General features: G+C 36.3%; 3 protein-coding genes and 1 long non-coding RNA gene across 4 annotated transcripts in view; 3 read left to right on the top strand and 1 right to left on the bottom strand.

Moving 5' to 3' along the window:
- The window catches only part of LOC110463055, a 5,289-nt gene extending 4,914 nt beyond the window's left edge, over positions 1–375 (top strand). The window contains exons 2-3 of the long non-coding RNA XR_002464343.1: positions 12–134; positions 176–375. This is a non-coding gene — a long non-coding RNA (uncharacterized LOC110463055). The remainder of the gene's footprint in view (positions 1–11; positions 135–175) is intronic.
- A 2,447-nt stretch (positions 376–2,822) lies between these two features.
- Positions 2,823–5,584, bottom strand: LOC110463056 (torsin-2A-like). The gene is made up of 2 exons (XM_021517393.1): positions 5,545–5,584; positions 2,823–4,739 (listed from the first exon to the last, which is right to left on the bottom strand). The coding sequence occupies exon 2, from the start codon at positions 4,726–4,728 to the stop codon at positions 3,355–3,357; it is 1,374 nt and encodes a 457-aa protein (XP_021373068.1). The 5' UTR covers positions 4,729–4,739; positions 5,545–5,584; the 3' UTR covers positions 2,823–3,354.
- A 5,939-nt stretch (positions 5,585–11,523) lies between these two features.
- Positions 11,524–44,520, top strand: LOC110463057 (tetratricopeptide repeat protein 28-like). The gene is made up of 20 exons (XM_021517395.1): positions 11,524–11,610; positions 11,981–12,137; positions 12,710–12,919; positions 13,537–13,714; positions 13,984–15,485; positions 16,353–16,696; positions 18,856–19,485; positions 20,228–20,397; positions 20,611–20,835; positions 21,391–21,538; positions 21,861–22,033; positions 27,297–27,400; positions 27,765–27,990; positions 29,699–29,784; positions 36,021–36,178; positions 36,471–36,591; positions 36,807–36,872; positions 37,899–37,975; positions 38,452–38,530; positions 43,745–44,520. The coding sequence occupies exons 2-20, from the start codon at positions 12,033–12,035 to the stop codon at positions 43,988–43,990; spliced, it is 4,848 nt and encodes a 1,615-aa protein (XP_021373070.1). The 5' UTR covers positions 11,524–11,610; positions 11,981–12,032; the 3' UTR covers positions 43,991–44,520.
- Positions 44,521–55,147: 10,627 nt separating this feature from the next.
- Positions 55,148–70,760, top strand: part of LOC110463060 (integumentary mucin C.1-like) — a 37,883-nt gene continuing 22,270 nt past the window's right edge. Inside the window, exons 1-6 of the mRNA XM_021517397.1 lie at positions 55,148–55,376; positions 56,964–57,005; positions 57,959–58,044; positions 58,496–58,570; positions 59,035–59,164; positions 68,883–68,992. Of these exons, the coding sequence (XP_021373072.1) occupies positions 55,217–55,376; positions 56,964–57,005; positions 57,959–58,044; positions 58,496–58,570; positions 59,035–59,164; positions 68,883–68,992 (603 nt within the window). The 5' untranslated portion in view covers positions 55,148–55,216. The remainder of the gene's footprint in view (positions 55,377–56,963; positions 57,006–57,958; positions 58,045–58,495; positions 58,571–59,034; positions 59,165–68,882; positions 68,993–70,760) is intronic.

Below are 70,760 nucleotides of genomic sequence, written 5' to 3'. Positions count from 1 at the left end.
CAGTAATGTAGGTATAGAGATGTAACGTACCCATCAGTAGACAGTAATGTAGGTATAGAGATGTAACGTACCCATCAGTAGACAGTAATGTAGGTATAGAGATGTAACATACCCATCAGTAGACAGTAATGTAGGTATAGAGATGTAGCCTACATATCAGTAGACAGTAATGTAGGTATAGAGATGTAATATACCCATCAGTAGTCAATAATGTAGGTATAGAGATGTAACATACACATCAGTAGTCAGTAATGTAGGTATAGAGATGTAACGTACCCATCAGTAGTCAATAATGTAGGTATAGTGATGTAACACTTAGTCAAACAGACCATTGGACTTATAGTAGGATGTTGAAGTAGTAACTGTCAGTAGAGCGTTGTCAAATTAACAGGTTACTTGTGTCTAGCTTTGTACTTTCCATGGTAAGAAAAAGATTCATAGGAAGCTATGTACCCAGGACAAACCACAACTTGAATTTGATGTAAAAGAAGCCGAAGGTGGCACATTTATGAGGTTATATCAATATACTCCCAAGGAGAAGCAAGATACAGCTGTTTGACTGTTGACCTTGACCTATAATTGTTTACATATTTAAAGGTAACCCAAGGGAGACCAATGTGAGAAGTTGAAACCTGTAGCCTCAAGAAGTACCAAGATAGAAACCGTTTGACTGTTGACCTTGACCTGTAATTGTTTACATATTTAAAGGTAACCCAAGGGAAACCAATGTGAGAAGTTGAAACCTGTAGCCTCAAGAAGTACCAAGATAGAAACCGTTTGACCTTGACCTATATGACAGTTTTTATTTAAAGGCAACACAAGGGAGACCAATATAAGTAGTTAAAACCGGTAGCCAGAAAGAGTACTGAGATAGGAGCTGTTTTACTTTTGACCTTCACCTATATATAATTATATTGGTTTATATTTAAGGCAACCCAAAGGACCAGTGTGAGCAGTTAAAACTAGTTATCCCCACGGATTACAGCAGTCAGGGAAGTTATAGTGGGGACATCAATCCACTAGTCTGAAGGATAGTATGCTAAATATGCATAGTTTGAAAGCCTTACTTTGAATTACAGTAATAATTTAATATTCAATTACAGCCTTTGGCTGAGGTAGATACCTGGATTTATCGACCCAAGAAAAGATATATTGACTGAGGTCAATGTATCTTTTCTTGGGTCGATAAATCCAGGTATGGACGGAAGTTAAAGGCTACAATTGTTTTATTATTTTACAAAACAGTAGTGTAAGCAATCTGCAAAAAAAAACAAAAAAACTTCGGAAGTGGGATGGTGCATTGTTTGGAGACACGTCATAATTCTATTTTTAGAAACACCCAGTTCTTAAACAAAAATCATGTGCTCCAAGTCAATATCGGTTTTTATCATTGGACACGATGTTTAGGAAAGTTATTTTGCAGTAAGACAGAGTGAAACCTATACTATAATAAGACCTGTTGATGTCAGGTGTTACACAAAAGGCACATATGGCCTGTACTACTCATCACTCCATTTGGATTTTCCATTAGTCCATGCAATGACAGGGACACTTGTATAACAGATCAGCAGTGAAACTGATCAGAATTATGTCAAAAAGACCTCAACTCATCAAACTACAACTGGGTTGCTATTTTAGATTCTTTCATCAACTAAGGACCATGACAGCATTATTCAGGTGAAGTTCGGTTTTCGATGTCTGCCAAGTCAGGCCTCAAATCCCTTAATCGTTACAGTAGAAGCCTTTTGAAGATTTTTCTTTATTTCATCTATAGAGTCCTATTCCTCTACCCCAGCATTTTAATGGGGTTGATCATGTATCCAGATACAAATTTAGCTTTTACAAGAACTTTTTTAACACATTTATATTACATATGACATCATCAAGGACATACATGACTGAAAGATCCATATATATCCTATCCTCGATATCCAGGGGTTACGTTCACTTTCGCTCTCTGTACCCCTGGAATATGTCATAGCAAAATTGAAGGCTCAGTGTGCACCGCCTTGTGGGCAGGTCGAGGAGACTAGTTTGCTCCTTTGATGAATCTCACGGTTGCGTAACGGTAAAGCTTATTGGCTTTAAAGTCGGGCGTCGCTCCTCTGTAATCTTCAAAGGATAAGTATCAGCCTTATGATTGGTCAAGTTCTTTTACCCGACAACAATAAAAAAAAACCAGCCGTGTGTCTTCAATTTTGCTATGACATATTCCAGGTGTGCAGAAAGCAAAAGTGAGCGTAATCCCTGGAATATTGAGGATGTACGTATCCGAAACAACTATTTATGAGGGTATAATAACACTGTCATCAATACAAATTATATAGTTTGGAATGTAATTATTCAATATAGAAAATGCAATGCTTGTCAGGTTTGGTTTGGTTTCATTTTGTTTAACGTCCTATTAACAGTAAAGTTCATTGAAGGATGTGCCTCCATGTGTGAAGTGTATGCATGCTTGCGTGTGTGTATTCAGGAGACAGGGTATGTTGGTGTTCTTGCCTCCTTGTGATAGTGCGGATCTGATGGCAACTTTATAGTGCTATCTCACTGAAATGCCATGCGGAAGGCACACAGCACAGCATTTCACCCGGTCACATTATACTGACAACGGGTGAACCAGTTGTTGCCATTCCCTTAAATGCTGAACGTTAAGAAGGGAATAACTACCATTTTTAAAGACTTCTGTATGTTCGGGCTTTGGGACAGAACTTGTTGCCTTCCTCGAATGCTCAATATTAAGACCAAAAGTGAGGTGTTGCCAAGCAAGGCGCTGGGGAATAAAAGGTAGTTAAAAGCAGAAAGAAAGATAAAGACAATAGTTATCATTTATTAAGACTTCCACAAAACACTGCACTTCAACCCTTCAAACGAAAACCTTTTATAAATATAATAGTAATAATTCAGCAGAAAGTTTACTGATTCATAGTCCACTCAGTCTTGTCAAGTTTATCAATGAATGTCCCTGGTAACTTGAGATATTTATGATTTTATCATAAAATGCAGATCTAAGAACAGAAAGACATTTTCTTAGATGGGAAAAGTCAAAACATGATTGCAGAAGCTTAATATATTACTGTTTCCCTAAATATTTCCAACATCAAACTGATTGTTATACACTTACAAAATGAGATCACTATACAACAGACACACAGAATGGTTTTCTGAAGAACTAGTACTGTACAGATGTCAGGTGTTCGTGTGAGTGTCTGCTTTACGGCCTGTCTTTAGGCTAAAGTCACTCTCTTCCCCGGGTTGGTAAATGTCAGTCGTTCATGTGAATGTCTGCTTTACAGGCATCTTTTTACAGCCTGTCTTTATCTTAAGACACTCTCCTCCCTGGGTTGATAGATGTCAGTCGTCCATGTGTAGGTCCACTTTGGAGGACACCCTTTTACAGCCTGTTGTAGAGTAAAGTTCACTTTCCTCTCTGGGTTGGTTAAATGGGAGCTCACCTAAAATCTTCTGTATTGTTTCCTTGTTAGGAACCATCTTCTTCAGGTATAAGTCACGGATGATGCAGCTTTTTACATGTGCCTGAGTGAGGGGCAGAAATGGCACTGTGTGTGTGATAAGTCCCTCCTCAAGGAAAGGCATGTACCAACTCCCCTCTCCATTATTAATGAGGGTGGGCATGAACTCCTCTTGTGTCAAACTTTCTCGTTCACGACCTTTTTGTAGCTGTGAGAATAAATAGTTGTTGATGTCTGTTCCTCTACTATTGCTGAGTAGAATAAACATGGTCCACACTCTGGTAGTTACATTGGAATTCTTTATTTGTGTTAAAGCAGTGCGAAGTCCTTCGATCACACCATCAGATGCCTTGTCCATCTCGTCGAAGATAAACACACCCATGCTACACGACGAAATGTTACCCTTTATCCACTGTGGGATCATTGTCTGGTATTGGTGGTCCTGAGATCTATGGGGGAAATGTAACGGTACAAGGAATGTATTAACTTTGGCTGGTTTAAATGTTTGCTTGAGTATATTAGCTAGGTGGTTTTTACCTATACCTGACCAGCCATGGAAAGAAACAACCGTCTGAGAGTTCTTCAGTGATTTACGGAAATGTAGGGATAGGTTTTTTGCTAATGACATTACTAAACCTGCGGCTATGTGCTGACCAAACATATTTTTCTTTAGCTGATCCTTCAGTTTTGCAATATCAACAGTCATTTTACACTGCGGCGGTTTGGCTCTATACACAATATTTATAATGATAAACAGCAGCAATAGAAATACCAAAAATGAAAGCTTCTGTTTGATGCTTATATATGGTTCAGATTTGTTCCTTTCAAAGGGTTTACGTTGGTCTTTACGACTGGTGCTTGGATCATCCTCCTCTCCATTTGTTGGATGGTGATTGTAACGTCGACGTCTAGTTTTTGATTGTCCTTCAAACCGATCACTCAGACTTCGGATCGGTGTTGAATTGGTCCGGATTTGCTCACTGAGTGGAGATGGCAGTTCAGTGGAACTCGGTAGTAAGTGTTGAGGTGTACTGGAGGAATATCCTCTGGAGTAATTTGACTGTAGGGCAGACATGGACATACGTTTAGGAGTCCTGTTTGTCGATAAGTGACGGTCCACTGACCTTGACTGCTGTTTCAGGGGAAAGGATTGTCGACGGGGAACAATCCTACTTGCAGAATGCCTATGTAACCTTGTTGGACTTCCCAAAGAGAAGGACTCTCCAGAAATATCCATGGGTTCCTCTTCATCCATACCTTTATACTCTGCAATTAAGAAAACGAATTATTTAAAATTATCCACAGAAAAAAGGCTTGATAGTCTAACTTATCTCGTCCCCCAGAATAGTGGCCAGATTGTTAGATATGTGAGACAGCTGAATGACAGAAAACTTTTGCACAGAACAAGAGGCTCTTGGAGGTTAACACTCGACTGAGGTGAGATGCAATTGATGTTTGTTATGTGATACAGCTAATTGATACATAAAGAGCAAATTTGCAACCAGAATGATGGATGTGACCAACATAAACCTTACATATCGCTAGTAGCTATCAGAATACAGAGACAATGCCTCTAATTGTTTACTGTTGGAAATCAGTTTAAATTTTATGACCAATAAATAAATTCCATTCAAATTTGAAAATTGAAAAATGTATAAAAAAAAAAAAAAGGAATCCTAAGGTGTTTTCTTCCTTTATAAACAGAGGGAAATGGATGACCTGGTTATAACGAAATTCAAAATTCTGATCTATAAAACATCCTAGGACCGTTAACGTTACATCCATGATATATGTCCGTGTGTGTGTGTGTGTNAATAATTATTTGATGTAGTATATACCCATCATATTACATATGTGGGTGCTTTAGTACAATCAGCATAACCGGCAGTCCCGAGTTTCCTCTGGTCCTGACACTGGCACTAACACAGTTACAACTTTGTAAAAAAAGTCGATTATATCTAATCATGAATGGTGCAGTTGAAAACTGTAAACACTTGCTTAAATGAAGTATGATCAACCAAGTAATTTTATGTTAACATGACACGTATAAATATATATAGACTCTACTCACATGTGTCCCGCTTCTACTTTCAATTTCATTAAACGCAGAGTATGGACCTACATTTTACTTGGCACGCGCGCGTTAATTTGCAAAAAAAACGTCAGGTGAACCGATGCATTCATCAGCGGGAAACCGGGGGCCTGTTCGTTTATATGTGATATTTTATCGCACCTCACTAGATATCGCACCCCTTATACTAATAAATCATATGATTTATTGGTATAAGGGGATGCGATATCAACGGGTGCGATAATATATCACATATATTCCAGAACCCGAGCACCTGTGCGTTAACATTTTCGGGTATAAATCCTGGCGGACCTGTTCAAGTTTATGCAGTCCTTGCAAGACCTTGTCAAGGCTCGACTGAAAGCACCATCAGATTACTAAAACGAACATCCCTGGTCCAACCGGTTCAATCGTTGGATCGCGATAAACGAAAGCGACCCAGGGGCCTGATTGTTTAAATGTGAAACAACCGATACGTCCGTTTTTAAATGTAATATTTTCGAGTATAAATCCTGGCGGACCTGCTAAAGTTTATGCAGTCCTTGCAAGGCTTTGTCAAGGTTCCCCTGAAAGCAGCACCTGATCACAGCTAACAGGTTAGAAACCTGAACATTTGTTACAGCTTTATAGTTGGACCTAAACTGATATACGTCAATCAGGGGTCCTACCGATTGGCATCAGTGATCACTTCCCTGTGTTCTAGACTCGCAAAAGACCTCGTAGTGTATGAATTCAACATACATACTAAGGCCTGGAAATTGTTCAGAGACTTTTTACCGATGCTTTAGACCATGTGGCTCCCATAAAAGAAATTCGCCTAAAACAACGCACTGAACCCTGGATGACCTCTGAAATACTTGACCTCATATCTGAAAGGGATAATAAACTTAACATTTTCAAGAGGAGTCACAATCCTGATATATATAAAGAATTTTGCCAGCTCATAAATAAACTTCAAAAACTTGTTAAAAAAGCTAAAAGCAATTATTTTGAAAATAAAATTGAATAAAATAAAGGCAATTCTAAAAACCCGTGGAAACAATTTAAGGGCCTGGGATATGAAAGGAATAAGAAATCAAACCCCAAAACAGTTCTCAATATTAATGGTGTAAACTGTCATGATGACATTACAGTAGCCAACCATTTTAACAAATATTTTACTACTGTTGCTTCTAAATTGATTGAAAAACTTCCATTGTGTAAAGGCTTGTACCATTATACATCAAAGTTGTTTAGGGATTTTTGTACTAAAAGAAACCCGAAAGGGATTACATTTCATCATCGTCATGTCTCGGAGGGGTTTGTGTACAGGTAGTTATGCAATTTGAATATATATAAAAGTACAGGTTTAGATCAAATTCTTGCCAGATTATTGCAGGATGCGGCACCAATAATCAAAATTCCTATCACCTTTCTTATAAATGTATCCATATCTGAGGGTAAAGTATACCTAACGATCTTAAAACTACAAAAGTTATCCATTTATTCAAAAAGAAGGATAGACTTCAAGCAGAAAACTATAGACCTCAATATTGTATCAATTTAAAAAAAAAAGCAGTCTACAACCAATTAGAACATTTTCTCGTTAAAAATAACCTATTGGAATTTCAATCCGGCTTCAGGAAATCATACTCTACTGACTCCTGTTTGATCTATCTCATGGACTATGTAAAATCTCAAACGTCGAAAGGTTTATTCACTGGTATGGTCTTGTTAGACCTACATAGGTGGTAACAACTCAGCATATAACGGTCACTTATACAGAATTAGGTCATCTCGTGGAGAAAGGTAAATGATGATGCATAGGTTTATTATTTACCAATAAATAAGTCAAAAGTTGATTGAATTTTGGAAAGAACTTTAATACATAGAAATGAAACTGTTTCTGGTTGCAATATTGAAGTAATAAGAGACAAAATGCTTAACTGTTTGCATATTTCACTCTAAGATGTAACTGATCTGTAATTCTTAAATGTTTAAATGATTTTTTTTTATACCATACATTTGTGCTTATATTAATCATTTGTCATTGAAATTAAGAATCCCTTTTTATTTCTTTCAGAACTTACTGGAGATGCACCATCACCAACTGTCTTGCTACGATCAATACCTGCAACAACATCATAGTAGAAGTCGGACGACATCCACACGATCACCCGGGAGATCACGCCAGCGTCGTTGCCAAGGAGATCACGAACTTCATTACTGATCGCTGCCAGCAAGAAATTAGACAAATTCCTACCATCTACAATGAGGAACTCTATAGACTGCGTGAGGACGAATGGGATGATGAGACAAGAGCCGTTGTGGAGAAGATACCCACCTTCAACACTTTGAAATCTCAACTGTACAGAGCTAGACGCAAGCTAACACCAAAGCTATCAACCACACCCCAGGACATTGAACTCGAGGGAAGATGGACAGAAAGATGGACAGAAACCACTACTGGAGAGCTTCTTGCACATTGACGATGGTTGCCAATGCAGAATCCTTGCCTTAGCCACCTCAGAGAACTTAGCTACACAAACGAGATCACTAGACTTCAACGACGCTCAGGAGGAACCAAACGACGCCGACCCAGGAAGTACAGATACCTCGACACTCGCCTTACCCTACAAACTGAAACAGAGACTGGAGAACAACACCATCGACATCATGACCTACGCCGACGCAGCATCCCAGCTTATTCACTTAGGTTGAATTGACTTTATACATATAACTCTGTTGAATAGAACCAAATGGACAGTGCTGTGATTGTATAGCTTTAATCTCGGATGATAATCATTAGTGCTGTTTATTTAATATATATCTCAGGGGCGTTTCTAGGATATTTGAAAGAGGGTGCGTAGAATGAATTTTTTTTTTTGACCTTTTGTTTTGCTAAAAAACATAAAATAATTGTGAAATGCACTAATGTAACGGTTCCTGACTTGGAGCATGTATATTTTATAGTTAAAGTGTCAGGTTGTTTATGTGTTTAATTAATGAATATAATAAATTGCCATATTCAATACAATATTAGCAGATTACGATAGTTTTTTGGGTTTTTTTGAAAAGGGGAGGGGGGGGGGGGGGGGGGGGGGGGGGTCGTACGCCCATTACGCCCCTCACCTGGACCCGCCCCTGTATCTATTGTTACAAGTTTCACACCGAGATGTATGAGAAATGATTTGTCATTATTCTTTTATTTAATATGCATCAGCATAAGGCAGATGGCCGTATTGTAATATCTATGTCAATAACTGCTCTATATTAGTGAGTTGAAGTCTAGTTATTTTCCTATTAATATTTGAGCTCATGTATGCAACTAACAACTCTGTAATGTACTGACTAAGTTTCATTATTTAATATTCTTTAAAAGATATTATGTCTTTCACTGTTCTATTTGTATTTTATGTATGTAAATAATATATTGATATTAAGTATGGATTTATCAAATAAAAATATTGCACTTGATATCAATGTCTTACTTTTCTCTCACATTGATGATGAAGATCAGCCGTTGGAGCTGTCACAGGTAGATCTACAGGTAAATATAGTACATATATGATACAAACTTTTTACCTGTAATAATCACATGTAGATCTACAGATAAAATATATCAGGTAAACATAGTACATATATGATTACCCTCTCTTTGATGTTTCTACCTATTGCTCAATATGTTGCGTTCAGGGAACGCACCAGTGTGGTACACTCGTCAGTCGGTAATGTCAACTGCGGGGTTCCTCAAGGAAGTTTGTTGGGACCACTTTTATTTTTGGTTCATGATTGAATATCAATGACATGGAAATAAGTATTGAAAATTCATGTAAATTACTTCTCTATGCGGATGACAGTGCTATCATATTCTCACATAAATGCCCTGAAACAATTTCATCTAAAATCTCCTTGGTTTTGGAATCCTGTCATGGATGGCTTGTTGACAATAAATTATCATTACATCTGGGAAAAACAGAATGTATCCTTTTTGGTCCAAAAAGAAAATTAATTCAAACACCCAAGGATAAATTTCAGGTTTCTTGCAAAGGTCAAATCATTAATTATCATTCGGCTATAAAATACCTTGGGGTGATGATTGACAGATTTTTATCTGTAGAAGAAATTGTCTCCAATGTCATTCAAAAAACAATCAAAGACTAAAATTCCTTTACAGAAATATTTTACTACTGTTGCTTGTAAATTGGTTGAAAAACTTCCATTGTGTAAAGGCTTATACCATTATATATCAAAGTTGTTTAGGTTTTTTTGTACTTAAAGAAACCCGAAAGGGATTACATTTCATCTTCATCATGTCTCAGAAGAGTTTGTGTACAGGGAGTTATGCAATTTGAATATATGTAAAAGTAACGCTCCATCTTTACTGGTGCGGAGGTTAAACCATTAAAAATTATAGAACTGTGTATATCCGTGTACATATAATTTAAAATATTCCACACTTTACCAGTAAGGCCAATATCATACAATTTTAATAGTAGACCGTCGTGCCAAACGGTATCAAACGCATTAGCGCTATCTAAAAACGACACATATATATATACATCTGAACCATTTTCCATATTATAATATACACATTCCTGCAAATTAAACGCAGTACAAAGACTACATAGATTCTTCTGATATGCTGACTGTTGCTTGTTTGGGAATATATCAGACTCTATTATATTGTTAATTCTCTTTGCAATAGCCATTTCAAACATTTAAAAAAATACTGACAAGAGGGTTATTCCCCTATAACTGTTAGGATCATCTTTCGGATTTCCGTGACCTTTATATAGAGTTACTATAATTCCCTGTTTCCAGTTTCTTGGAATATATTCTTGTTTAACAACAAGATTGAATAAATTCTGTATATGGTAAATTATAGAGTTTCCTGCATTTCTAGATCCCGGTTCCGGTTTTTATACAACGGGGGAGAGAGAGAAATAGAGGTTCCCCAACGAGTGATGGTTGGTTATCATGTCTATCTAACTCCAGGTTTACCGAGGGTCTTTTACAATTTGAAAATTAACTAACGAGAGTTAGATAAACGTGATAACTAATCATCACGTGTTTGGGAACTGTTATTTCTCCTTAACGTTCGTATTTAACATGAAAAACCAAATTTTTCAATTGGAAAATACATCACGTGTGTTTCCGATGGGGGAAACAGGTGCTATGGAGCATGACGTCACAATGGAAAATGACGTCGAAAGCATTGTACGTGACGTCATAAAACAAAGATTGACAAATGAAATCACGTCCAGAGTGTTTAATGAGTTGGGAGTGAGGAAATCTACAGTGGTTGTGGGAGAAAGAGCAGTTCACGTTAGTTTTTGGTGCGTTATAGCACTCTTAATGCCTCCAAAGTAGGGGCACACACCAAATCCTCCTCCATGTGATTCCAGTCTATGCCGGGTTGTACACAAAAATGAGTTCCTGCAATAACAGTATTATTCAGTTGCACGTTGGTACTGTGTGTTAGGATTTACATTTCTTTAAAATGCACTAAACAGAACGTTTGATTGATGTTGACGTTAATTTCATTCGATCCATATACTCATACTATTCTGATTTGCGTTTTGACTTTGGCTAAAAATGAAAAATACAATGACAACCCTGGTAAAACGAGATTTCAAATCAATTAACTAAATGAGTTGTTTTTTTCCGCCAGATACGCACAATGTATCAAACCAATCAATGTTCCAATATAGAATTGTGTTTAGGTTGATTTTTAGTTCAGTGTTCAGTGGTGTTGCACTGAACTTGACCAGATGAGATGGTCCAATTATACCTAAATATAATATTCAATACAAACGTTCGATATTTTTGAAGATATTTATTCTGTTCTGATGCCTTTGTCCTGTGATTTAACTTAATTCCAAATGATAGCGTACATTTAGGCCTATACGGCGATGCAATAACTTCGGCAGCTTTAGGTTCGGTTGGTGCTTCATTACTGGTTCGAGCGCAGTACGATTGTAATGTTGTGTATAGTAACGAAGACTTCCGGTAGTTTTGAAGGAACTAGACCATGTCTTGTTATGGGGGTTTGACACGAGCTGACAGAAATGCCTTAATATAGAGGTAGTATAATATCATAAGGAATATTCTTGATAATTTATTCCACCTGTTTGCAATTCAATTTACACCTTTATGCCCATGTTATGACCCAATTATGTGCCACGACGGAACAAGCACTTGCTCAAACTATCACTGACAAGCACTTATAAATTGACTTTCTATAATAGCTACTGTAGAAATAATTAAAGGCGTGCACAATCTAAAATACTTTAGTATTGTCGATACCACAGAGTTAGTAGCAAATCGAGGCCATGGGTAAACAAAATATTAAATTGTTGTTAAACTGTAACAGTGTAACACGAACACAAATTGACAAAACAGAAACACAGATCTATAAGCTGATCATGTTTAATTGCAATTGTACGATTTCCAGAATGGACTTCAGTTATCACCATACGTAGTAGCTGAGAATAAAGCAGCACACTATGGAGCGGGGGAGTCACTTTGGAACCAGCCTGTCACACAGCTTCAGCATGCCAAGTCTGGCCGAGGGCAGTGAGCCTATCAGTGAAGCAGAGGAACTCCTGGAGGTAAAAGCCGGTTTTAAACATAGTTTTGGTTTCTAACTTTTAGGATAACAGTCACGAAAATGATTAAACTTCGTTGATGCATGTATCCACCTTTACGAAAAACATATACAATCAATGGAATAAAATGTTGCTGTGGATTGAACTATCATACACAACAATACTATGTGACACCAAAAACATAGTCGAAAACCATTTGTTATCAACTCTAAATGCTTCAAATCAACAGTGTGCAATACTGAACTTTTCAAAAACTCCTTTTCCCCATCCACCACTCTGGAGTGGAACAAACTTCCAGACAAAGTTATGTGTGCAAGCTCTATGGCTACCTTTTAAGACAGCCCTCAGGCCGAAGGACTAGTACCCACGACAGCCCTCAGGCCGAAGGACTAGTACCTACGACAGCCCTCAGGCCGAAGGACTAGTACCTAGGACAGCACTCTCTCCCCCGTCGCGTTTATACCTTAACAGGTTCTGCGACGTACCTATCCAGATCCAGACTATAAGAACATTAACATTATTAATACTAATTCATGAATCACTATGTTCAGTAATGATTAATGTTGTATTTATAGGTGAAAACACTAAAGGAAAGAGGAGATGAAGCCATGCATATCCATGACTATGGGGAGGCCATAAAACTTTACAATGAGGCTTTGGAAATAGATGACAGAAACGTGGAGGTATTGATGGCTCGAACAGCTGCCTATCTCGAGGAGGGAGACTTCATCAGGGCTCTACGGGACACGGAACAGATGATCTTGATTGAGGCAGACAACCCAGAGGTAGGCTTAACCCTTTCACTACTGTAGACCATAATGGACTCATCCAGATCAATGCATGGTAGATTCCACTAAAGTTACATTGGGGTGAAAGGGTTAAATGGCATCCAGACTTGATCTGTAATATCTGTGTCACCTCTATCATAATATAAGCAACACACATGTAACTGATAATTTTGCTTGTAAATCAAATTATTATACATTATGAAAATAACATGGTGAGAAGTTTAAGTTGGGTTAGAAGCATTAAAACACTGGCTGGAAAGTGATGTGTAAACATACACACAATTCGCCTGTGACTTGTGTTCAAATTCCATTGACTAAAACACTTGGTATTAATACCATATCAAACTGATAAGATAAATTATTTCCACTCTTCTCCAAAATGTGGGATTTGTATTTCTAAATCAAATGCCAAGTTCTTCAGTTCTGGTTGATAGCTTTGTAGATTTGTTAGAATTTGAGGCTTAAAAAGTAAAGTCTGTTTATTATATTTGTAATTTGATAAATTGTATCTGCAGAGCAAAAGTTCAAATTGAACACATAATTCTACAATCAAGACTACTCATGTGTTGAAGAAACTATATGTAGTTTGTTTCTACATTTTGTGTTACACACAGATATACAAATTGCAAGGGATAACTCTCTTCCACATGCAACACAATCGAGAGTCCATTAATGCCTTGCTGACAGCCCTTGATCTTGACCCTGACAATGCTGAGGACATCACAGATCACATTGCTGCTGTGGTTGGCAACATCTGTAATCTGTCTATAGACTTGGCAGAATCATTACTTGGTAATATTTGTACAAGTTTACTATCTCACATCTGGTCCTCAACTAAATTGCATTTCTCTCAAAAAATATTTATAATTAAACAAGACTCTTAGTTATTCAAATTTTATTTTGAAAGTATGTTTTAGATAATTATAAAGAAACTTTTAATGAAAAGGAGCTACATTGTATTTCATATTAAATCAGTTTCCTAAAGTTTGTTTGTTTGGGGTTGTACTGTAGGTAGAAAGCCAGATGTTATAGATCTTTATATGTTTCTATTTATTTCACAGATATGGATGCCTACAAGAAGCTGAGTGAGGTTGGTGTATGTCTGTTCCAGGCTAAGAAGTTTGATGTTTGTGTTAAAGTGCTTGAATCTGCCCAGAAGTTCCAAACAAATCAGAAGGGCATTACCATGCGTGTGTTACTGACCATGGCGAATGCTCACTCTGCTATGAAGCATAGTGAACAGGCAATAAGTTTGTACCAGGAGTGCTTGTCCACGGCCATCGCCACCCACGAACAGATCTATCAGACCAAAGCACTAGTAAACATTGCCACCTTATACTTGGAAAGTGGAGATCTACATCAGGCTATAGTGTACTATGAAAAGTTATTGCATCTCGAGTCAGAACTTATTGAGGAGTTTGGGACGGAGGACCACATCCCTGACTTTTGGACTCGGGAACTTCAGTGTGGTCTCCATCTGAATCTTAGCATAGCCTACAAGTCTATTGGTAACATGCACTGTGCTGTAGTACATGCTAGGCAATACACAAGCCTACTTGACAAGTACAACATGACTGGCAAGATAATTGGCGAGTCTTTTCACAATGCAGGCATGCTCAATGAAATTCTAGGAAATTACAGGGAAGCTTTGAAAAATTATGAAATGTATCTAAAAAACTCTAAACAAGCTGGGGATAAAAAAGGGATGGCTCAGGCCTATGGGTGCCTGGGCACTGTGTATGCAGCACTGCGCAACTGGAAGCTGTCAATTACTTATCATGAGCAATACATCTCAATAGCCGACAAATCAAAAGACACCAAAATGATGACAATCTCCAGAGAAATGTTGGCTGACACATACATGTTGAAGGGGGATTGTGAGGCAGCTGTCCAGCACTATGAGGCTATGTCTAACACATGCTTACGAACCGATTATCGTGGAAAAGCTACTGCTTTGTGTAAAATGGGAAATGCCTTCCGTGAACTCAAGAGGAACCAGTACAGCATGCATTACTATGAACAGGCATACAACCTGGCTCAGGACTACTTATACTCTGACATTCAGACACTCTGTGAGTTCAGTTTAGCCTGTATCAAACAACATTCCACACAAATGATGGACATTGAGCTAGCTAGGAAGTATTTTTCAAAACTGATTCCATTTTTGGAAATGAAAATACGTGAGCATCAAGATGAGGACACTCACTGTCCTGTGGAGTACCACCAGCAGCTGGTCCAGTGCTATGACGGAATGCAATGTGTTCTCGCCAAGCTTGGCAGCAAACAGGAATGTCTACAATTTGCAGAGATGTACAGACGACGTCACCTGACCCAGCAGGCTGGCTATCTGGCCTCACTCTCTTTGGGGCTGACCAGTCATGGGTCAGTGCTTGAGGTATGGAATCTTGACCGTATGAATCGAGTGGTGAGCCAACAGAGTGCTTATGTGCTGTATTACTCCCTCATCAACAGTCACCTGTTACTGTGGGTGCTGGCTCCAGGTCAGGGCATCGTCAGATTCTATTCTCGCAAGGCAGAGGACAACACAGACATGGTGCAGCAGGTCAGTAGCATTTCTATAACTTCAAAGTGTATTCACTTAATGTGAAGATGTTGTCATAAGGTCTGAACAAGTAAACAGCAGGAAGTGTTTCTGGTTTCATCTATAGTCGGTAGATAAAGGAACCTTTTTTTCGTTTCACGGTATCATTTTACCTACAGTTTAAAACAAGGATAGTGATTTTAGCATTGCTTGGCTAAAATTTGCATCAAAACTATCAGGGATAGGCCATTAGGGTAAGTGGGTCAACCTGAAGCAAGCAACTATTTAGTTTAAGAATTAAAGGCCATGTCCCAAGGTGGTTTAGAATGGTATAAAGTAACTGTTATGTCTTTATCAAAGCTGACATGACTATATGGGAACCCTTGTTAAATTTAAGTTTTTCTTCTAGTGCCTTCATGTCTGATACATCTGAAAGAGATCAATATCATCAATAACCTTAGCTGTTGTAAGATGTAAAGTCCTCCATCAATCATTCATGAAAGTTTAAATATAGAAGTCCTTATTATTTCCTTGCCAAGATGTGTTAACTTGTGGCATCTTTTGCACATGCATTATTATCATGTGGCCACTTAGTATTATTGATTGGTGATGTAATTATTAATTATTATCATGTGGCCACTTATTATTATTGATTGGTGATGTATTTGCTAATTATTATCATGTGGCCACTTATTATTATTGATTGGTGATGTAATTACTAATTATTATCATGGCTACAACTTAGTAAATTGTGGCAATGGTTAACACTCGAGGTCAATATATGATATTCTTTCCTTGTGTCATCTGGAAGCTTCATACTTAAGATGAATTAATGGATGAATAATTTCAATATTTTCTTTGAAAAGAGGTACTTGATTGATCTTGTAGGTTAAAGACATCCTAGATGAACTGAGGACCTATACAGACCGTAAGTCTATACAAAACTCATGTGAGAACAGATGCTTGCCTCCAAAAGATCTTGAATTAGACTTAGTGCGAAAAAGAAACTTGATGTTGGGGAAATCTGTCAGTGATTTAAAAAAGACCAGGTCCGAGGACGAAGCATCCACAGACAAACCTCTAAAGACACCGGCTCGCAGACTGTTTGATCTTCTGCTGGCCCCAGTGGAGGATATTCTGATAAAGCTCGACCCCAAGAGTCAACTCATCATCATTCCGGACAAACAACTCCACCACTGTCCTTTTGGTATCCTACAGGATTGGTACTCAAGGTACTCATGCACTGTCCTAATGTCTCCTTGGTAACATACATCTACATACCCCAATGTTCCTGTGGTAACATACATGTACATACGCCACTGTTACGGTGGTAACATACATCTACATACACCAATGTTACTGTGGTAACATTCATCCACATACCCCACTGTTACTGTGGTAACATAGTTCCATATACTCCACTGTTACTGTGGTAACATACATCCACATACCCCACTGTTACTGTTGTAACATTCATCCACATACCCCACTGTTACTGTGGTAACATTCATCCACATACCCCACTGTTACTGTGGTAACATTCATCCACATACCCCACTGTTACTGTGGTAACATACATCCACAGACCCCACTGTTACTGTGGTAACATACATCCATATACCCCACTGTTACTGTGGTAACATACATCTACATCCCCCAATGTTACTGTGGTAACATACATCTACATACCCCAATGTTACTGTGGTACCATACATCTACATACCCCACCGTTACTGTGGTAACATACATCCACATACCCCACTGTAACTGTGGTAACATACATCCACATACGCCACTGTTACTGTGGTAACATACATCTACATACACCACTGTTACTGTGGTAACATACATGTACATACCCCAATGTTACTGTGGTAACATACTTCCATATATCCCACTGTTACTGTGGTAACATACATCTACATCCCCCAATGTTACTGTGGTAACATACATCTACATACGCCACTGTTACTGTGGTAACATACATCTACATCCCCCAATGTTACTGTGGTAACATACATCCACATACACCACTGTTTCTGTGGTAACATACATACACATAACCCACTGTTACTGTGGTAACATACATCCATATAACCCACTGTTACTGTGGTAACATCCATCCACATACCCCACTGTTACTGTGGTAACATACATCTACATACCCCAATGTTACTGTGGTAACATACATCCACATACACCACTGTTTCTGTGGTAACATACATCCACATAACCCACTGTTACTGTGGTAACATACATCCATATAACCCACTGTTACTGTGGTAACATACATCCACATACCCCACTGTTACTGTGGTAATATACATCCACATATGCCACTGTTACTGTGGTAACATACATCCACATAACCCACTGTTCCTGTGGTAACATACATCCACATACCCCACTGTTACTGTGGTAACATGCATCCACACACCCCACTGTTACTGTGGTAACATACATCTACATACCCCAATGTTACTGTGGTAAAATACTTCCATATACGCCACTGTTACTGTGGTAACATACATCTACATACCCCACTGTTACTGTGGAAACATACATCCACATACCCCACTGTTACTGGGGTAACATACATCCACATACCCCACTGTTCCTGTGGTAACATACATCCACATACCCCACAGTTACTGGGGTAACATTCATCCACATACCCCACTGTTACTGTGGTAACATTCATCTACATACCCCCTGTTACTGTGGTAACATACATCCACATCACCCACTGTTCCTGTGGTAACATACATCCACATACCCCACAGTTACTGGGGTAACATTCATCCACATACCCCACTGTTACTGGGGTAACATACATCCACATAACCCACTGTTACTGTGGTAACATACATCCATTTACCCCATTGTTACTGTGGTAACATACATCCACATACGCCACTGTTACTGTGGTAACATACATCTACATACCCCAATGTTACTGTGGTAGCATATACATCCACACACCCCACTGTTACTGTGGTAACATACATCCACACACCCCACTGTTACTGTGGTAACATGCATCCACACATTCCACTGTTACTATGGTACATCCACACACCCCACTGTTATTGTGGTAACATACATCCACATACCCCACTGTTACTGTGGTAACATGCATCCACACACCCCACTGTTACTGTGGTAACATACATCTACATACCCCAATGTTACTGTGGTAACATACATCCACATACCCCACTGGAACCTTGGTAACCTTCATCCACATAGCCAACTGTTTCTGACTGGTAACCTGTATCACACATCCCACTGTCACTTTGGTCACTTACAGGATTAGTAATCTAGTTTGTCATCCACATTCCACATTGATATGGTTGCTATGTAATGTATTCTCCCTGGTTATTACTTTTAGGTATTTATATGACAGATTCCGTATTACCTACCTCCCCAGCCTACTAGCTTTGGAGAAAGTTGTAAACAATGAACTGAATCACCTACGAGCCAAGGATGACTTGGAGTTTGAGCGGACTCAAGCACGAAAGGGTGGCCTCACTAAGGTGTTGTCACTTATGATGCCATCTGCTAGTACAACTCCAGGTGAAAGCTCCAGTGTGTCATCGTCGGAGGACCTTTTTGACCTTAAAAAGGTTTCCAACCCTCGGCTAGTGACATCCAGTATGTCAAGGGTAAAGACTCCAGTCAGAAACAACACAAAGTTGTCAGATGAAGTAAGCAAAAATGTGACACGACAGTCCACACAGATCTTACCTGGAATCTCCGAGTTTTCTGGCACTGAGTCAGCCAGTCTCCAACACTTACCTGTGGGGACACTGAAACCTGTGGGCCAGGGAACAGCACCACCAGTGGTGGGCTATCCTGTCCTCCCAGACAAAATGCTCAACATCCACAACTACTCCACTCTTACCACAAAGACATCGACTGGTACTGACATAACCACCTCAAGTCAATGTGTCACACAGTTTGAGCAGGTATCCAGTCAAGACCGGTGTATGGTGATTGGTAACCCCCAGCTCCCAGAAAAGTAAGTTAAGATGGTGCTACAGTTCCCAGAAAAGTGAGTTAAGATGGTGCTACAGCTCCCAGAAAAGTAAGTTAAGATGGTGCTACAGCTCCCAGAAAAGTAAGTTAAGGTGGTGCTACAGCTCCCAGAAAAGTAAGTTAAGATGGTGCTACAGCTCCCAGAAAAGTAAGTTAAGATGGTGCTACAGCTCCCAGAAAAGTAAGTTAAGGTGGTACTACAGTTCCCAGAAAAGTAAGTTAAGATGGTGCTACAGCTCCCAGAAAAGAAAGTTAAGGGGGTAATACAGCTCCCAGAAAAGTAAGTTAAAGCGGTGCTACAGATCCCAGAAGAGTAAGTTAAGATGGTGCTACAGCTCCAAGAAAAGTTAGTTAAGATGGTGCTACAGCTCCCAAAAAAGTAAGTTAAGGTGGTGCTACAGCTTCCTGAAAAGTAAGTTAGGGTAGTATGACTTCCAGGCAGAGTAAACTAACATTGCACAATTGTCAGGTGGCACTCCAGCAGCCTAAAAGAGTTTTATAACAATGTACATTTGAAAGTACAAAAATGGCTACATTCATTATTTGCTTATTTATTGTTGCATTTGTTTACGTTTAAGAAATTGAAATATTTAAAAAAAAGCTTTAAGTTTTTTTCAAACAAATCAGATCCAATTTAAAATACTGCATATAAATTGTGTGTCAAATAAGTACACACAAAAATTTAGCACAAGGTCAGTTATTATTAATAAGCTTTTTTCTCACAGGTTAATGCTACATGGACGTGAGTGGCGGCCTTCCTTATTGGACCTTGATTGGGCATGTCGTGAGTGTAAAACTGTTGCTTCCTACCTAGATGTAGACGCTGTCATGGGTCGTGAGGCGACTAAGGCACGGTTTCTGCAGAACGCAGCCAAGGCCACTGTCCTACACATAGGTACATTTGTCTAGTTATTAGAACCACTGTTGTTTCATTTTATTGTGTTTTGAAGTGATCAGTACCCATATTGAGGTTAATGTATAACAAAAAAAAGACTGTAAATATTCTCCTGTTTCAATATATTATGTATAGTCTAAATGTTAACATTTTCATAAAAAACAGTGGCTGGTAGCTTGCTATACCTTCATGGTTTGATTGATACACTTTCAGCTACATACGGATGTTACAAGGAGGGATTGCTTGTGTTCAGCCCTAGCCCGGTCCAGCTAGAGGAAGGACCCCCTAAGGAGTCATCCTACCTGGTCACTGTAGAGGACATCCTTGACCTGAAGCTGTCTGCCCAGCTGGTTACACTAAATGTAGGCTATAGTCCCTACAGACTTCAAGAAACCATCAACCCTGGATATGAGCTGGCAAGCGCATTCCTGGCAGCTGGTAATTGCATTGATTCATCAATAGTTGTTATTTCTATGTCATTGCTTGATCACATGTGACGCAGAACTGGACTAGTTCATGTTGGTGAGAGGTGACCATTTAGCTTTGTTGGTGAGAGGGTCTGTCTAAAGTTCGGTGTACCTGTTATAATCCTAGTCTGCATGGCCCTATTCCATTTCCTTCTTACACATGTAAAGCTACATGTATATATGTAACAACCTTTCTTGGAAAAATAATGTAACTTTTGTACAATCCCTTGCGAAACATTCTTGTTAGATTGACAGATATGTTATGAAGTGATAAACTGTTTACTGCTATACATGCTATGTGTACGTTACTGTCACATAAACTCCTTTCCTAAAGAGTGGGTATTTAGATTGTATGTACTTTGTGAGGTTTGTGCCACAGTATTAATGGGTATTTAGATTGTATGTACTTTGTGAGGTTTGTGCCACAGTATTAATGGGTATTTAGATTGTATGTACTTTGTGAGGTTTGTGCCACAGTATTAATCCTACATGCACATGTGTTGACAGTACTCTTGATCTTGTACAGGGGCGGAGTGTGTACTGCTGCATACCTGGCCCTTACCTAACGAGGCAGTGAACAAGTTCTACTTCCACTTCTATGCCAAGCTCCAGACAGGGGCTTATTTAACTACAGCGATCTCCACTGCTCTCACGGCAGTCAAGGAAGATAACAGGTCAGCATTTAGTATATATCACAAACTTTCAGTTTGATGCGCTCTATAATGTATAACCTTAGAATGGTTCTCAGCTGAGCATTTAGATAGGGTCAAATAAATCATTTATTCACAGTACAAATCAATGTTTTTGGTTTCAAAGTGTTAACAAACCCCTGATACCCCTGATTTGTCAACGTTGACTGTACACATTCTGTAGTAAATAGAATTGTGTCTACTTTGAGACCTGTTTTTTAGCTCCTCTGGTATACAATATTGTACCTGCTTTGTAGTATTGTGTATCAGGTTCCCATCATTTTTTTCTGCTTTGTGTTGTGTAAAGGTTCAGTGAGGTATACTTCTGGAGTCCATTTGTACTGGTCGGTAAGGATGTGATGGTCAACTTGAAGGAGATCCGACATTCCCAGCTGGACCAGACACTCGATAGAACGGAGAAAGCTGTAGAGGAAGAGTCCGGAAAAGAAATGCTAAACCCCAAGTCTTCTCTGCCTAAAGGTGAAGTGTAACAACGTGTACATTCTGTTAATAACTGTCTGTAGTTTACTGCTTTCTATATATATGTTGTATTTATAGCGTACCTTCTCAAGTCTGTTTCTACTGCTGTCAGCATAAATCTGATCAAAAACAATGAGTCACAAAATATAATATTGGGGATTAAGTATTAATAGTAAAATGCCATTGGTGTTATGTTGTTTACAGTGTCATTATATGTTTATGTTGTTTACAGTGTCATTATCCTGTTGTTTACATTATCAGTATAAGTTTATGTTGTTTACAGTGTCAGTATATGTTTATGTTGTTTACAGTATCAGTGTATGTTTATGCTGTTTACAGTGTCATTATGCTGTTGTTTACAGTATCAGTATATATTTATGTTGTTTACAGTGTCATTAGCCTGTTGTTTACAGTATGAGTATATGTTTATGCTGTTTACAGTGTCATTATGCTGTTGTTTACAGTATCAGTATATATTTATGTTGTTTACAGTGTCATTAGCCTGTTGTTTACAGTATGAGTATATGTTTATGTTGTTTACATTGTCATTATCCTGTTGTTTACATTATCAGTATAAGTTTATGTTGTTTACAGTGTCAGTATATGTAAGTATTAATAGTAAAATGCCATTGGTGTTATGTTGTTTACAGTGTCATTATATGTTTATGTTGTTTACAGTGTCACTATACTGTTTTTTACAGTATCAGTATATGTTTATGTTGATTACAGTATCAATATATGTTTATGTTGTTTACAGTATCAGTATATGTTTATGTTGTTTACAGTATCAATATATGTTTATGTTGTTTACAGTATCAGTGTATGTTTATGCTGTTTACAGTGTCATTATGCTGTTGTTTACAGTATCAGTATATATTTATGTTGTTTACAGTGTCATTAGCCTGTTGTTTACAGTGTCAGTATATGTTTATGTTGTTTACAGTGGCATTATCCTGTTGTTTACAGTATCAGTATATGTTTGTTGTTTACAGTGTCATTAGCCTGTTGTTTACAGTATCAGTATATGTTTATGTTGTTTAGAGTGTCATTATCCTGTTGTTTACAGTGTCAGTATATGTTTATGTTGTTTACAGTATTAGTATATGTTTATGTTGTTTACAGTATCAATATATGTTTATGTTGTTTACAGTCTCAGTATATGTTTATGTTGTTTACAGTGTCATTAGCCTGTTGTTTACAGTGTCAGTATATGTTTATGTTGTTTACAGTGTCACTATACTGTTTTTTACAGTATCAGTATATGTTTATGTTGTTTACAGTATCAATATATGTTTATGTTGTTTACAGTATCAGTATATGTTTATGTTGTTTACAGTGTCATTATCCTGTTGTTTACAGTATCAGTATATGTTTATGTTGTTTACAGTGTCATTATCCTGTTGTTTACAGTATCAGTATATGTTTATGTTGTTTACAGTGTCATTATCCTGTTGTTTACAGTATCAGTATATGTTTATGTTGTTTACAGTGTCATTATCCTGTTGTTTACAGTATCAGTATATGTTTATGTTGTTTACAGTGTCATTATCCTGTTGTTTACAGTATCAGTATATGTTTATGTTGTTTACAGTGTCATTATCCTGTTGTTTACAGTATCAGTATATGTTTATGTTGTTTACAGTGTCATTATCCTGTTGTTTACAGTATCAGTATATGTTTATGTTGTTTACAGTGTCATTATCCTGTTGTTTACAGTATCAGTATATGTTTATGTTGTTTACAGTGTCATTATCCTGTTGTTTACAGTATCAGTATATGTTTATGTTGTTTACAGTGTCATTATCCTGTTGTTTACAGTATCAGTATATGTTTATGTTGTTTACAGTGTCATTATCCTGTTGTTTACAGTATCAGTATATGTTTATGTTGTTTACAGTGTCATTATCCTGTTGTTTACAGTATCAGTATATGTTTATGTTGTTTACAGTGTCATTATCCTGTTGTTTACAGTATCAGTATATGTTTATGTTGTTTACAGTGTCATTATCCTGTTGTTTACAGTATCAGTATATGTTTATGTTGTTTACAGTGTCATTATCCTGTTGTTTACAGTATCAGTATATGTTTATGTTGTTTACAGTGTCATTATCCTGTTGTTTACAGTATCAGTATATGTTTATGTTGTTTACAGTGTCATTATCCTGTTGTTTACAGTATCAGTATATGTTTATGTTGTTTACAGTGTCATTATCCTGTTGTTTACAGTATCAGTATATGTTTATGTTGTTTACAGTGTCATTATCCTGTTGTTTACAGTATCAGTATATGTTTATGTTGTTTACAGTGTCATTATCCTGTTGTTTACAGTATCAGTATATGTTTATGTTGTTTACAGTGTCATTATCCTGTTGTTTACAGTATCAGTATATGTTTATGTTGTTTACAGTGTCATTATCCTGTTGTTTACAGTATCAGTATATGTTTATGTTGTTTACAGTGTCATTATCCTGTTGTTTACAGTATCAGTATATGTTTATGTTGTTTACAGTGTCATTATCCTGTTGTTTACAGTATCAGTATATGTTTATGTTGTTTACAGTGTCATTATCCTGTTGTTTACAGTATCAGTATATGTTTATGTTGTTTACAGTGTCATTATCCTGTTGTTTACAGTATCAGTATATGTTTATGTTGTTTACAGTGTCATTATCCTGTTGTTTACAGTATCAGTATATGTTTATGTTGTTTACAGTGTCATTATCCTGTTGTTTACAGTATCAGTATATGTTTATGTTGTTTACAGTGTCATTATCCTGTTGTTTACAGTATCAGTATATGTTTATGTTGTTTACAGTGTCATTATCCTGTTGTTTACAGTATCAGTATATGTTTATGTTGTTTACAGTGTCATTATCCTGTTGTTTACAGTATCAGTATATGTTTATGTTGTTTACAGTGTCATTATCCTGTTGTTTACAGTATCAGTATATGTTTATGTTGTTTACAGTGTCATTATCCTGTTGTTTACAGTATCAGTATATGTTTATGTTGTTTACAGTGTCATTATCCTGTTGTTTACAGTATCAGTATATGTTTATGTTGTTTACAGTGTCATTATCCTGTTGTTTACAGTATCAGTATATGTTTATGTTGTTTACAGTGTCATTATCCTGTTGTTTACAGTATCAGTATATGTTTATGTTGTTTACAGTGTCATTATCCTGTTGTTTACAGTATCAGTATATGTTTATGTTGTTTACAGTGTCATTATCCTGTTGTTTACAGTATCAGTATATGTTTATGTTGTTTACAGTGTCATTATCCTGTTGTTTACAGTATCAGTATATGTTTATGTTGTTTACAGTGTCATTATCCTGTTGTTTACAGTATCAGTATATGTTTATGTTGTTTACAGTGTCATTATCCTGTTGTTTACAGTATCAGTATATGTTTATGTTGTTTACAGTGTCATTATCCTGTTGTTTACAGTATCAGTATATGTTTATGTTGTTTACAGTGTCATTATCCTGTTGTTTACAGTATCAGTATATGTTTATGTTGTTTACAGTGTCATTATCCTGTTGTTTACAGTATCAGTATATGTTTATGTTGTTTACAGTGTCATTATCCTGTTGTTTACAGTATCAGTATATGTTTATGTTGTTTACAGTGTCATTATCCTGTTGTTTACAGTATCAGTATATGTTTATGTTGTTTACAGTGTCATTATCCTGTTGTTTACAGTATCAGTATATGTTTATGTTGTTTACAGTGTCATTATCCTGTTGTTTACAGTATCAGTATATGTTTATGTTGTTTACAGTGTCATTATCCTGTTGTTTACAGTATCAGTATATGTTTATGTTGTTTACAGTGTCATTATCCTGTTGTTTACAGTATCAGTATATGTTTATGTTGTTTACAGTGTCATTATCCTGTTGTTTACAGTATCAGTATATGTTTATGTTGTTTACAGTGTCATTATCCTGTTGTTTACAGTATCAGTATATGTTTATGTTGTTTACAGTGTCATTATCCTGTTGTTTACAGTATCAGTATATGTTTATGTTGTTTACAGTGTCATTATCCTGTTGTTTACAGTATCAGTATATGTTTATGTTGTTTACAGTGTCATTATCCTGTTGTTTACAGTATCAGTATATGTTTATGTTGTTTACAGTGTCATTATCCTGTTGTTTACAGTATCAGTATATGTTTATGTTGTTTACAGTGTCATTATCCTGTTGTTTACAGTATCAGTATATGTTTATGTTGTTTACAGTGTCATTATCCTGTTGTTTACAGTATCAGTATATGTTTATGTTGTTTACAGTGTCATTATCCTGTTGTTTACAGTATCAGTATATGTTTATGTTGTTTACAGTGTCATTATCCTGTTGTTTACAGTATCAGTATATGTTTATGTTGTTTACAGTGTCATTATCCTGTTGTTTACAGTATCAGTATATGTTTATGTTGTTTACAGTGTCATTATCCTGTTGTTTACAGTATCAGTATATGTTTATGTTGTTTACAGTGTCATTATCCTGTTGTTTACAGTATCAGTATATGTTTATGTTGTTTACAGTGTCATTATCCTGTTGTTTACAGTATCAGTATATGTTTATGTTGTTTACAGTGTCATTATCCTGTTGTTTACAGTATCAGTATATGTTTATGTTGTTTACAGTGTCATTATCCTGTTGTTTACAGTATCAGTATATGTTTATGTTGTTTACAGTGTCATTATCCTGTTGTTTACAGTATCAGTATATGTTTATGTTGTTTACAGTGTCATTATCCTGTTGTTTACAGTATCAGTATATGTTTATGTTGTTTACAGTGTCATTATCCTGTTGTTTACAGTATCAGTATATGTTTATGTTGTTTACAGTGTCATTATCCTGTTGTTTACAGTATCAGTATATGTTTATGTTGTTTACAGTGTCATTATCCTGTTGTTTACAGTATCAGTATATGTTTATGTTGTTTACAGTGTCATTATCCTGTTGTTTACAGTATCAGTATATGTTTATGTTGTTTACAGTGTCATTATCCTGTTGTTTACAGTATCAGTATATGTTTATGTTGTTTACAGTGTCATTATCCTGTTGTTTACAGTATCAGTATATGTTTATGTTGTTTACAGTGTCATTAGCCTGTTGTTTACAGTGTCAGTATATGTTTATGTTGTTTACAGTGTCATTATTCTGTTGTTTACAGTGTCAGTATATGTTTATGTTGTTTACTGTGTCATTATCCTGTTGTTTACAGTGTCAGTATATGTTTATGTTGTTTACAGTTCCTGTGAGGGAGGAGCACCTGCTGACTCTGCAGTCCCTTTTGGGAACTGTGTTGTACCATCACTCCAAACAGCCACAAGTAGTCCCAGAGCTCATAGACCTGGTAAGGCTGTACTAGTTTATCTTTCGACACAAATCTTATATATTGGAATCCATATAATGGTTTTATTTTCAGAAAATATTAGTGATCAAAAGGTTATTCACAATAGGGTTTCATCATTTGATTTAGTGAAATGCTGACCTTCTTTAGAATTGTTGTATATGTCATGAGACAATCTTAGGAAATTGTTTTATCATATTGACCAATCATGTCATTTGATAATAATCATCTGACTCCATGGGTGGAGGGAGGCTTTTTCTGTGTTTAGTTATTCATTAATATTTGTTACAACAGCTATAAAGTAAGAGTAAGTGTATGATGCAGTCAGGACGTAATGATAAATGAGAAAGTTTTATCTTGTCTCTAGTTGGACAGTTCTCTGAAGAGGCTTCACACAGAGGAACTCAACCAACAGACCACAAACCTGTCGGAGCACCTGACAGCCAGTATTGGTGGCCTTGACCTGCTAAAGTGTCTGGGGTTCCACTTCCAGGCCAAAGGCTCCACCCTGGCAGACCCATATGTGGTGTACCCTCACTGGAACAGGGATGAACTACTTGTACCTACATATGATGCTCTTAGGGCTGTTAGTGGTAAGTTAGCCCTAAAGGTGTGTCCACTAGGTGATGATTCTTGATACGGTTTAATCCTACATAGTTCTAATAGTATTGTTTGTGTTGGTTGATATTTTAAACCCTACTGTTAGGCCTGAGTAGTAACGGTAAATATAATGATATTCCTTTACGATATTTTCAGAGGATTAATTGTAAAACATGATGCATTTCACTTATCATAACATCTTTTATTATCATTTTTTGCTGAATATTAAGTTTTCTTGAAACACTGTGTTTTTCTAACTATATGATCTATGTAATTTAATTCTCTTAATGTGACTAGCTCCACTGTATATTGTTTTATTTTGACCATTATCAACAGTTTTCAAGGAAACTTTACCTGTGCTTCAGTGAAACACCTTCAGTTCATGATCCTGGGCATGTTGTGCATAGATGCATATAGCACAACCAGTGAAATGTTTTTGTGTTGTGTACACTATTTACTCTGTTACCTTCATCAGACAAATGGGAGATAAAGCATAACACACAATGGTGTAAAACATGTATGAGTTGGCAATAAAATCACTGTTGACTTTGCTATGCTATGTGCTTATGTACACTCAGTTATTATGCATACGAAATGAAGATTAAATTGGCAAATCAATTTGGCTACTTTAATACCTGGTCATAGATGTGCAAGAGTCTATGAGCAATTCAGAACAGGCCTGTGGCAGAGTTATCTCAGTTGATAATGTAATTTGGCATGATTTGTGATTGCAGACTTTTTTGATCTGGGACTTGATCTCATTGGTTAAATTTGTTTCCTTATTTGGTTTCTGTATCTTTCCAGTGTTTACTAGGTCAAACCCCAAATCACCTTCCAGTTTATCTTATATATGATGTGTCACAGTTCCTGCATCTGATAGTGTACATGTATTCTGCAATATTTTCTTTAAGGGCATTATACTTAGGCTGTAAATGGATATTACAAAGTGTCTTGTGGTGCTACATGCCTGTAGTGATGCCATGGCCACACTTTATCCCCTGAATGTTTTCAAAAAGTCCTTAATGTAATGGATGTCCAGCTGACCATTCATTTTGTTTTTCTCCTTTTCTTGAACTTTATTTACTTTGAAACCATTTTTGTACATTTCTGGGTGCCCATTCTTGATATACACATGTTTTTGGTGCCTCTGTGATGTGATTTTGCACTTGCATTTTGTCCTATTGTTTTGTGACAGCAGGCCAGTTAGGAATCGAGATGAGGGGATCCTATACTCTCACACATCTATTACCAGGTATTAAACAATGTGTAACTGATGTTTTTTGTCAGATGATCATCATTTCATACATGTATAACAACTATAGCATTGCTGAATTAATGGTAATGTTATTGCCTACTCATACATGTTTAGCACTTTTGCATATATACATTTTACTGGTCCTTAATTGTCTCATGTAGGTGACAGTGTGCACACTGTTCTAGCCATCAAAATGCATATGACACACATAAAGATTGTGCATTTACCTTCATATCAACAGAGTGGTAGTGTACATTTATGCATATTTTGCCAACATTATCAAGCATTCCAATATTTTCCTTCATTCAGTTTATTTATTTTACTTACAAGTTTCACATGAACTTAGAGAACTGTCTGGTCTATCTGAGACCACTCCTACTGTTATGATTTAAATGCTATTGAATAATAAATATACGTCATAACAGATAGGAGGTTATGTGTTTCAGAGATCACTAAGGAGACCACATGTACGGAGAGGATCTACAACATGCTTCCTTTGTCACAGGACACCATATCTCTTATCATTGACCTGGTAGGTAGCTCAACTACTGCCTTCCCCACTGCTGTAGATATACTGTGACTTCTCAGGCCCAAATCTTCACAGGCCCAAATCTTCACAAGCCCAAATCTTCACAGGCACATGTCTTCACAGGCCCAAATCTCCATAGGCACAAGTCTTCACAGGCTCAAATGTTCACAGGCACAAAACTTCATAGGCACAAATCTGCACAGGCACAAATCTTCACAGGCACAAATCATTATCATTTACTGCTACAGTAGATAGAACTTCACAGACACAAAACTTCATAGGCACAAATCTTCACGGCACACATCTTCACAGGCACAAATCATAATCATTTACTGCTACAGTAGATAGAACTTCACAGGCCCAAATCTTCAAAGGCCCAAATCTTCAATCTTCACAGACCCAAATCTTCACAGGCCCAAATCTTCAATCTTCACAGGCCCAAATCTTCAATCTTCACAGGCCCAAATCTTCAATCTTCACAGGCCAAAATCTTCACAGGCCCAACTCTTCACAGGCACAAATCATTTACTGCTACAGTAGATTTAACTTCACAGGAACAAGTTCACTGTTAAATGAACAGTAAGTGTAGTACAATTACACACAAACAAGTTCACTTTTATATACAGTAAAGTGTACTACAATTACACACGAACAAATCATTTACTGCTACAGTTGATATAACTTCACCAGATCAAATTGTACTACAATTACACAGGAACAAGTTCACTGTTATATACAGTAAGTGTACTACAAGTACACACAAACAAGTTCACTGTTATATACAGTAAGTGAACTACAATTACACACAATCAAGTTCACTGTTATATACAGTAAGTGTAGTACAATTACACACAAACAAGTTCACTGTTATATGTACAGCAAGTGTAGTACAATTACACACAAACAAGTTCACTTTTATATACAGTAAAGTGTACTACAATTACACACGAACAAATCATTTACTGCTACAGTTGATATAACTTCACCAGATCAAATTGTACTACAATTACACAGGAACAAGTTCACTGTTATATACAGTAAAGTGTACTACAATTACACACGAACAAATCATTTACTGCTTCAGTTGATAGAACTTCACAGGAACAAGTTCACTGTTATATACAGTAAGTGTACTACAATTACACACGAACAAATCATTTACTGCTACAGTTGATAGAACTTCACAGGAACAAGTTCACTGTTATATACAGTAAGTGTACTACAAGTACACACAAACAAGTTCACTGTTATATACAGTAAGTGAACTACAATTACACACAATCAAGTTCACTGTTATATACAGTAAGTGTACTACAATAACACACGAACAAGTTCACTGTTATATACAGTAAGTGTACTACAATTACACACGAACAAATCATTTACTGCTACAGTTGATATAAGTTTAAGTTTAAGAATCTTTTAGCCCACCTGTCTTGAAGTGCTTATCAGCATACACCATTATGTTTCGTTCACCCATTAGTCGTTAGTTCTGTCTTTATCTTTTTCCAAATATATTCTTCATAAGAAAAAAAGGCCTAGGTTAATAATCATAGCATGTTTATTGATTGGCTAGACTGAAACACTAGCTGTCAATCTTTTCTGAATAAATGACATTGACTTTTGGGTTTCATGGGAATGCATGGGTCAGATGTGTTAAAAACTTCAAATCACTTCCTTTTATGAATTCATGAAACATGATGTGATGATATTTCAACTTCAGCTGACCTGATAGGGCTATCAAATCATTCAGATGAATGACCTTGATCAATAATCAGGTTCAAGGGGGTCGAATGTGCAAAAGTCTTGAAACAGCTCCTTCTGATGAACAATGAGGCTGGTAGATTAATGGTATCTGGTATGTAATTTGTTGGGGTAGAGTGCTACCAAATGTCAGGAAAAAAATATCTGGACCAACATTCAAGGTCATGGGTCAAATGTGTTAAAAGGATTCTTTATAAGAATCATGTATCCAAGATAACCAGTATAACACTTCTAGTTTGCTGAGGTGAGAGCTGTCTTAGTAATTATTCTTCGTAAGTTTTCAAGAATACAGAATGAATACTATAGTGTTGCAATATTAAAACAATATTTGAAGACTGCTACGCCTGTAACAATGATTTATGACCTGCAGCTAGCAGAGGCAAAAAAATTGTTGCCTTTTGATTAACTGAGATCAACTGATTATATCAGCATTGAATACGTATTGCCAAAACCGTAAATCAACAGGTGGGTCTGTTGTTCTATGTAACAGGTGGGTCTGTTGATTTATGTAACAGGTTGGTATGTTGTTCTACGTATCAGGTGGGTCTGTTGTTCTAGTTGTTCTATGTATCAGGTGGGTCTGTTGTTCTGTGTATCAGGTGGGTCTGTTGTTCTATGTATCGGGTGGGTCTGTTGTTCTATGTATCGGGTGGGTCTTTTGTTCTATGTATCGGGTGGGTCTGTTGTTCTATGTAACAGGGGGGTATGTTGTTCTATGTATCAGGTGGGTCTGTTGGTCTATGTAACATGTGGGTCTGTTGTTCTATGTAACAGGTGGATCTGTTGTTCTATGTATCAGGTGGGTCTGTTGGTCTATGTAACAGGTGGGTCTGTTGTTCAATGTAACAGGTGGGTCTGTTGTTCTGTGTAACGGGTGGGTCTGTTGTTCTATGTAACAGGAGGGTATGTTGTTCTATGTATCAGGTGGGGCTGTTGTTCTGTGTATCAGGTGGGTATGTTGTTATGTGTATCAGGTGGGTATGTTGTTCTATGTAACAGGTGGGTGTGCTGATTTATGTAACAGGTGGGCATGTTGTTCTACGTATCAGGTGGGTCTTTTGTTCTATGTAACAGGTGTGTCTGTTGTTCTATGTAACAGGTGGGTGTGCTGATTTATGTAACAGGTGGGCATGTTGTTCTACGTATCAGGTGGGTCTTTTGTTCTATGTAACAGGACAGTCTGTTGTTCTATGTATCAGGTGGGGCTGTTGTTCTGTGTATCAGGTGGGTATGTTGTTCTGAGTATCAGGTGGGTATGTTGTTCTATGTATCAGGAGGGTCTGTTGTTCTATGTAACAGGTGGATCTGTTGTTCTATGTATCAGGTGGGTCTATGTAACAGGTGGGTCTGTTGTTCTATTATCAGGTGGGTCTGTTGTTCTATGTATCAGGTGGGGCTGTTGTTCTGTGTATCAGGTGGGTATGTTGTTCTGTATATCAGGTGGGTATGTTGTTCTGTGTATCAGGGGGGTATGTTGTTCTATGTAACAGGACGGTCTGTTGTTCTATTCTATGTATCAGGTGGGTCTGTTGTTCTGTGTAACAGGTGGATCTGTTGTTCTATGTATCAGGTGGGTCTATGTAACAGGTGGGTCTGTTGTTCTGTGTATCAGGTGGGTATGTTGTTCTGAGTATCAGGTGGGTATGTTGTTCTATGTATCAGGAGGGTCTGTTGTTCTATGTAACAGGTGGATCTGTTGTTCTATGTATCAGGTGGGTCTGTTGTTCTATCTATCGGGTGGGTCTGTTGTTCTATGTAGCAGGTGAGTCTGTTGTTCTATGTATCAGGTGGGTCTATGTAACAGGTGGGTCTGTTGTTCAATGTAACAGGTGGGTCTGTTGTTCTATTATCAGGTGGGCATGTTGTTCTATGTAACAGGTGGGTCTGGTGTTCTGTGTATCAGGTGGGTATGTTGTTATGTGTATCAGGTGGGTATGTTGTTCTATGTAACAGGTGGGTGTGCTGATTTATGTAACAGGTGGGCATGTTGTTCTACGTATCAGGTGGGTCTGTTGTTCTATGTATCGGGTGGGTCTTTTGTTCTATGTATCGGGTGGGTCTGTTGTTCTATGTAGCAGGTGAGTCTGTTGTTCTATGTATCAGGTGGGGCTGTTGTTCTGTGTATCAGGTGGGTATGTTGTTCTGAGTATCAGGTGGGTATGTTGTTCTATGTATCAGGAGGGTCTGTTGTTCTATGTAACAGGTGGGTCTGCTGATTTATGTAACAGGTTGGTATGTTGTTCTACGTATCAGGTGGGTCTTTTGTTCTATGTAACAGGTGTGTCTGTTGTTCTATGTAACAGGTGGGTCTTTTGTTCTATGTAACAGGTGTGTCTGTTGTTCTATGTAACAGGTGGTTCTGTTGTTCTATGTAACAGGTGGGTCTGCTGATTTATGTAACAGGTTGGTATGTTGTTCTACGTATCAGGTGGGTCTTTTGTTCTATGTATCAGGTGGGTCTGTTGGTCTATGTAACAGGTGGGTCTGTTGTTCAATGTAACAGGTGGGTCTGTTGTTCTATTATCAGGTGGGTCTGTTGTTCTATGTAACTGGTGGGTCTGTTGTTCTATGTATCAGGTGAGTCTGTTGTTCTATGTATCGGGTGGGTCTGTTGTTCTATGTAACAGGAGGGTATGTTGTTCTATGTATCAGGTGGGTCTGTTGGTCTATGTAACAGGTGGGTCTGTTGTTCTGTGTATCGGGTGGGTCTGTTGTTCTATGTATCAGGTGGGTATGTTGATCTATGTAACAGGTGGGTCTGCTGATTTATGTAACAGGTTGGTATGTTGTTCTACGTATCAGGTGGGTCTTTTGTTCTATGTATCAGGTGGGTCTGTTGGTCTATGTAACATGTGGGTCTGTTGTTCTATGTAACAGGTGGGTCTGTTGTTCTATGTATCAGGTGGGTATGTTGTTCTATGTAACAGGTGGGTCTGCTGATTTATGTAACAGGTTGGTATGTTGTTCTACGTATCAGGTGGGTCTGTTGTTCTATGTAACAGGACAGTCTGTTGTTCTATGTATCAGGTGGGTCTGTTGTTCTGTGTATCAGGTGGGTATGTTGTTCTGTGTATCAGGTGGGTATGTTGTTCTATGTAACAGGACGGTCTGTTGTTCTATGTATCAGGTGGGTCTGTTGTTCTATGTATCCGGTGGGTCTGTTGTTCTATGTATCCGGTGGGTCTGTTGTTCTATGTAACAGGAGGGTCTGTTGTTCTATGTATCCGGTGGGTCTGTTGTTCTATGTAACATGTGGGTCTGTTGTTCTATGTATAAGGTGGGTCTGTTGTTCTATGTATAAGGTGGGTCTGTTGTTCTATGTAACAGGACAGTCTGTTGTTCTATGTATCAGGTGGGAATGTTGTTCTATGTATAATTTTCTTTGATAGAGACAAATGCTGTTAAAAGAATGTATCGGGTGGGTCTGTTGTTCTATGTATCAGGTGGGTCTGTTGTTCTATGTAACAGGTGGGTATGTTGATTTGTGTATCAGGTGGGTCTGTTGTTCTATGTAACAGGACGGTCTGTTGTTCTACGTATCAGGTGGGTCTTTTGTTCTATGTATAATTTTCTTTGATAGAGACAAATGCTGTTAAAAGAAATGAAATTATCATTAGATTTAATTTCAAGGTCACAGGTAGAATACATTTTAAAACCTCAAATGGCTTCTTCTTCTTAACCTATAAAATCGAGTCATACTCTTTTACATGTATCTTACTGAATTTGGGCAATACTGTCAAATTCACAAGGGTTGAATATGAAAAGAAATCAGATTAAAGTTAACTTTCTACAGAGATGTATTTGTGATGTTTGGCCTGTAGCTTACAGTGTGTGGGACTGTCAGACTTACCTTGACACACTTTTACAGTGTGTGGGTCTGTCAGACTTACCTTGACTCACTTTTACAGTGTGTGGGACTGTCAGACTTATCTTGACACACTTTTACAGTGTGTGGGACTGTCAGACTTATCTTGACACACTTTTACAGTGTGTGGGACTGTCAGACTTACCTTGACACACTTTTACAGCGGGTGGGTCTGTCAGACTTACCTTGACACACTTTTACAGTGTGTTGGACTGTCAGACTTACCTTGACACACTTTTACAGTGTGTGGGACTGTCAGACTTACCTTGACACACTTTTAAGTTACAGAGATAAAATGTGTCAGGCATGTGTGTCGCAATTTGAGCTTATATTGCTATATACAATAGACATAACAACAAGTAACTGTCTACAAATGAGAGAAAATATTGAGTTTTTAAGGTGTCAAACTGGTTAGGTATACAGTGTTATTTTCTTACAAATGTTTGATGTTGCGCTACTTTATGACATTGTTATAATGTATTTGTGAAATTAATGTTCCTGCATAATGTATCACAGCTGGTATTAGTAACCCTATATTTATGGACGAGTTTATAATAATACCCCGGCCTGGATAGAGTATACATTCCTAGTACTCTGTCTTGTTTTTCAGATGAGCATAACAAAGCATGCTCCTGAGATCCAGCTCAAGGTTAATGACCTATCTGTGCGACCTCTGTGGCAGAACCCGTCTGTGAAGAAAACTCTTAATGCCATAGGTTTCCACCAGATTGGGCTTCTACTGAATTTCAATCGCACACCCTTGAACAAGTAAGATCACCCACAGGTCAAAAACATGTTGAGTCAACCTTGAAATTTAAAGGTCACCTGCTGCCCAAACACAAGTATGGTAGAGCTATGTCAAAATATAAATAAGATCAGTTGATTGCTGACAATATATTTGATCAGGTATATACTGGGTATAAAGTAGATGATAAAAAAGTCATGAGAGATTGCATTATACTCTAAACATAGCTGCAGTAGTGTTTAATTTCTTAGATATTAAAACATAACCATGACATTAACATCTCTGTTTTTCCTGCCCACCACTCTCCTCCTCTAGGACCCTGTTGACGGCCGCGCTACAGCTGTTCCTGGCCTTGAGTGCCTATAAGAGTCAGGTGCTGTTGTACAGACTTGATGTCAACCTCCTAGGAAAACCAGGCACCACCAAGGTCATAAAGGTACATTTCACCACTAGACCTACATTTGTACTTTTTTTTTTATTACTTTGATGTTTAAAACAGCATTTATTCGCTGATACTGTACTAAAATCTTAAGTCTGAAGCTCTAATCAATGGCATCTGCCAACTATTCTGAAATCAAGGTAACGTTTGACCAAGCAGGATGACTCTACATATGTATGCGAGTTAAAAGTTTTTCATTATTAATTTTTCAGCCAACCATGCTGCAGGAGATTGGACGCCTGCCATCCCTCACACCTCTACTGCTCCCAAGGAATCAGGTAAACACTGAACAAGTTTTACATAATAAACATGTTAGTTATGCTCTGATGAAACACATCTATAATCAACTGAACATTGAAGTGACCTACATGTTACTGTTTTAAATAGCAATACTGATTGGAAAAATATATTCTCATAAGTAATTTGAATATAACATGGTGATGCCAATCCCGAACACAACATTGATAATTTGTAAGCTTAGGTAAGCAGCTATAAATATTTTCCTGTATTAATGTCTTCCCTTCAAATGAAGGGAGACATATTGTATGAGTACTAGTTCTTCTTCTTCTGGTTCTTCTGGTTCTTCTAATCGCAAGTTGTCTGGGCCATACATTTTAAACAGTAAAAGATATCTTAATGAAACTTGAGGTATATATGCATCACCCACAGAAGTTGTGCACTGCACTAAAATTAGGTCACTGTGACCTTTACCTCAAGGTCAAAGGTCAAATAAGTGCACCATTTTCAGTAAATTCTTGTCCAGCCAATACATTTTAAACTGTTAAAGATATCTTTATCAAACTTGAAGTATACCTGCATCACCCACAGAAGGTGTGCAGTGCACTAGAATTAGATCTCTTATTTTTTATACTAAAGTTTGTCCGGAGCATAAGTTCCATGTTATTTCACCTATGTTGACCAAACTTACCATATTTATGTATCTTGGGAAGGTGGAATCTGTTGCACTAAAATCGGGTCTTGTGTCCCACTATATATAGAGTTATGGCCCTTTGTTTATTTTTAATACCGAAGTTTGTCCACGGCATGACTTCCATGTTGTTGCACCTACATTGACAAAGTTTGCTATAGTTATGTATCTTGGGAAGAAGGAGTGTTGCATTCTAAATTCGGGTCTTGTGCCCCACTATTTAAAGAGATATGGCCCTTTGTTAATGTTTTGTACCAAAGTTTGTCGATTGGCTTATAAGGGGAAACATATGTTTTTGTTCACAAAAACAAGTTTCTATTTGTATTATGTAAATATTAGCTGAGTTATCTGTAACTGGTGCTATTAAATTCATTAGTTGAGGATGAGTACACCCTGGCTGAGTCGAGCGGAGAAGGCTGATGAGATGGATGAGAAAATCAAGCTAGCCCGGGGGTATGTATCTATACACAGACTGATACTTAGATAGAAAAAGAAAATGGATGAAATAATACCTATGAATGTCATTGTTGATAAAGTTAATGTAAATGTGTGTTGGAAAAATGTCTTACCTGTAAATGTGTGCTGGGAAAATGTCTTGCCTGTAAATGTGACTGTTGGAAAAATGTCTTACCCGTAAATGTGTGCTGGGAAAATGTCTTATCTGTAAATGTGTGTTGGACAAATGTTTTACCTGTAAATATGTGCTGGGAAAATGTCTTGCCTGTAAATGTGTGTTGGAAAATGTCTTACCTCTAAATGTGTCTTGGAAAAATGTCTTACCTGTAAATGTGTGCTGATATTGTCTATACTGTCGGGGTGTTTGAAGTTTGACCTGTGAGTTTTTTTGTTGATTCTAACTTGTAAAGGTGTTTATGAGAATTTAAAAGTTTTGTTTGTTGCAAGTCTGACCATTGAATGTGTGTTTACAGGAAGTCTGACCTAGATGAGCGTTACACTGACTATCAGGAGCGGGCCAGAACCTGGCATCAAATCACTGTAGTAGCACAGGTAAGTCTCCTGGACAAGGACTAGCTATTATATCTTAATAATCAAAGTGTTACTCTACTTGTTAACATACCTATAGAGTCCACACTGTCTTCCTAGAAATAGCTTCCAGGGTATGTACACATTAAAAATAAGTACTTAGCTTAGTCTCAAGTATACCACTGTATGTATGAAGATTGAGATTGTTTCCAGAACTGACACGTTTTTATAAAACAGTTTCCTCAGTCAGGAGGGATTGTTATTGATTATTTTGGATTATTTTCTTATGGCTGGTAATAAGTGTGTTACTGACAAAATTCAAATGTTAATTTGATATTTTTTTTTATTTCAATAAGTATATTTACATACACGCAATAAGGAGGTAGGGAAAAAATATGAGAATTTGCTGAAATAAAGTATCATTATAGTGTTTTGTCTGGAAAGAGAATAATTTAGCACAAATAGAGATATTGCTATGAAAATAAGAGTAGAACACATTTCATTACAATATTGCTGCTGATAACTAGTGACCACCTGGAAATGAAGATGGATTATTCGACTGACATGAAACTGTTATCCTGATAGGACCAGCATCCCCATACACCTTACCACCATGATACAGAACCATAACAACTCTTCCCTAGTCACCCTGTTATTAGCTTATGCTGTACTGCGGCGTCCGGCGTCCATTTGTCGTCCGGCGTCCCTCTGCCAACTTTTTCTTTTGAAAGACTTCTTCTGAAGAACTGGAGGACCTAGGGTCATGATATTTGGCCAGTAGGTACCTCAGATGGAGTGCTATAAAGTTTCCTCATTTAAATGACCTTGACTTACTTTCAGGGTCACTGGGGTCAAATATGTTAAAAATTTCAAACAACAATATTTTAAGAACCATTTGGACTATAGTCATGTTACTTGGGTATGTTATGTAGACCAGCAGTGCAAATCATTTTCTCAATTACAGTAATGAGGTCAAAGGTCAACTGTAAGTGCTAGTAAGGGGTCAAATGTCAACTTTGGTTAAAAGCTTTAACAATTTTCTTTTCAAGTTCCATAAAGGCCCAGGGTCATGATATTTGGCCAGTAGGTACCAGGGATGGAGTGCTATACAGTTTCCTCATTAAAAAGACCTAGGCCTACTTTCAAGGTCACAGGGGTCAAATATGTTAAAAAATTCAAACAACAATATCCTAAGTACCATTTGAACTAGAGTTGTGGTACTTGGTTATATTATGAAGATCAGCAGTGCATTTTTTCTCTCAATTACAGTAATGAGGTCAAAGGTCAACTTTAAGTGATAGTCAGGTCATAGGTCAATGTGAGTTAAAAGCTTCAAAATTAAAATTTGAAATTTCAATCAACAATATCTTCAGAAACCGTTTAAGAGATGTTAAAATGTCTTGTGTTCTAGTTACCAAATTTGGTCTTAAGTTACCTATATGTCAGTTTCATGTAACAAAAGAAACAGGTGAGCAATACCGGCCCTCTGGGCCTCTTGTTCATTTGTTGCAACATATTTCCTTTAAATCCAGTTGAAATCATCAAATTTGATTATTAAATTGTTTCTCACCTATTCTTTAAATGCATCAGTCGGAATCTGTCAAGGTAAGCTGAAATTGCATGCATATGTGTGAGTGAATGGTATATATTTCTTTTTTTTTCATTGTTTTGAATGATTCGAGATAAAATAAACATGAATGACAGAATCTTAATGTTAATATGATGTGCTAGTGGATATTGCTCGAGTTGAATAGTTCCACTTTGTAGACAGTTCTGACCCAATGTCTGAATCACACTCAACGATTTACATACAAGTATGAGGTTGTGTAAAGCCAAAACATCTAATAAGTTTATCCTTGACCACAGATGCTATCAAATTTTCTGCTAGCAAAAAAACTTCCTATAGGCCAGCTTGATCAAACACGAAGGAATACCTCTTATACATAATACTACATTATCCTGCTTCTGCATTACAATCTTTTCAAATGCTGTTATAATGATTGACCTGCATCGTTTGTATTGGATTCTGAAACTTCACAAAACATCATTTCATCAATGTCTTCTGGTTGCTCATCGAAGCCATTAACCAAACTTCTTACTTTAATCAGTTCCATTATATATTGATACCGTCGTATTGTCACACCAAAAGTGTTATTAAATGAGTGTTGTTTTTGGAAAATTCAGAAGATCTTTGTACCAATCTCCAGCATTATTTTAGCGAAAATTGTTTCTTCATACCAAACTGGAGGAATTTCATTGTTCTCTTACTATGAACGTTTTCCCCAAAAAATGGGAACATCGGTACAGATATATGATTTTGAACAATTTTGGAGCGTACTTTGTAAAAATAAAACATGATAAAGGCCAGGTTGAAATATACAGAGGACGAAATAGTGAGACTTTTTTATTTGGTTTTCCAGCAGACTGTTATCATACAAGTGGAAACAGTTTGTGCCTCTCTCATGTTTGACTTTTCTTTTGCTTTTTTATCAGGACAGGTATAGCAACAATTTCAATTTCAGATGTGTCAGCAATGTGACGGTCATTTATTATAAAGTATATTAACCACGTCAGTCGTACCTATCTTTCTGAACTTGAAATCAAAGACCCTATAGACTGTTCTTAATCAGATATTTTTCTCGATCTCACTTACAACATGACCCTTCTGGACGGCTTACTACTAAGATGTTTGACACGTTTGATAATTTAGATTTTTCTGATAATAAATGTTTGTTTGGGACATTTGGAAAGTTTATAGTTGACATCAGGATCTGAGCTCACTGAGAAACATTCTTATATGATTATTGACGTTTTTAATTATGTTCAAAAGCATGCCATGAAATTTCATTTTCACAGTCCCGAATCCTACTCAGAGGATGTGGCATTTCTTGATTTGACCTTGATTTACATGGCAGTTGTCGCCAGAGTATGCTTTTCCTTCTGGAACATCTGGCCCTATTCCTCCTGTGCTGTTACAAGGACATCAATGCCTTTAGATCCTTTGTTCATATTTTGACATTTTTTAATCGATTTTGAGTTAGAATTACAGTTTTGTTCAGACTTAGGTATTACTTTCATGATTTTTTTACTGTTTGGTATTCAAAATGCAGAATATACACAATCATATCCCCGACAAATATCGTAATATTATTTTATAATATGGATTTTTTTATATTGTTCATTAAAATAAAAGATAATCACAGATAATGTGCATTTAATTATAATGATATGATAGTCATGTAAGTGCTTGCATGTGATGCTTACATTGTATTATACATGTTGTATCAGTGTGTGTGTGCTAGTTGTTTTTAAAAGAGAGATCAGCGGGATTTCCCCCTCGGACTGTTTGGCAGTATATCAACTCTAAATATCAGCACAAAATTACGTGTTCATATTTGGAATGAAATACATTTACGAAATATTCAAAACAAACACATTTATTATTTACTTGTGCATATACTTTTCTGTTTGTACCAAATAAGATAATGATAGTTTCATAGAATAGATTTTTGAGATTTTTGGTTGAAGAAATCAGAAAATTCGGTCTTACGTTGATAAGAAGAGGGTTTACGACCCACCTCTCCACCACAACAAAATGACTCCTGTATGCTTGGTAGGGATGGATATTTATCACGAAGTCCTTGTTACTGAAGTAGCATTGTTAAATACCACCTCTGTTGTTGTAAGGTGAATATTTCAGTATATGTGAGATATATCGGTTTTTAGAACCACAAATGATCGAGTTTCGGGCATATGTATAACTGTCAGCAAATGGCACCAATATGTCGTAAGTTTGACACATAAGGAAAAACGACTGCACATGTAAAGAAAAGAAAACATCAATTTTGCCAAGCGGCATTTCCCAAATATTGGTAACAATTAATGAAAATATACAATGAAAATAAAAACGATGAATGAAATAATTGTTTATTCAATTAATACGCATGGTACTGAGAGTAGTGTATTGGTTTTTGTATTGCAGTCTGCCGTAAGTGTTGTATACTGAAGTGTATGCGTTGTTATATTACTGTTTGTCAGCCATTATTGTTTATTGTTGTTTACTGTACCGTATTGTTTGTTTTATTGCTGTGTGTCTGCTAGTATATTGTTTATTGTTGTTTAGTGTACCTTATTGTTTGTTTTATTGCTGTGTGTCTGCCAGTATATTGTTTAGTGTATTGGTTGTTTGATCATTATTGTTAACTGTTAATAAGTTGTACTGCTATGTACATTACCTACCATTGTTTTTGTGTTTTGTTATTGTTGCGCATTGTTGGGAGTACTGACCGTTGTTGTAATCATGGTTATTGATAAACAACCTCTTGAACACAATCGGATAAATATCCGATATGTTTTTAATCAAAACAAAGCGATCTTAAAATCCAACATTTGTTTTCTTCTCTTACCTGTAAACAGAAAACGTTCTCCTATGTAGTGAACGATCTATATCTCTGTATGCATATGTTATGAAGGAATTCGTTATGTTTTTAAGGTGTGTTATTTAACATTTTTCACATTTATATATGTAGTTATGAAATAATATAAAATACCTGTTGAATTGGCAGAGAGAGGTCAACAGGCTTCAGTGTTAATACACCTGCTATAATGTAAGAACTGATGACTATAAAATCAGTAAAAGTAAGACATGCTATACTTAGCGTACAACAGGCTACAACTTAAAGAGTTGATACAGTCTTCTGTACAGCTTATACAGCATGCTATAGAGTTGATAAATATTGTATACAAAGGAAGACAACTAGCTATAAGATTGATAAAGCATGCTGTAATATAAGTATAAAATGCTCTACTTTGTAAGATATGTAAAAAAAAAGTAAAGTGATAACTTATAGCGGAACGAATTTAACGAGAACAAATGTAAAATTAAGATAAAAATCAACACATTTCTTGTGTCTTTAACCACAAAAGCAGTTGGTGAATATCTTATAGAAATACACATTACGTCAACAATTGCGATCTTAATTTCGGGTTTAACATATCCAGATTGTTTTAAATACTCATTTTTCTGTAAAGCGCGACATAAGCAAACAAGGTTTCTATGTCGTTTGATGTTTTTTGGTTGTATGAACATCAAGTAAATACCACTACTAAAATATAATTCTACATAAGTAATACTCGATAACAACAGCTTTCTTTTTTTATCATCGACATTAATGTGTAGAAAAAAGTTAAATCATCAAAATGGATAACATGTCTTACACATATACCATCCTTTTCCAGGCTAATGAATCTCTATCTAAATTTGGCCGTCCGCGCACCACACCGACCAAAGTGAAAGTGGTACCAGGGGCGAGTGCGTCCCGCGAGAGGATACCCATTGGACGTGAATCTATGATGGGCATCCCTGAGGTGGACCAGAGACGTGACTATGCCCAGTATGTCCTACAGCAGCGACTTAACAACATAGACCTTAGACACCGCAACGACGTGATGAAACTGTACCTTCCTTACATACAGAGTACATAGACAAGCACGGGCTGTCTACAACACAGCTACCCAGTAATTACGTTATACAGAGTACATAGACTAACACAGGTTGTCCACAACACAACCACCAAGTAGTTACGTTATACAGAGTACATAGACTAACACAGGTTGTCCACAACACAACTACCTAGTAGTTACGTTATACAGAGTACATAGACTAACACAGGTTGTCTACAACACAACTACCTAGTAGTTACGTTATACAGAGTACATAGACTAACACAGGTTGTCCACAACACAACTACCTAGTAGTTACGTTATACAGAGTACATAGACTAACACAGGTTGTCTACAACACAACTACCTAGTAGTTACGTTATACAGAGTACATAGACTAACACAGGTTGTCCACAACACAACTACCTAGTAGTTACGTTATACAGAGTACATAGACTAACACAGGTTGTCCACAACACAACTACCTAGTAGTTACGTTATACAGAGTACATAGACTAACACAGGTTGTCCACAACACAACTACCTAGTAGTTACGTTATACAGAGTACATAGACTAGCACGGGCTGTCCACAACACAACTACCCAGTAATTACGTTATACAGAGTACATAGACTAACACAGGTTGTCCACAACACAACTACCTAGTAGTTACGTTATATAGAGTACATAGACTAGCACGGGCTGTCCACAACACAACTACCCAGTAGTTACATATGTACGTTATACAGAGTACATAGACTAACACAGGTTGTCTACAACACAACTACCCAGTAGTTACGTTATACAGAGTACATAGACTAGCACGGGCTGTCTACAACTAGTAGTTATGTCATACCCTATACCAGCCCAAGTCACCCAACAGAACATGTACTGCCTACCGATATTTAACGCTCAGAGCACATAAACTAGTATTAACTACCACCTAACTTACCACTACCAAGTTATTTGACCGAACATATATATTACCTTACAAAAGTTATTAACATCCGACATACCGATACCCAATAGTTATCACCCTTACAGGTTATATACACTACACGTATGTACAGTGTGGCACCGAAAGTACTGAAGCAAAACGGTGGTTACCACTGGTAAAGACGTACCAGTCGGGTTTCAAAGTGTTTACGCGCAGGGAGGATTAGATGATTGTGTGCTATTTACCGTGTCTGAAAGAATTGGTTCAATTCAAGGCTACACACTTCCTTTAACATCCGCCATTAAAATTCCATACTTAAATGGACAGAGTGCATGAACGACATCTTTTTACAGAAGACGTGGTTTTGTGATATTAGAAAGTTAACATTATATCATCATTACGAAATGGAAGACAGATCTGAATATATGCTGATAATATAAAATTGTGATTATCGGTTGCAATCGTACATTTATATGTATATCATATAATAGCGAGAAAATGACAGCACCATATGTATTTATTTATGTTACTAATATATATATAACATTGGCATGTGTCTTTTTGCATGTTGGAAATGAACTTGTCGATGCGAGGCTTGCTATTAATTGTAGAGCTTTGGGAGTTATTGCATTCTTTGAATTTGATGGGTCTTAGAACTCCAGTCAATATAGGCTGATTTGGAATGACAAAATTATGTGTATATCGTCATCCGAACTGCACTAGAATTTTATTGGGCACTATTTGTTTTTGTGTGATAAGCTGAAACTGTATAGGGTATTGAGCATTTACTCCTACAAGCTTACTAAAGTATTAAAAAGACAGCTAATTTATAACATTTTAAGCATTAAATCTTAAGATAAAATGATTTCTAACATGACAACTTGCATAAATATGCAAAATACATATCAGTTTAAAAATAATGTGTTACATAGATGTAAAATGTATAACATATGTGATGTATACAAATATAGAGTATGGATTGTCTGTGATATTCATGCATTGTATAATACTGATACGGACACGATTACCGTGCAGGGTATCATACTTTTACCGTATTTAGGTTCAAGGTGTACAGATCATTGGTACTGTACTGGACACGACAATAATGTGTGTTTCTGATAATTTTCAATATATTTAATATGTACCTATATATTTTTTTTTTAAATCTCGCTGATCAAATGTAGGGCATTTGAAAGAAAACATATTATGAATATCAATGCAAACTCTTTTTATAGTACATTATTCCATTAACCTGCCTTACATGAAAAGGGGGTTAATTTATAGAAATTAAACCCTTTACAGACTATTTGCAGGAAAGTACGTCTAAGGTGGTCGCTTGTGGGAGGGGGAAAATTTTCTGTTTTTATTTTTTAAAGTAATGGGATCCAAAGGAAACAACTTTTCATCAACATTTAACAGGATTACGAATACTTTCAATATTGTAGAGACTCCTCATTGTCTATCATACTGTATATGTCCTTCCTTTTTGTGCCAATTGCCGTTTTATCTACTGCTTATACAGTTTGCTCAGTTTGACGCTATATAGAATTGAATAACGCACGTGTTGACTTAGCACCTATTAAGTGACCACACGTTAAAACACACCGTTTTGTTTCCTTTATAGAGAGCTCTATATCTACATTAAAATTACTATTATCAATTCATCTGTCAGCAGATATCGAACACTGAACAAAATCTGAGTGATCTCTTGTATGAGGTGAATAATGTTTGATTGTGTAACACTGAGTGTACAGATTGTAGAGACGAGTTTCCATAATTTATGACAGAAACTGAGTGTCTGTATTGCAGATATGAGTTTCCATAATTTATGACAGAAACTGAGTGTCTGTCTTGCAGAGATGAGTTTCCATAATTTATGACAGAACCTGAGTGTCTCTATTGCAGAGATGAGTTTCCATAATTTATGACAGAACCTGAGTGTCTCTATTGCAGAGATGAGTTTCCATAATTTATGACAGAACCTGAGTGTCTCTATTGCAGAGATGAGTTTCCATAATTTATGACAGAAACTAAGTGTCTGTATTGCAGAGATGATTTTCCATAATTTATGACAGAAACTGAGTATCTGTATTGCAGAGATGAGTTTCCATAATTTATGACAGAAACTGAGTGTCTGTATTGCAGAGATGACTTTCCATAATTTATGACAGAAACTGAGTGTCTGTATTGCAGGAGTGATTTATGTTAGCTTTATTAAAAAACAAGAGTGTACATATGGTGAAGTGAGTTGTGTTTGTTTTTACACAAATCTTCGAATGGCTGTATTGTTGAACTCAGTTGAGCTTTGGTTAAAACTGAGAGTGAAACTGTGTTCTCTTTGTGAGAACAATGAATGTCTCGATTGTAGAAACTGAAAAGGGTGCGTCATGTATAAGCTTGAAGTAAAATCATGAATGTGTTGAATGTAAAAGCGATCGATATTAGATTTGGGTAGGACGATGAAAGAGGTGGGATAAGTTAGCTGTTGAAAAGAACTATGAAAGGCTGGATTGTAGGTGAGCTATGTTATCTTTAGGAATCAGTATGACAGTCAGGTTTGTAGACGTGTTTCTCTTGAAAATAACTTTACTGATTGGTTTTAAGGTTCAACAAGCCCCCTAAAAGATGTAATAGTTACCCTAAATTTCAACCCCCTGGCAAGTCATATTCAAATAACCTTATCAAAAATCGGAATATATATATACATGTATATGTAATTTAAATATATTGAACTTATACATGAGCTATTAAAAAGGTATATAACCAGGTTAACGAAGTCAAAATACGTCATTAAGGCTGATGTAATGATAAAAGTTGCTCACAATCTCTTAAGCGACCCAACTGAATGATCATTTATATACCTAGGTCATGCGGGACTTTATTTCTCTTTAACTATGTGTGGAGAGGTATACCGGCCTCACAAGAAGATGTTTGTTGCTATGGGAAAGTACAAAAATCATAGTAAAACGTCCGTATAACATATTTTACCGGTATATATGTATACAACCATAGACCTATGACCATTAACACTACTTAAACTTCATATAAAATGTCTTTTCTTATCTTTAAATGTTGTTATAAAATAGCTAGACTTGTTATACACATTATTGTATTTTTCAGCTTCAATGTTTATAAACTGTCTAGCGCATTCATATAATCACATAGCATAGGTTTGTATGAAATAGCACATCATCTAAAGTTTATTGATAGATCAAGGTTACTTAGTCTTTGTTTTCTTATTTATAAATTGCTAAAATGTATTACCAGGGAATTTTACTATGCTCTTAGTGGTTTTGCATTGCAACATCTATCTATACACCTAGTAGAAGAGAAATAAAGTCCCACATGACCTATGTATTTAAATAAACTTTAAATTATGGGTCATTTCTCAGCACTCAGTTGGATTGCAAAAGAGATTGACATGCTATAAGTCGAGTGAGCTATTTTTATGAAGACATCAGCCGTAATGCCTTGTTTTTGACTACGTTAACCTGGCTATGTATTTTTTGTATAGCTAATGTACAAGTTCAATATATACAAATAACATATATAAGTTCCGATTTTTAATTGAAGTCTTTGAACATGACTTATTAGGGGGTTGACATTTAAGGTGACTACAGCATCTTTTAGGGGGCTTGTTGCACCTTAAGGTATAAAACCGTTAATGTCTAGTTGTAATACAAGAGATAGGTTTGAATAGGTACTTTTTGTCCTGTTGGGGTAAAACTGTAGACGACTGTAGGGGCGACTTTTGTGTATAAATGTGAGTGTCTATCACGAAAAATGGGTTTAAGTAAAACTGGTGGGGTTTTGTAGAGGCGAGACATATTTGGCTGTAGTAAAACTGTAAGTGCCTGGTTTGTAAAATATTTATGATCTAGTAATGGTGCTGCAGCAGTATTGCCTCATGATGTTTGTGACACTTATTATGTTGTTTCATTTCTGTGATAACTGAAATGTGATTTATAAGATCTTGATTGTGTCAGTGGTATGTTGATGTACTTAATATCCTATTAACTCAAACGCAAAGTGATTGACTGCGTACGCGATTATTATGGGAATTATTTCAACTGTTTTCAATTAAGAAAGCTAATTACGTGAATGGCGTTAGGACATTGCTCTTGTCAAATATTGCCTGTCGTTCATTCTACCATAAAGTAGGGTCTTTGTTGTTTATTGAATATTATTTTATATATATTAAAAGATTTTATTTTCTACCTTTTTTTGCCCGTATTTTATTTTTTACATGATAATGGGACAAAGCACAAGTCATATTGGCCTAATTTGGAGTACGGTAGATGTAACACATCAAATACAAGCTTCACAGATTAACCATAAACGACGAGAATAAGCAACATAGCGAATAGGTTACTTTCACCGACTAGCTATCCATGAGCAGAACAATAAAAACAGACATGTAGCTATCAGTGATAAGACCAAGCCATACAGACTAGCTGTCAGTGATATTACCAAATCACAGTCTATATATCAGTGTTAAGACCAAGTTACACAGACTAGCTGTCAGTGATATATTACCAAATCACAGTCTATATATCAGTGCTTAGACCAAGTTACACAGACTAGCTGTCAGTGATATTACCAAATCGGAGTCTATATATCAGTGCTTAGACCAAGTCACACAGACTAGCTGTTAGTGATATTACCAAATCACAGTCTATATATCAGTGCTTAGACCAAATTACACAGACTAGCTGTCAGTGATATTACCAAATCATAGTCTATATATCATTGCTTAGACCAAGTTACACAGACTAGCTGTCAGTTATATTGCCAAATCACAGTCTATATATTAGTGCTTAGACCAAGTTACACAGACTAGCTGTTAGTGATATTACCAAATCACATTTTATATATCAGTGCTTAGACCAAGTCACACAGACTAGCTGTTAGTGATATTACCAAATCACAGTCTATATATCATTGCTTAGACCAAGTTACACAGACTAGCTGTTAGTGATATTACCAAGCCGCAGTCTATATATCAGTGCTTAGACCAAGTAACACAGACTAGCTGTCAGTGATTTTACCAAATCACAGTCTATATATCAGTGCTTAGAACAAGTTACACAGACTAGGTGTCAGTGATATTACCAAATCACAGTCTAATTATCAGTGATTAAACAAAGTCACACAGACTAGCTGTCAGTGATATTACCAAATCATAGTCTATATATCATTGCTTAGACCAAGTTACACAGACTAGCTGTCAGCGATATTACCAAATCACAGTCTATATATCAGTGTTTAGAACAAGTTACACAGACTAGCTGTCAGTGATATTACCAAGCAACAGTCTAGATATCAGTGATTAAACCAAGTCACACAGACTAGCTGTCAGTGATATTACCAAATCATAGTCTATATATCATTGCTTAGACCAAGTTACACAGACTAGCTGTTAGTGATATTACCAAGCCGCAGTCTATATATCAGTGCTTAGACCAAGTAACACAGACTAGCTGTCAGTGATTTTACCAAATCACAGTCTATATATCAGTGCTTAGACCAAGTATCACAGACTAGCCGTCAGTGATATCACCAAATCGCAGTCTATATATCAGTGCTTAGAACAAGTTACACAGACTAGCTGTCAGTGATATTACCAAATCACAGTCTAATTATCAGTGATTAAACCAAGTCACACAGACTAGCTGTCAGTGATATTATCAAATCACAGTCTAATTATCAGTGATTAAACCAAGTAACACAGACTAGCTGTCAGTGATCTTACCAAATCACAGTCTATATATCAGTGCTTAGAACAAGTTAAACAGACTAGCTGTCAGTGATATTATCAAATCACAGTCTAATTATCAGTGATTAAACCAAGTAACACAGACTAGCTGTCAGTGATATTACCATATATCAGTGCTTAGACCAATTTACACAGACTAGCTGTCAGTGATATTACCAAATCACAGTCTATATATCAGTGCTAAGACCAAGTCACACAGACTAGGTATCAGTTATTAGACCAAATCACAGACTAGCTATCAGTGATTATACCAAGTCACAAAGCCTAACTTTCAGGGATTAGACCAAGTCACAAAGACTTGCTATCAGGGATTAGACCAAGTCACACAGACTAACTATAAGGGATTAGACCAAGTCACAAAGACTAGCTATCAGTGTTCAGAACAAGCCACTACTAATGAGTCAACATGTACAGATTTTCTATGGAAAAGTAAACAACAGTTGTTGATCCATAGTCATTCATTATCTGTTATAATTTATCACGTTAAAACATTTTCACTGAATTCTCCTTTATTGAGATACATGTGTATAATACGATATTGTTCCGACGATCAAGTATCTCATACATAATTAATATAAATCTGTTGGTTAAAGTACATTAACTATTTTTCACGCAGTATTAGATATTCAGGAAATTGCAAAAGGAAATCGCTGTAAGCAGATGTAACAGAATTTCAAAGATCAAAGTAAAACGTTATCACAAATAAAGCAAATCATTATAAAACATTAATGCGCTGTCTAAATACTAATTTCTGTCAATGTCCTGGTACATATCTATCATTCCTGGTTATTAATACTTTGAGGTTCCCTCAGCACGTTTAATCTTTCGATACAGAAATGCACTCCGTCAACGGTATGTAGGTATTATCTTGATAAGATCCTCCATAGTGTCACCAAAGCAACTCATTTCAAAGTGCAACAATTTCGTCGTCTAATAGATTGCATTGGTTCCTCTACCTCCCGACAATTCTGATTCACGTTAGCGATAACTGTCATTGCTGTTCTACCTAATTGATCGGATTGAAACATTGAATTGTATTTGACTAGTATCTAGTATGGTAACTATAACCGAACAGTCACTATTGGTACAACTCCTACTCTGTCTTTTCTTGTTCTTACAATAATCTCCATCCTTTTAATGTAAAGTCCACCACGATCGTTGTCAGTTGCTTATACCAAGTTTTGTCCGCCATGGGCTCAAATTCAGATTGCAATATAAATAAATATGGCTATAAAATATATTGTGAACATAACAACAAAGGCCAAACTTAAATATATGGAGGAGGACACTTGGAGAAGAAACAAGTTCTCGATTGATAATATCTTGATAGAGTTCGGTGACAAGACCGTTAAGCAGACTATGGGAGCAAATTGTTCCCCCCTTCTGGCCGACTTGTTTTTGTTTTCATATGAGGCTGGATTAATTGAAGAACTTATCAGAACTGGTAGCAAAAACCTCCTCCAAAAGTATCCAAAAGTCCTCCAACTTACCTTTTAGATATATTAACGTGTAATCTTTAAAGATCATATACTGATTATAACACTCCTTAACTCGGAGGAATACAGGCCACTGTACGCTTCTACTTCAGCCGCTAACCTCGATCTTCACTTACAACCTGACCACCAATAACGGCTAACCTCTGAGTTGTACTGTGAGCGGGACGTTGTTTTGTACTGGCTTGTTGTCTGTCCTCCAGTTCTCGCTATGTTGACGTTGCAATCCTTAGATTTGACCTAGATGAAGCAGACGACGCTCACCATTCTGGAACCCTTGACCTTATCATCTTTGTGCTTATTTTCTTTTTTTGTATTTTGCCCCAGTTTAACCGAGATTGAGAACAAATTAAGATTTTGTTATCAAACGGTAATCTCTTGTTATGTTTGACTTGGTATTGGAAGTAATTGTTTGACGTAACAGGAGGACTATCAGTCCCCATGATTGGCAGCCTCTTGTAGTTAACATTCATTCTGGTACAGCTCACACGAGAGACTAATAAGAATAAGTTATCTGTTGTATCCAAATACTGTCAATCTGTAACGTTATAGAAGGGTTGAAAGACACCTTTCCTTTTTTGATCTGTTTTGGAACTCTTTAGAAATTTTCGTTTCATTCTTTCAACTTTAAGTATTTTTGGAATTGTTTTGTGACGTGAGGTTTGATATATTTGATTCTGCTCATTAATGAACCTGTTGTTTCTTTGTCAGAAATTTTTCGATAATATCTATGTATATCTTTCAAAAACACTTAATATTTTGCACCAGTTTTATAGATTTTTAGTTCATATTACGATTTAGATAACACTTTGGCATTTTACTGTTTTTCTTCTTTCTTTTGAATTTGTTGCCAGTTACATTGTCTTCTCATTTGGCACATCAAGATGTTTAAATATTGTAAAGTCTGTGTTGATGCTTGTGTATTTCAGAAGACATCATATAAGAAAAAAAACAAAGCTTGATGCAGGAGAGCATCATGTATACTGGACACATAACTACATGACCGGTATAACTCGGTATACGACATACCGGACACACAGACACGTGAACGGTATAACTCGGTATACGACTTCCTGGCACACAACCACGTGACCAGTATAACTCGGTATACGACATACTCGACACACAACCACGTGACCAGTATAACTCGGTAAACGACAAACTGGACACACAACCACGTGACCAGTATAACTCGGTATACGACTTCCTGGACACACAGACACGTGAACGGTATAACTCGGTATACGACATACCGGACACACAGACACGTGAACGGTATAACTCGGTATACGACATACTGGACACACAACCACGTGACCAGTATAACTCGGTATACGACATACTGGACACACAACCACGTGACCAGTATAACTCGGTATACGACTTACTGGACACACAATTACCAGGATATTATATTGGTGTATACCTTTACGTGGAGTTTACATTCATTTACTTCCGTTCCTTATCGTTTGAAGTGTTGACAGTCACAAAGTCACTGCCTTATATATGACTGAAGTACGATAAGAAATACTCTGCGGTTGTGAACAATGCACACGTGAGAACTGTACTATATTGAACTTATTACAAGGAAGCGATAGTGTTAAAATGTTTTTATTCAAGGTCGACAAGCACGTGTTCTTCCCATCGTCCGTGGACAGTGTAAAACATCAAATACAGTTTGAGCAAACTTTTTAATTTCTTATAAAATATTTCATCGTGGAAATCAATGAAGATATAGTAACTGTTAAATGTGGTTGATTAGGTAATTGTTTTTAACTTTTAATGCATTAGAGCATACTGTTTTCACACAAATTTTCACCATCCGTTCTAATACATTGCCATGCTATTTCCTATCATATTTCATATAAAGTTTTACCTCAAACCAGATATTGATTTGTACTTAAAAGCATCAAGCATAGGTATATAAATCCGTTCTCGTATACTAGTAACATTCAGTGTACACTGATATATCTATTTGTCCATTGATGCTATTGCTAACATTTCGTTGCGCTAATTAATGGCATAGAGGGCCAATAAAAAGCTGTATCGCACTCCATCTCTTTTCAATAGTTCTGCAATATGCACAATACATATATTGCCTGACATAAGTTATTGAAACACACATACCTCTTTTGCTATGTATTACTAAATAGACAACAATACGTCAACCTGATCATTCGATACTGTACACTGGATGATTGTTCATTCTCTTTTCTCCTACACCTGACAGATTTATCTCCCGTTTTGCCGGTGCTNTGATTCTATATGTACTTGCAATAACCATTTCTAATGAAACAAAAGCATTGTCACGGTAAGCGTTTACATGTGACGTAATTAGGAAAATCTAAGCCAGGTCATTCCAGACAAAGTTTACACTTTAAAGTTTAAAATTTAAGTTGAAAGCGACCACACATGCATATTAGCATCACTTAGTGATTGCTATAATTTCTACAGGAATATTGTTATATTGTATGGTTGTTTATGGTTAAAACAATTGCAAACATAAATGTTTACTTCGAATCGGCCTTGAAATTGATACAATTTAACGGATAACAGATCTATCAAAGTGATAAAAAGCATAAACTAAAAGCTGAAATTATATTTTTCAACACATATATATCTTTCATCTTCCGGATTTCCGCGAAATAAAAACCTCACGAATTAATTGACGATACAAGTGCTCAAAACTTTAAACTCATATAAAACAAACAACTATCCAGTTTATCTACTCACCATCAATGTCTATGTGATGGCCTTTGGCAACACATTAAAACCTTTGTTATTCTTTTAACATTCTACAAAAATGTATATATTTAATGCAAATAAAAAAGAAGTATTGCTCGCAAAATTAAAACCCTTTCTCCACCCCAAGAGCAGAAACTGTATTGCTGTACAGACGATGTTTTAGTTTGCAATATATGGTGTTTAGATAACGGGTTTCCTTTATAAAGGCGACGCGTGCACAATATAAGGTAAAATGCCGTTGGAATTTGAACGGAAACATGCTTTTTTTATTTGTGCAGACGATTGTTCATATCAGGCACCAAACTCGCCAGTAGGACATGATCGCGAGTAGGTCGGACAGTACTCTTTGCTTAGTATATATATCAATGCGGTTGACCTATATCTCCAATCTCATGATCAGTATACACAGCACTACGTCACAGGGCTCAGGGACAAGAGGAATCATGTGGAGTTGTCAGGCTTTAATTCTGCTCTGTGGTACGTAACATCTACACCAATTAGTCGTCGCTTACGTCGACTTAGTTTGCTAATGTAGAACTACTTTCTGGTGATTCTCTGCTTTGGATGTATACTTTAGTTTCGAGGATTTATGGTGTCGATGACATAAAATTGATCCTTAAAGGAGGGAGTGACATACTTCAGTCAGCCGATTGTCAGGAAGTCATTTAGTTAGCAAAAAAGTCTGTTTTCTATACTCGTTTCTATTTGTAATGTGTTTGCAGCAGTCTGACATATATTTACTTTATATCAGACCTCATTGCTAATGCATCAGTTGTGGTACTAGTTTAAAGTAGTGTATTTCCCTGTCAACAAAACCTCTCTTATTGCCGCACTTCACAACAATATTTTATAATAATGCACGATTTACAACTATTCAATAGACAAGACTTGTTGAGGATAGCAAACAATTGCAAAAGCGATATGACCGATATTGTATGTAGAATGAGGTTGCTTGGTCTGGCATTGTTGTTTAGAACAGGACCTCGGTGTGCGATTGGAGTCATGATGTTTATCTCCTGCATGTCATAACAGGTATATAATGTACGTCGTTTCTGTGGCTATATGTGATGCTTATCAATTGAATATAATTTAAGTCTGTCAGCTGATATTATATAATGTCACGAGTTTATATATTATAGTTTTCACGTGCGTACATATCACGTTTGTAATGTTATTCTATATATGGTTAACGTGTATTCATGAACAATTGCAAAATTTACTAATCAAAGTTAGATTAACATATTTAACAGCAATCATGAGTTTTAGGTCTTCTTCTTTTTCGTACACTTTTGTACGAAAATGTTGAATGCTTGTTTACAAACGACAATCCAGGTCTCCTAGGAATAGATTTGAGGTCAATAGGTTTATAATTATTTGGCTATAGTGCGATTTTGATTATTTCGGAGGGTTTTTAAACCTGTAAAACGTAATAACATAACAATACTACATCGCAGATGAACATCAGTAAAGGAGAAGCTTGAATTAAAAGGGTGCCGACATTCCTCGGACCAACACGATTTTTGTAGTTTAGGATGTTTCACAATCAAAGAGATGGAGCCGGAAGGAATTTAGCAAACCGAATTATAATCATGTGGGTTTAATGTCTGTCGTTTAATAATGTGTGACCTTTGAATTGGTAAATATGCTTTTATTATTCCCAACTGATGATTGTGTATAAATCATGTCAAGTGATTATGATTTATCACAAACTGCATGTTCTAGATATCATTTGATAACACATTATATATGCATGCCAAGTGATTATTATATATTGGGTACTCTATATGTTCCATTATTATACATTGGGTACTCTGTGTGTTCCATTATTATATATTAGGTACTCTGTATGTTCTATTATTATATATTTGGTACGCTATATGTTCCATTATTCTATATTGGGTACTCTGTGTGTTCCATTATTATATATTGGGTACTCTGTATGTTTCATGATTATATTTTATAAATGTAAAGTGATGTAACAGTATACTTGTCACTACTATACGTGTACGTCCACAAAACTCACCAAAAGTAAACACTATCATGTATGTACAATTGTTTCCACAGGTTTGTTCCCTAACTTCATCATCGCTGTGAGAGCAGCCGAAGGTATATTACTATCCTGAATACTATGTCGTTATTAACACGGGAGATATTGTATTATGTCTTTATAAACGTACGTTCTATTAAATTTTAATTAAAGGCGTTATGTCTTCATAAACACACAAACCATTACTGATTACGTTTTACAAAGTCGATGAATTATGACTGAATAAACATAGGTTATGATTTAATTAACACACATAGTTGGTATTTTTACTTCATGAACACACAAACCATTATAAGTGAGTATATCTGCATAAACATACGAACGTTACGTATTACGTCGCACAAATGCTTAAGTATTATAAGTGACGTCACACAGACTATTTGGATATATATTCGGAATAAGATTCATCAATTTGGTATCAATAACAAAGCCTTAGTCGGTTTCGAACACAAACATAAATTGAAAACTTATTTCACCATCTTATGAAAACGTCTGTTTCCATTGTCAAGCAAATAGTGTAAACAACTCAGTAAGGTACAGTGTGCCGAATCAGTAAGTCGGCTGCCTAAAATTATGGAGAGATTTCCCCCAATTGCACTCTAATACTGCAGGCAGTCAGGAAGACGGGTATAGAATGACCATTTCCATCAGCAGAATTGTGACAAGTACGAAGCTACTGCCAAAAAAGCCAAACACTGTTAATAATGTTCAGTTCTATGCAAAGACATTAATGCCGGTATGTTTGTTAAGCAAACACTTCCCACAAAGCTACAGTTTCGTGAAATATAAGATATAATCAGTTCAAGTGTGTGTTGGTAGTGATACTTAGTTTTGATTGATAACTAATCCTTACACATTCTACTGGTATAGAGACATTTCATTTGTCTTTGTCAGTTATTACAGAACACATACGGAAACTACATCTCTAAATGTTGTTTAAGTATATATTTTATATGATTAAGGCGATATTTTTCTGACTTGTATTTGTGACTGTCCGATCCTTGTCCTACAGCTACAGGGGGAATAAAATGTTTTATATGTGATGCCGCCGAGTCTCCCGATCAGTGTACTCAGCTGGTATACTGTGGCCCGGATGAGGTAAGTAACGCTAGTGTACACTCTAAAGGATGTCTTTTATTTGTATTTGGTTGATTGTTTTAATAATAATGATAAGAATATCATATAGTAGAAGACTATTTGTAGGCAGTACAAGTGCATCTAATGAATAGCAAAAATTGTATTTAAAATTGGTTATTTCGAAAGTGCAGAAACTTAAGACAAGTTGATCCATATCCTAACGTGTTATTACGAAGCCTCCAACAGGATGTGATACAGATTTTTATTTCATCAAAAGAATTTTTCTTAAATCTCAAAAACTCTTCGACCGAAAATGTGTGTTCATTGTTAAATAATTACAATTAGTACGATACAATAAATATAGGAGTAAAATCGTTTATAAAAAAATGAATCTGCGGAATTTGAATGTTCCTGATGAATCGAGTTGGATTTGTTCACGTTCCATGTTAAAGTGATGCCTGTTATACTTCAGCTCTGCTATCTGGAGCACTACGTGAGGAGAGCAGATGTCAAAAAATTATACAGAGGCGGATGTCGAAGTAAATCGGTAATAAACTCCGTAACAGATTGGTTATTTGTAACTATGATTCAATGATCAACCATTGATTTATGAAGATAAATACAATACAATGTTTATCAGCGAAGTATAGAATTCTACTTTTGGCGAGGAATGCAAATATCAGGCAGATCAATTGATTTAAAAAATCAAAATAATCTAGGATGATATCCTTATTTAAGAGTCATTTCATCATAATTGTTTCGAGGAAAGTTACCTCAAAGTGGTCGTAATATGTGAATTATTTAAAATAAAAGAAGGTAAAACTGATTTTGGTTTTGTATTATACACCCCCTTCTTAGTGTATATTCTGACACTGAACTCGCCATTCGTGTTCCGACAACAACAGTGTCTTCGGTTAATTATCATCAAGTGTTCCCTTTATCCTAATCAATTACAAGATCATTGTAAATCAATACAATAATACAAATATGTGTTGAACACTTTTTTTTCAGGTGTGTCATCTACAAACCTGTTTATCAAACCAGGCGGTTGGTGCACCTTTTGGAAAACGAGACGAATCAGCAGGAACAATTTGTTCGGAGTGTTGCAACAGGCAGCTCTGTAACCTTAAGTTGTGCCATTGTTAGTAACAATACTTACTTTGTAATGTAACCATCAGTGATGTTTCTTCACGTTATGTACTTGTAACCTTAAGTTGTGTCATTGTTAGTATCAATGCTTAGCTTGTAATGTCACCACCAGTGATGTTTCTTCACGTTGTGTACCTGTAACCTTAAGTTGTGTCAGTGTTAGTATCAATACTTACTTTGTAATGTAACCACCAGTGATGTTTCTTCACGTTTTGTACTTGTAACCTTAAGTTGTGCCATTGCTAGTATCAATACTTACTTTGTAATGTAACCACTATTGATGTTTCTTCACGTTATGTACTTGTAAGTTGTGTCATTGTTAGTATCATTACTTACTTTGTAATGTAACCACCAGTGATGTTTCTTCACGTTTTGTACTTGTAACCTTAAGTTGTGCCATTGCTAGTATCAATACTTACTTTGTAATGTAACCACTATTGATGTTTCTTCACGTTATGTACTTGTAACCTTACGTTGTGTCATTGTTAGTGTGAATGCTTATTTGTAATGTAACCACCAGTGATGTTTCTTCACGTTTTGTACTTGTAACCTTAAGTTGTGCCATTGCTAGTATCAATACTTACTTTGTAATGTAACCCGCAGTTAGGTTTCTTCATGTTATTTACTTGTAACCTTAAGTTGTGTCATTGTTAGTATCAATACTTACCTTGTAATGTCACCACCAATGGTGTTTCTTCACGTTGTGTATTTGTATTCTTAAGTTGTGTCATTGTTAGTATCAATACTTACTTTGTAATGTAACCCGCAGTTAGGTTTCTTCATGTTATTTACTTGTAACCTTAAGTTGTGTCATTGTTAGTATCAATACTTACCTTGTAATGTCACCACCAGTGGTGTTTCTTCACGTTTTGTACTTGTAACCTTAAGTTGTGCCATTGCTAGTGTGAATGCTTACCTTGTAATGTTACGACCACCGATGTTTCTTCACGTTATGTACTTGTACCCTTAAGTTGTGTCAGTGTTAGTATCAATACTTACTTTGTAATGTAACCACTATGGATGTTTCTTCACGTTATGTACTTGTCAGTTGTGTCATTGTTAGTATCAATACTTACTTTGTAATGTAACCACCAGTGATGTTTCTTCACGTTATGTACTTGTAACCTTAAGTTGTGTCAGTGTTAGTATCAATACTTACTTTGTAATGTAACCACCAGTGATGTTTCTTCACGTTATGTACTTGTAACCTTAAGTTGTGTCAGTGTTAGTATCAATACTTACTTTGTAATGTAACCACCAGTGATGTTTCTTCACGTTATGTACTTGTATCCTTAAGTTGTGTCATTGTTAGTGTGAATGCTTATTTGTAATGTAACCACCAGTGATGTTTCTTCACGTTGTGTACTTGTAACCTTAAGTTGTGTCATTATTAGTATCAATACTTACCTAGTAATGTTACCACCGGTGATGTTTTTTCACGTTATGTACATGTAACCTTACGTTGTGTCATTATTAGTATCAATACTTACCTAGTAATGTTACCACCGGTGATGTTTTTTTCACGTTATGTACATGTAACCTTACGTTGTGTCATTGTTAGTATCAATGCTTACCTATTAATGTTACCACCAGTGGTGTTTCTTCACGTTTTGTACTTGTAACCTTACGTTGTGTCATTGTTAGTATCACTACTTACCTTGTAATGTCACCACCAGTGTTGATTCTTCACGTTATGAACTTGTAACCTTATGTTGTGTCATTGTTAGTATCAATACTCACCTTGTAATGTCACCACCAGTGATGTTTCTTTCACGTTATGTACTTGTACCCTTAAGTTGTGCCATCGTTAGTATCAATGCTTACCTACTCATGTTACCACCAGTGATGTTTCTTCACGTTATGTACTTGTAACCTTAAGTTGTGCCATCGTTAGTATCAATGCTTACCTTGTAACGTAACTGCCAGTGATGTTTCTTTCACGTAATGTACTTGTAACCTGAAGTTGTGCCATTGTTAGTATCAATGCTTACCTTGTAATGTCACCACCAGTGGTGTTTCTTCACGTTTTGTGCTTGTAACCTTAAGTTGTGCCATTGTAAGTATCAATGCTTACCTTGTAATGTAACCACCAGTGATGTTTCTTCACGTTATGTACTTGTAACCTTACGTTGTGTCATTGTTAATATCACTACTGACTGTGTAATGTAACAACCAGTGATGTTTCATCACGTTTTGTACTTGTAACGTTAAGTTGTGCCATTGTTAGTATCAATACTTACCTTGTAATATAACTGCCAGTGATGTTTCTTTCACGTTTTGTACTTGTAACCTTAAGTTGTGTCATTGTAAGTATCAATGCTTACCTACTAATGTAACCACCGGTGTTGTTTCTTCACGTTATGTACTTGTAACCTTAAGTTGTGCCATTGTTAGTATCAATGCTTACCTTGTAATGTCACCACCAATGGTGTTTCTTCACGTTGTGTATTTGTATTCTTAAGTTGTGTCAGTGTTAGTATCAATACTTACTTTGTAATGTAACCCACAGTTAGGTTTCTTCATGTTATTTACTTGTAACCTTAAGTTGTGTCATTGTTAGTATCAATACTTACCTTGTAATGTCACCACCAGTGGTGTTTCTTCACGTTTTGTACTTGTAACCTTAAGTTGTGCCATTGTTAGTGTGAATGCTTACCTTGTAATGTTACCACCACCGATGTTTCTTCACGTTATGTACTTGTCAGTTGTGTCATTGTTAGTATCAATACTTACCTCGTAATGTCACCACCAGTGGTGTTTCTTCACGTTTTGTGCTTGTAGCCTTAAGTTGTGCCATTGTAAGTATCAATGCTTAACTTGTAATGTAACCACCAGTGATGTTTCTTCACGTTGTGTACTTGTAACCTTAAGTTGTGTCAGTGTTAGTATCAATACTTCCTTTGTAATGTAACCAACAGTGATGTTTCTTCACGTTATGTACTTGTCAGTTGTGTCATTGTTAGTATCAATACTCACCTTGTAATGTCACCACCAGTGATGTTTCTTTCACGTTATGTACTTGTAACCTTAAGTCGTGTCAGTGTTAGTATCAATACTTACTTTGTAATGTAACCCACAGTTAGGTTTCTTCATGTTATTTACTTGTAACCTTAAGTTGTGTCATTGTTAGTACCAATGCTTACCTTGTAATGTAACTGCCAGGGATGTATCTTTCACGTTTTGTACTTGTAACCTTAAGCTGTGCCATTGTTAGTGTGAATGCTTACCTTGTAATGTTACCACAACCGATGTTTCTTCAAGTTATGTACTTGTAACCTTAAGTTGTGTCATTGTTAGTATCAACACTTACCTTGTAATGTCACCACCAGTGGTGTTTCTTCACGTTTTGTACTTGTACCCTTAAGTTGTGCCATTGTTAGTGTTAATGCTTACCTTGTAATGTTACCACCAGTGATGTTTCTTCACGTTGTGTACTTGTAACCTTAAGTTGTGTCATTGTTAGTGTGAATGCTTACCTTGTAATGTTACCACAACCGATGTTTCTTCAAGTTATGTACTTGTAACCTTAAGTTGTTCCATTGTTAGTGTGAATGCTTACCTTGTAATGTTACCACAACCGATGTTTCTTCAAGTTATGTACTTGTAACCTTAAGTTGTTCCATTGTTAGTGTGAATGCTTACCTTGTATGTTACCACCACCGATGTTTCTTCACGTTATGTACTTGTATCCTTAAGTTGTGTCAGTGTTAGTATCAATACTTACTTTGTAATGTATCCCACAGTTAGGTTTCTTCATGTTATTTACTTGTAACCTTGAGTTGTGTCATTGTTAGTATCAATACTTACTTTGTAATGTATCCACTATGGATGTTTCTTCACGTTATGTACTTGTAACCTTACGTTGTGTCATTGTTAGTATCGTTATTTACTTGTAACCTTAAGTTGTGTCATTGTTAGTGTGAATGCTTACCTTGTAATGTTACCACCAGTGGTGATTCTTCACATTTTGTACTTGTAACGTTAAGTTGTGCCATTGTTAGTATCAATACTTACCTTGTAATGTAACCACCAGTGATGTTTCTTCAAGTTATGTACTTGTAACCTTAAGTTGTGTCATTGTAAGTATCAAAGCTTACCTACTAATGTAACCACCAGTGGGGTTTCTTCACGCTATGTACTTGTGACCCTAAGTTGTGTCATTGTTAGTATCAACACTTACCTTGTAATGTCACCACCAGTGGTGTTTCTTCACGTTATGTACTTGTGACCCTAAGTTGTGTCATTGTTAGTATCAACACTTACCTTGTAATGTCACCACCAGTGGTGTTTCTTCACGTTTTGTACTTGTAACCTTAAGTTGTGTCATTGTAAGTATCAAAGCTTACCTACTAATGTAACCACCAGTGGTGTTTCTTCACGTTATGTACTTGTGACCCTAAGTTGTGTCATTGTTAGTATCAATGCTTACCTACTTATGTTACCACCAGTGATGTTTCTTTACGTTATGTACTTGTAACCTTAAGTTGTGCCATTGATAGTATCAATNCTACTGACTGTGTAATGTAACAACCAGTGATGTTTCATCACGTTTTGTACTTGTAACGTTAAGTTGTGCCATTGTTAATATCAATACTTACCTTGTAATGTAACTGCCAGTGATGTTTCTTTCACGTTTTGTACTTGTAACCTTAAGTTGTGCCATTGTTAGTATCAATGCTTACCTACTAATGTTACCACCAGTGATGTTTCTTTCACGTTATGTACTTGTAACCTTAAGTTGTGCCATTGTTAGTATCAATACTTACCTTGTAATGTAACTGCCAGTGATGTTTCTTTCACGTTTTGTACTTGTAACCTTAAGTTGTGTCATTGTAAATATCAATGCTTACCTACTTATGTCACCACCAGTGATGTTTCTTCACGTTATGTACTTGTAACCTTAAGTTGTGCCATTGATAGTATCAATGCTTACCTTGTAATGTAACTGCCAGTGATGTTTCTTTCACGTTTTGTACTAGTAACCTTAAGTTGTGTCATTGTTAGTAGCAATGCTTACCTTGTAATGTAACTGCCAGTGATGTTTCTTTCACGTTATGTACTTGTAACCTTAAGTTGTGCCATTGTTAGTATCAATGCTTACCTTGTAATGTAACTGCCAGTGATGTTTCTTTCACGTTTTGTACTTGTAACCTTAAGTTGTGTCATTGTAAATATCAATGCTTACCTACTTATGTCACCACCAGTGATGTTTCTTCACGTTATGTACTTGTAACCTTAAGTTGTGCCATTGTTAGTATCAATGCTTACCTTGTAATGTAACTGCCAGTGATGTTTCTTTCACGTTTTGTACTTGTAACCTTAAGTTGTGTCATTGTAAATATCAATGCTTACCTACTTATGTCACCACCAGTGATGTTTCTTCACGTTATGTACTTGTAACCTTAAGTTGTGCCATTGTTAGTATCAATGCTTACCTTGTAATGTAACTGCCAGTGATGTTTCTTTCACGTTTTGTACTTGTAACCTTAAGTTGTGTCATTGTAAATATCAATGCTTACCTACTTATGTCACCACCAGTGATGTTTCTTCACGTTATGTACTTGTAACCTTAAGTTGTGCCATTGTTAGTATCAATGCTTACCTTGTAATGTAACTGCCAGTGATGTTTCTTTCACGTTTTGTACTTGTAACCTTAAGTTGTGTCATTGTAAATATCAATGCTTACCTACTTATGTCACCACCAGTGATGTTTCTTCACGTTATGTACTTGTAACCTTAAGTTGTGCCATTGTTAGTATCAATGCTTACCTTGTAATGTAACTGCCAGTGATGTTTCTTTCACGTTTTGTACTTGTAACCTTAAGTTGTGTCATTGTAAATATCAATGCTTACCTACTTATGTCACCACCAGTGATGTTTCTTCACGTTATGTACTTGTAACCTTAAGTTGTGCCATTGTTAGTATCAATGCTTACCTTGTAATGTAACTGCCAGTGATGTTTCTTTCACGTTTTGTACTTGTAACCTTAAGTTGTGTCATTGTAAATATCAATGCTTACCTACTTATGTCACCACCAGTGATGTTTCTTCACGTTATGTACTTGTAACCTTAAGTTGTGCCATTGTTAGTATCAATGCTTACCTTGTAATGTAACTGCCAGTGATGTTTCTTTCACGTTTTGTACTTGTAACCTTAAGTTGTGTCATTGTAAATATCAATGCTTACCTACTTATGTCACCACCAGTGATGTTTCTTCACGTTATGTACTTGTAACCTTAAGTTGTGCCATTGTTAGTATCAATGCTTACCTTGTAATGTAACTGCCAGTGATGTTTCTTTCACGTTTTGTACTTGTAACCTTAAGTTGTGTCATTGTAAATATCAATGCTTACCTACTTATGTCACCACCAGTGATGTTTCTTCACGTTATGTACTTGTAACCTTAAGTTGTGCCATTGTTAGTATCAATGCTTACCTTGTAATGTAACTGCCAGTGATGTTTCTTTCACGTTTTGTACTTGTAACCTTAAGTTGTGTCATTGTAAATATCAATGCTTACCTACTTATGTCACCACCAGTGATGTTTCTTCACGTTATGTACTTGTAACCTTAAGTTGTGCCATTGTTAGTATCAATGCTTACCTTGTAATGTAACTGCCAGTGATGTTTCTTTCACGTTTTGTACTTGTAACCTTAAGTTGTGTCATTGTAAATATCAATGCTTACCTACTTATGTCACCACCAGTGATGTTTCTTCACGTTATGTACTTGTAACCTTAAGTTGTGCCATTGTTAGTATCAATGCTTACCTTGTAATGTAACTGCCAGTGATGTTTCTTTCACGTTTTGTACTTGTAACCTTAAGTTGTGTCATTGTAAATATCAATGCTTACCTACTTATGTCACCACCAGTGATGTTTCTTCACGTTATGTACTTGTAACCTTAAGTTGTGCCATCGTTAGTATCAATACTTACCTTGTAATGTAACTGCCAGTGATGTTTCTTTCACGTTTTGTACTTGTAACCTTAAGTTGTGTCATTGTAAATATCAATGCTTACCTACTTATGTCACCACCAGTGATGTTTCTTCACGTTATGTACTTGTAACCTTAAGTTGTGCCATTGTTAGTATCAATGCTTACCTTGTAATGTAACTGCCAGTGATGTTTCTTTCACGTTTTGTACTTGTAACCTTAAGTTGTGTCATTGTAAATATCAATGCTTACCTACTTATGTCACCACCAGTGATGTTTCTTCACGTTATGTACTTGTAACCTTAAGTTGTGCCATTGTTAGTATCAATGCTTACCTTGTAATGTAACTGCCAGTGATGTTTCTTTCACGTTTTGTACTTGTAACCTTAAGTTGTGTCATTGTAAATATCAATGCTTACCTACTAATGTCACCACCAGTGATGTTTCTTCACGTTATGTACTTGTAACCTTAAGTTGTGCCATTGTTAGTATCAATGCTTACCTTGTAATGTAACTGCCAGTGATGTTTCTTTCACGTTTTGTACTTGTAACCTTAAGTTGTGTCATTGTAAATATCAATGCTTACCTACTTATGTCACCACCAGTGATGTTTCTTCACGTTATGTACTTGTAACCTTAAGTTGTGCCATCGTTAGTATCAATGCTTACCTTGTAACGTAACTGCCAGTGATGTTTCTTTCACGTTATGTACTTGTAACCTCAAGTTGTGCCATTGTTAGTATCAATACTTACCTTGTAATGTTACCACCAGTGATGTTTCTTCACGTTATGTACTTGTAACCTTAAGTTGTGCCATTGTTAGTATCAATGCTTACCTTGTAATGTAACTGCCAGTGATGTTTCTTTCACGTTTTGTACTTGTAACCTTAAGTTGTGTCATTGTAAGTATCAATGCTTACCTACTTATGTCACCACCAGTGATGTTTCTTCACGTTATGTACTTGTAACCTTAAGTTGTGCCATCGTTAGTATCAATGCTTACCTTGTAACGTAACTGCCAGTGATGTTTCTTTCACGTTATGTACTTGTAACCTCAAGTTGTGCCATTGTTAGTATCAATGCTTACCTTGTAATGTCACCACCAGTGGTGTTTCTTCACGTTTTGTACTTGTAACCTTAAGTTGTGCCATTGTAAGTATCAATGCTTACCTTGTAATGTAACCACCAGTGATGTTTCTTCACGTTATGTACTTGTAACCTTAAGTTGTGCCATCGTTAGTATCAATGCTTACCTTGTAACGTAACTGCCAGTGATGTTTCTTTCACGTTATGTACTTGTAACCTCAAGTTGTGCCATTGTTAGTATCAATGCTTACCTTGTAATGTCACCACCAGTGGTGTTTCTTCACGTTTTGTACTTGTAACCTTAAGTTGTGCCATTGTAAGTATCAATGCTTACCTTGTAATGTAACCACCAGTGATGTTTCTTCACGTTATGTACTTGTAACCTTAAGTTGTGTCATTGTTAGTATCAGTACTGACTGTGTAATGTAACAGCCAGTGATGTTTCTTTCACGTTATGTACTTGTAACCTCAAGTTGTGCCATTGTTAGTATCAATACTTACCTTGTAATGTTACCACCAGTGATGTTTCTTCACGTTATGTACTTGTAACCTTAAGTTGTGCCATTGTTAGTATCAATGCTTACCTTGTAATGTAACTGCCAGTGATGTATCTTTCACGTTTTGTACTTGTAACCTTAAGTTGTGTCATTGTAAGTATCAAAGCTTACCTACTAATGTAACCACCAGTGGTGTTTCTTCACGTTATGTACTTGTGACCCTAAGTTGTGTCATTGTTAGTATCAATGCTTACCTACTTATGTTACCACCAGTGATGTTTCTTTACGTTATGTACTTGTAACCTTAAGTTGTGCCATTGATAGTATCAATGCTTACCTTGTAATGTAACTGCCAGTGATGTTTCGTTCACGTTTTGTACTTGTAACCTTAAGTTGTGCCATTGTTAGTATCAATGCTTACCTACTAATGTTACCACCAGTGATGTTTCTTTCACGTTATGTACTTGTAACCTTAAGTTGTGCCATTGTTAGTATCAATACTTACTCTTTAATGTAACCACCGGTGTTGTTTCTTCACGTTATGTACTTGTGACATTAAGTTGTGCCATTGTTAGTATCAATACTTACTTTGTAATGTTACCACCGGTGGTGTTTCTTCACGTTATGTACTTGTAACCTTAAGTTGTGTCATTGTTAGTATCAATACTTACTGTGTAATGTAACCACCAGTGATGTTTCTTCACGTTATGTACTTGTAACCCTAAGGTGTGCCATTGTTGTATCTAGATACAATTGCCTGATGTATCTCGATATAATTGCCTGAGGTATGTCGACATAAATGCATGATGTTTCTCGATATAATTGCCTGAGGTATCTCGATATCATTGCATGAGGCAATAATTGTAATTATGAATTAATACCTCATTCTGTATCCAAATAGACAATGTAAAACAAATGACATAGCAAGGAAAGAAAATGGGCGAGGACGGAGAATGTGTAATTAAAATATAACTGATATTTGTAATGGACTGATGAGTTTGTGTGTGATAAAATATGTAAGTGTAATATGTATGTTAGTACTTGATAGTTTGATAGTTCTTTGTAATGATTTTTGTTCCAAAGTAGTTGCGTAATAGTAGGTATGTGATAGTAGTGTGAGATAGTATTGATGTAATGGTATTGTGTATTGCTGCCTACGTTATATCGCTTTCTGTAATGTTTATATCCAGTCGACAGTAGCAGTGAGGACGACCCGAATAGAGCTCTCCGCTGTTACAAATGTAATGAAGTTCTTCGACCAGAAGATTGCGCCAATGCCGAGTTTTGCGCTGCGAACGAAGTAAGTAAAACGATGTGTATTACCTTCTTAATATTTTTTTAGGAAACAAGATAATAACGTGTTTCAATAAGGCAATAGCAGTAACGTGCATTCTATGTACTAATAGCATGTGCTTATTTTAACCGGTAACTTTAGCTATTGTATAAACACCAATAACTTCAGCACTAACTTATTATCTACGTTTGGTGCTTATGAATGAAATTCAGTTCAGTCAAAAGAAATACTAATTAATAACTGCATTCATCCTTTCACAATTGTCCAATAACAGAGAAAAAAAACTATTTAAGCGGTACTTAAGTTTAACATGGCAATTCATGTTCGTGAGATGATTGAACACATTAAGTCCACAAAACCTCTGAGAAATAGAAAGTGATTACATTAAAACAAATATCCGGAGTATCTTCAACACGATTGCTTATCGACTGGATTATTATGAAGTCACAAAACATCTTGCATTGGAATTTTCTACAATTGAAAACTTATATAAAGGTATTGGCCTGTGTATTGACTTAGAAATGAAAATGATAACAGCATGTTTTGTTTAGTCAAACGTATTAATGTTCAACCAAACGGAAGAAGGGCATAACGATTAATTCTTTAACACTTTAAATCAGCAAATAATTGGTTCCGTTACAAAATGACAATAATTGTCGCAGGAGAATATTATTTTTCAAAAGTATTTTAATGGTATATAATGAATAATATTTCCGTTATTTTGATACTAAATACGTCATATTGATATACATGAAATAAACGTAATGATTTCTACAAAATGTAAAATATATACTACATTGTCAACTTGCCTATGTGCATATACTTATAGTGGTAAGTACATATTTGTATTCTTCTGAACTTTTTTATGCAGATACATGTCCTGTCTACAAATTAATTTTTGTGTAATATCAAAACTGGTAACATAGTTTCTCAGCATCCTAACATAGGGAACGCACAATTTCACAGAATCATGCAGATTTGAATATCAATAATATTATGGTAAATACCAATACATTTTCTGTTTTTGTGAAGACGTAAACGTTATTTTTATATTTAACTATAAACAAGTAATGATAAAAGATAACCTTGTCTGCTTCTCATGTGAGGTGTATTCTAGATACAGACAGTTAATCATTGTAATCAAACCATTTTCAGTCATGTCACATGTACGTATGTCGGATATTCCTAATTAAGTAACATTGTGTTGCTCTGATCTCTCAGTAAGTCGTCCTTCTCAATAGCTATTGTAGATGATTACATAGGTCTCGGCAACACGAGGTGGAACAATCTACCCCAAGGGTCTCCGGCTCACACACGATATGCATTATCATATCAGTGTAATTTACTTCACCGACTGCTTACTGCTGAGAATATAACTCTGAGAATATCACTGTATCTGAAGAAACTTTAATTTGTTAAAAATGAATCAAGCGCTACCCCAAGCAAAAACCATTGGCATCTGCGTTAGGTGAACCTAATGGTGCATATACTCCAAAAAAACATGGAAAATGATGCTGATGGTGCTTCCATATAATTCATGTCAACCAACCAGCTACCACTAATCTCTGTTGTGAGTTTATTAAATGGTGGAATTTCACACGAAACGTATGTCATACGTGGGAAGAAAGCTCTGGGTTTCGCAACATGGTATGACGTTCAATAATTAATCTTTCTTTCCATTGTCAGTGTTGTCAGTGGTGTAAACCTGATGCACATGTTGGCATTGACCATATCATTGGTGATTTTGGAACCCATTCTGGACAATCGACTCGCA

The sequence above is a fragment of the Mizuhopecten yessoensis genome, unplaced genomic scaffold (assembly GCF_002113885.1).
Source record: "Mizuhopecten yessoensis strain PY_sf001 unplaced genomic scaffold, ASM211388v2 scaffold10863, whole genome shotgun sequence".
NCBI classification, from domain to species: Eukaryota; Metazoa; Mollusca; class Bivalvia; order Pectinida; family Pectinidae; genus Mizuhopecten; species Mizuhopecten yessoensis.
The sequence above is the reverse complement of the archived record's forward strand: the minus strand, read 5'-3'. Positions and strand labels throughout refer to the sequence as shown.

What these genes read in the sequence shown, in the direction of transcription:
- LOC110463057 (XM_021517395.1), top strand. Translation starts at nt 12,033, where the DNA reads ATGGAGCGGGGGAGTCACTTTGGAACCAGCCTGTCACACAGCTTCAGC. An exon ending in TTGAGGCAGACAACCCAGAG is followed by an intron (nt 12,920 to 13,536) that starts GTAGGCTTAACC and finishes TGTTACACACAG; the next exon opens with ATATACAAATTGCAAGGGAT. An exon ending in AATCGCACACCCTTGAACAA is followed by an intron (nt 36,179 to 36,470) that starts GTAAGATCACCC and finishes CTCCTCCTCTAG; the next exon opens with GACCCTGTTGACGGCCGCGC.
- LOC110463056 (XM_021517393.1), bottom strand. Translation starts at nt 4,728, where the DNA reads ATGGATGAAGAGGAACCCATGGATATTTCTGGAGAGTCCTTCTCTTTG.